At 39.7% G+C, this 57,531-nt stretch overlaps 1 long non-coding RNA gene across 1 annotated transcript; it reads right to left on the reverse strand.

Annotated features, from left to right (window-relative positions):
- Positions 1-20,850: 20,850 nt before the first annotated feature.
- LOC123276457 (uncharacterized) lies at positions 20,851-38,227 on the reverse strand. The gene is made up of 6 exons (XR_006512922.2): positions 38,096-38,227; positions 37,909-38,007; positions 36,722-36,880; positions 33,017-33,075; positions 30,730-30,796; positions 20,851-21,873 (listed from the first exon to the last, which is right to left on the reverse strand). It is a non-coding gene; the product is annotated as an uncharacterized lncRNA (long non-coding RNA).
- Between the last annotated feature and the right edge of the window lie 19,304 nt (positions 38,228-57,531).

A 57,531-nucleotide genomic window follows, 5' to 3' on the forward strand; every position in this document is an offset into this window, starting at 1 on the left:
CCAAAGGCCAGGTAAGACCTGGCACATCTCAAACTGGCCCTCAGTGACCACCAGTTCATAGAGATGCCATTCTGCCACAGGGACAAATTTGCATCCTGAGACTCCATAGGGATCTGAGGCCCCTTGTCTCCTTGCCACCATGAGATCACAAATCCTTCTATACAGCCAGATAGCATTTTGAAAAAAAGCAAGGTTAAGGTGAAAGAAATGTGAAAGATTTTGCACATACCCAAAATAAAATGTATTTTTCAAAAGCAAGTATTTATTTAAACTGAAAAAGGTTGTTACCTTGAATCGACAAGCTTAAGGTTTGGGAGTTTTTTTCCTCCCACTATGGAGGCTTGCAAGGAAAATTTGGTCTATTAAAGAAAATGAAGAGCAATATTCTCTTTGCATATTGGAATTATAGTGTCAGTAAGTTTTTGACCCCATCATACAAATTTCTATAGGATTATTTTTCCAGGTTGTTTTTTCTCCTGATGTCAATATGCTTCCTCAAATTGCATGTATTACCCCTTTTGAAATTAACTGTAGTCCCGGCTGTATTGAGCAAGGAGGCTCCAAATGCAAATACCAGCTTTGTCTATTCTGGAGCTGGCAGGTATAAAGCATGAAGTAAGGGGCGGTAAGGTTAAGAATAGACTCAGTTCTTTGCAACCACAAGAAAATGCCCACCCAGCCATTCTGCCCTTCTTTTTAATTTGTTCCTTCTTCTGATCTAAATGCATTTACAATGAGGACCATAGAAAGCCACGTGCATCTCGACTACCATTACTCAACCACTGTGACCATTCCCCTGGGCAACAAAGAACATTTAATAAGCCTGTCCCAGTGTCTAATAACAAAGGAAAAACACATGGCAGATCACGATAATGATTTTCTGTCTTTCTGTAACGATGAAAGAAAAACCTGATCCTGCATAATAATCGCTTTTTTATTCATGGAACTTAAACGGCATTCCCTCATGAATTTTAATGTGCCATCCATTTTCTCACTCTTATCCCCACAATTCTCTGTGAGCCTTCACAGAACATTATTCTCTTATCTCTTTCTTTCTCTCAGTGATGTAACTATTGTGTCTAAACCAAAAGGCTTTAGGATGTTGTCTTTTTACGATATTGGTCAGAGAGCTGGTCTAGGTTGACATTAAATAACCTGGAAAGATCAAAATGTACATTTATGATTTCTGCATTTTTTCCTATCTGTTTGTTACTTAATTTTAAAAATAGTTTATTTTTTAATAATTATCTGGAACATCATGCAATCATAAATTTGTGCCTTTTTAAAGAAATCATAATTAGTGGCATTCATGAAGAGACATGATTTTGTTCAGTGTTCTAAAAGTTAGGGAATCATTTGCAATATTTTTTCTTCCTATTCCTCTTTAGTAGACATAATTCATATTGAAATTCAGTCCCATGTTATTGTAGACAGAATAACCTCAAAATTACATAAAACTAGGCTAGATTTTACGCTACTTAAGGACACAAACTGTGTCTTACTTATCTTTGTATTCTATGAAGTATCTAGCTCAAGAATTTCCAAATAAAAGGCCCCCATAAATATTTGCTTAATAAATGAAAGTATGTTTTGCAAAAAACAAATCAGTGGTTGCCGGGTCTAAGGGTAGAAGGAAGGAATTGGCTGCAAAAGGGTGTAAGGAAATTTTTTAGAGTGATGTTAGTATTCTACATGTTGGTTGTGGTGGTTACAACTGTATGCATTTGTCACAAATTGTACACTGAAAATTTACTAATTTTATTGCATGTAAATTATACCACAATAAAGCTGATTAAGTAAAGAGTCTTGTGATGATATCATGGTTTCCTTATAGGAAATAACTAATAGCAAACACTGTTAACAAATAACTAGAACATTCTTTACATGATTAAATAAGCTGGTTTTAGATGAACATTGAAAATTCCTAATTTCTTGATTGAATGACAAATAATTTATTAAATACTACCATGTGTCTGATTCTATACTAAAAGATTTATGTTCTTTTTTAAATTCTTGCACCAACAAGTACTGTCGAATAAGAATTGTTATTCCTATTTCTATATACTGAGGCTCAGAGATGTTAGGTAAACTTGTGCAAGTCCAGATACTTTGTTTTTTAAAAATCAGTGTCATGCATTAATATAGTTTCAAAGAGGTTAAACTGACACTTATTTGAGATTTAGGAATTTCAAGGAGTCAGATGATTTTGTCCAAAAAGTACATATAGTAATAACAGTTTAAATTCAACAAATAACTATTGGCTTACTCTCTGACAGGCACGGTGCTTGATATTTCAGGGAATGTAATGCTGAAATATATAGACTTTGCTTTCAAAGTATATACCATGTCACATGGAGATGAGATACATAAATAAATGCATAAATAAATTCTCACCTCAGGTGAGAATAAGATTAGAAACAACCTTGCGTTGAAGGAGTAAGGATCTTCAACTTCTCCTAAATTGATTAATTTAAAAAACACAACAGCCACCAAGAGGAATTGGGAGAGGTTCAGGCTTAGATGAGTTTGAGATAAGAAAGGCAAAATCTTGTCTCCCTCCCTTGCTCTATGTATTTATTCTCAGTTTGAAGCTAATCTGACAACCTATGAGTGTGCATCACTGGACGCTATTGCTTACACTTCGCATGGATACCTCTTAATTCACTCAGGTCTCTGCTTAGGTTTTCTTCCAGAGAGGCCTTTCCTGACCATGCTAACTGAAAGAGTATTTCTCATTCTCTATCTATCCCCTCCTCTTTATTTTCCTTCATATCATTTATTACTATCTGACACTATGTTAAATATTTCTTATTTGTTTATCATTTGTCTCCTCCAGTAGTATTTAAGCTCCTTGGGGAAAGGCCCATAGGTCTTGTTCAGTATTGTGACTCTAGAACCTAGATTAGTCCTTTACACTCTTTGTTGAATGAATGAACGAATGAATTTTACGAGAGTTTTTCTGACTATAATAACTCATCTCCATGTCTTTCGGTCTTCACTTGAAGTTCTGCCAATTTTCCATTTTATGGTTATTTGCCTTTTGCTAGATATGAATGTTTTAACTATTTTGAAGTAGAAACATACTTTTTTTTGCAACAAGGCACATACGAGAAGGATTTGAACTCTAAGGTATATCTATGGTTTAGTGTAATCTTTCTGAAACTGAATTGTGACAATTCCTCCCTCTTCTCAATGTCTTAGCCTGGGTTCTCTAGAAAACATAGCCTGAGACAAAGCTTACAGAGCTTATTTTTATTGTGTGTGGGGGTAGGTGGAGAAGGAGCAGTGAGTACAATTCCAGGAAAGGAAGAATAAGCGGGAAAGGGCCACATCTCAATGAGACACAACTGGTTGCTTGGTCACATGTGACATCTCTGGAGAGGCTCTGTGGATCTCAGAACAATCTGTTGGAGGACAAGAAAGAAGGGCCCACAATTCATCTACCATGCATTTCTTTTTTTTTTTTAAGATTTTATTTTTTCTTTTTCTCCCCAAAGCCCCCTGGTACATAGTTGTATATTTTAGTTGTGGGTCCTTCTAGTTGTGGCATGTGGGGTGCCGCCTCAACGTGGCCTGACAAGTGGTGCCATGTTCACACCCAGGATCCGAACTGGCGAAACCCTGGGCCGCGGCTGGGGAGCGCATGAACTTAACCACTTGCCCACAGGGCGGGCCCCTCCCATGCATTTCTGAGTTGTGTTACCTGAAGCCCCTGGGGAAGCCAGAGCCTGTGGGTCCAGTTGGTTGGAACCAGGTTCCTAAAACTGTTACTGCAGCCCAGTCCTCACCCCCAGGAGGTGACTCACCCCATCCCCATGCTTATAAAGCCCTAGATTGTGCTATCATCTCCTAATATCTCTCTGGCAAGGAAGAAAGCCAGGTGGCCAAGGCTTCCAGAGGCAGGAGAGCCAAGTGGATCAGGAATGGCATAAACTCCAAGAAATTATTCAGGGCAATTATTTCTGGCAACCAAGGCCCCAGACACGTGTGATATGTGGCTACAGCTAGCCTGTCTGAAAGTGCTCACTCCTCAGTGTCATTTCTAGTCTCAATTCTGCACCTCATTTCGTCTGTATGCCTACATTCTCTTCTGAAGTAGTGGGTTGTTTTTAACTTTGAGAATTTTGTTCAGCAATTTGAAATGAAGAAAACCATATGCACGATATAGTTATTCTTGAAAAATCTTTATTCTATAGATTGGGCATCATTAATTCCTTCAGCAGATATTTATTAAACATCTACTAACACATGTTAGGCACTGTTTTAAGCACTAGGACTACAACTGTGAATAAAACAGAGAAAAATTCCTGCATCATGGAGCACACATTTTCGTGAGGGGAAACAGAAAAAAACGCGTAAACAAATAAATATTTATTATGTCGGATGATGCTAAGTGTTATGGAAAAAATAAAGAAGGGAGGTTTTCTTTTAAACTCAGTGATCTTTTGAATAGACAAACCATGACAACCCTTAAAAAGAAAGAGGAAGAAGATGTGAGCGGGGCATTTAGGAAACAAAGAGTTCTATAGGATTTGAATTCTGGTTAGGCTTGTGGCCAGGGACTAAGGAAGTAAGCTGGGGAATGTAGACTATCATAGCTTCTCTGTGCAAGACACAGCTTCTGAAACAACTTTCTGCAAGCAAGTTATAGGCAAGACACATTGCGTAGAGGATTGTACCCCTAAGAGGTACAATCGCTGTTAACTCAGCTTTACTCCACAGAGTACATGAAGTACACACTACAGAGAGGTGGCGATTCCTTTCATATAACTGAGATACAGGTGCCTGGTAACTCTGAATTATCTTCAGTAAGAGGTACACAGCTACAGAATTGAATGAGATACAGAGATGCAATACTTTATTCTTCAAGGAGATTTCGTGAGGTGTGTGCTGCACAGAGTTTTATGTTCCATCTCTATGTCAGAAACAAATACTAGAAAGTGAGCTCTCATTTCCAAGTAAGGCACCAGAAATGTCCTTAAAGAGAGGAAGAATTTGGAAAGACCAAAAAAGGGCTCTGGCCAATTCTCGCAGGGGACGACTTCTCATGTGGTAAATATCAGGCTGAAATTAGATGGAGATGACTTTTCAGAGAATCAGAAAGCAGATGTCAGTTACTGATGACCAACTTAATATAGACATCTAAAAATGAGGATCTCCTAGTAAGACTTCACTTAAGCTGAACAAGCATTTGATCCCAGAATTTTTAAGCAGAATAATCTTAACCAGCTTAGATGGTCAATTCTTGTGCTGTCAGGTCTCAAAAAAAAAAAATGTTTGGGTGCCAATAAGCTGAAAAGTAAAAATATCACAGATTATTGTGTTAGACCACTGGGTACATAATTCACTCTTGCTGAAGGGGCTCATTCATTTTTTCAACTGATTACAAGTGCTTACAAATTACCTATGCCAGGTACTTTGCTAGATGTTGGAGATACAAAACTGAGCAAAAATTGACCTGGGTCTTGCCCTCATAGAGTTTATAGTTGTAATGATAACTCTAACACGGGCTATTAAGAAAGCTCATTATAGGGCCGGCCTCACAGCTGAGTGGTTGGGTTCGCGCACTCCGCTTCGGTGGCCCAGGGTTTCACCACTTAGGATCCTGGGCGTGGACATGGCACTGCTCATCAGGCCATGTTGACGCGGCATACCACATGCCACAACTAGAGGGACACACAACTAAAATATACAACTATGTACTGGGGGGCTTTGGGAGAAAAAGGAAAAATAAAATCTTACAAAAAAAAAAAAGAAAGAAAAGCTCATTGGAATGCGGAGAGCATATACCTGGAGGACAGACGTGGTCAGGGAAGTGAGGCTTGGGCTGAGATTTGCAGGCTGAGGGTGGGAAGAGTGATCAGGAGAATGAGCATTCGGGCTTTGTAGGTTGTTAAGGATCTTGATCTTCATTCAAAGATGGATTGGAAAACTGTTGCAGGTTTTTAAGTAGGAGACTTGACTTTTGAAAAGATCATTCTGGATGTTGATGGAGAGCAGATTGCAGATGGACAAGAGAGGACTCAGAGACATCATTTAGGAGGCCACTATAGCAGTTCCAGGCAAGAGCCAGTAGCTTTGACCAGGGAAGTGCCCCACTTCCTCCCTTTAATAGCTGCATTGCTTTTGAAAGTGAACTTTATAATAAGCCTTTGTCCTTCAGTCTCCATCTTCTTCCCCCATCCCCCCTTTTGTTTTTAAGATTATATTTTTTTTCCTTTTTCTCCCTAACGCCCCCCAGCCCCGGTACATAGTTGTATATTCTAGTTGTGGGTCCTTCTAGTTGTGGCATGTGGGATGCCGCCTCAGCATGGCTTGATGAGTGGTGCCATGTCCACGCATAGGATGCTAATGGGCGAAACCCTGGGCCGCTGAAGTGGAGCATGCGAACTTAACCACTTGCCACCGGCTGGCCCCCCCACCCCCATCTTCTTTTAAAAGACTGTTTATAAGGATATCCAGCCCTCACAACTGTGGGATTACAACCCCTAACAGGCAGATAACTAAATGTTTTTAAATGTCTTTGCCTCCATTTTTACTGATTCCAACAGATGATCTCTACAAGCATCCAAGCATTCAATGAGGTCATTTCAGGCTATGATGTGTCCCTTGAATATTATTTTATTGTTCTAAATAAAATAATTGAGAAAATGTACCACAATATAAAAGATTTTGTAAGAACTTAAATGGAAGGTGGTTTCTCCTTTTTTGAGAGATTCTTTTTTAAACTCTTGTGTTATATTCAGTCATATAGAGCACCTGCTTACAATGGATACTGTAAGAACTGGAGATGTAATGGTGAAAAATACATAGTGCCTGCTCTCACAGAGTTTATATTCTAGAAGGGGAGGCAATTGGAATACAATGTAACAAGTACTATAACATAAGAAGTACAGGAGACTAAGGAGACATGATGACTAAATGCAATATGATATCCTAGATTGGATCCTGGAATGGAAAAAGGACATTAGTGGAAAATCTAGTGAAATCCAAATAAAGTGTAGTTTAGTTAATAGTGTCATATCTATGTTCATGTTTTAGTCGACAGATGTACCACAGTTATGTAAGATGTTAACATTAGGGGAAGGTGGGTGAAGGATATACGGGAATTCTGTACTATCTTCGTAGCTCTTCTGTAAATCTAAAATTATTCCAAAGTTAAAAGTTTACTAAAGGGAAGAATGAGGAGGAGCAGGAGGAGATTCGGGAGCCCCTGGAAAGGGCATCCAACCTAATTTGGAGGTCAAGAAAGGTTTTCAGGGGAAGTAGCATTTAAGCTGAGAACTGGAGGATGAACAGAAGTTAACCAAACAAAGAGATATAGGAAGAGATGTCCAGAAATAGGATGTAGAATGTTTAAAGGTCAAGAAGCAAGAGAAAGCACGACCAGTTCCAGGAATTGAATAAAATTCAGTATGGCTGGAGATTAGACTCGGGGAGTGCTGGGGAGGAGGAGAGGCGTGGTCGAAGATACACCTAGAGTGGTAGGACATGAAGGACCTTAAAAACCATGTTGAGTTTACATTCTAGGGCAGTTCCAGGAAGAAACAAAAATGACTAGAAATATATTTGTAGAAATCTTCCTTTACCAGTAGTCAAAGAAATGGAAATGAAGGCAATTGGATAATATTTTAACTTATTCAATACCAAATGTTTTAAAATTATAATATTCTTTGCTGTTGAGAGTATAAAGAGGGAGTTTCTTACTCTCTGCTGGTAATAGTAATCATTCGGGAAAGAAGCTATTTGGCGATTTAAATACAAAGGTCCAAAAATGTTCATATCCCTTTATCCCTTCAGTTTTACTTCTGGGATGTTATTTTAAAGAAATAAATAGAAGTGAAATTTAAAAAATAATATGAAAAAGATAGTCCTCATCATCATTTATAACAGTACATACTTTTAAACAATCTAGGTTTCAAAAACAGGAACATAATTAAATAAGTTGTTATGTTTCCATAGGATGAAATATTATGCAAGTAGTAAAAATATCATTTACAAAGAATTTGAGAATTTTAATGACACAGATTATAAATATATTATGTATCTATATAACATACGTATATGTATATAACGTGTATATGTATAGTCAGTTTGTTTGGGGGCATGAACGTCTGTAAACAGAACTGGCTACATAATTTGCAGGGTCCAGTGCAAAATGAAAATACAGGACCTCTTGTTCAAAAATTATTAATAATTCCAAGACAGCAACAGTGTAGCTTTAAACCAAGCGTAGGGCCCTTCTGAACACGAGTCCTGTGTGACTGCACAGGTCCTGTGCCCTTGAAATTGGCCCTATCTATAAAAAGAAGACTGAAAGAAAATATCCCAAAAGTCAACAGTGATTATCTCTGGGTTTTGGGATTAATGATGATTTCTATTTCATGCGTTTTATAAATTTTCACAGTAGACATATATTACTTTTATAATCAGTGAAAAAACAGTATGTGTCTTTTAGAAAAAGACCCAAATTATACTGAAAGCAGTACTACAGTGAATTGCATTATATTTTGCTTTTAGGTTCTTTTAGATATCCATTTTAGCCCACTGGGAATCACAGAGACTCTTTTTAAAGTTTCTATACTATGTTTTAAAGTCACTGTAGAGAATAGAGCAGAATATAAAAATGAAAGCAGTTCTTTGCTAAGTCAAAAAAGCAAACCAAGCTGAACCACGAATAACACATTTCCATCTATTTTTGTCCCATATAGAATTAGCTATTTGGTTGGACGTTGAACATTTGCTTGAATGGTGCAATGCTGAAAATTTCTTCTCCAGTGTCCTTAGACCTACATTCATATAATTGGGAGCCCACACTGGCAATAGGAAGGAAGAGCTGCAGGAGGCCCGTTGCATCTTGAGCACTTACTGGTTCAATGAAGGATTTAGCAACACATTTTTTTTTTTAATTGGAGAAAATTTGCATCTGGGAGACAATAAAAGACACGTTAAATGAGAAAGCATTAAGTGAGTTAAAAATCATACAGTATTGGCAATGCATTCTTTTAGAAGTTAAACAGAGTTAACAAGTTAAGCTGTTAATGACTTATAACTAGCCATTTTGGCACTAATGCAGTACAAAATCCAAGGCAAATCACTTAATCCTCTTAGTGCCCCAACACACAATCTGTCTAGGTGCAAAAGGATTGCCCCTGCAGACAGCTTGGGGTGTCAGCTTCATATTTTGGTGTATTCTCTACTGTATTGCACACTCTAATGTCCCCCCTTGTGCAATTTCAAACAGAAGGAATATGAAAAAGAAAAAGGAAACTGATTAGTTATTTGCCACCTCTTCCTTTCTCTCACCTTCTATTAATGGTGTTTCCTGAGAAAAGCCTCTCTTCAGAATACCTACTGAGGAGGTAGGGATGCAACCTGAAGAAGCCAAAAGAGGGCCTCTTGTTCCACTTTAGAAGGGGAAAGAGACCAGAAGGGGAAGATCTTGGGGGGAAAGAGGAGGAGGAGGAGCAGGAAGAGGAGAGGAAGTGAGAGTGTCTAGACAGGGAGGGAGGGTGAACAGGTTTGAGAAAGAGAAAAGAGAAAGACTTGAGGCTGATGTTTGCAAAAGGTTAGGGACAGAGAGGTTCAAATAGGTATTTAAAAGGTGCTGCTAGTGGTGTAGGACGTAACCACCTCTCTGTTTCCCTTGAAACTTTTAGTAAAAAAAAAGTATTACTCACCAAGACTTTTGCTGTTTCTGTTTCACTGTTTCTGTCATCTGGATGAGAGAACATTAGAGAGTGGCCTCCGTGGGGAGGCAGAGAGGGCCAAGGAATGTCAGGTACCTTCATGTTATGGGTTGGAGAGAGAAAAAGGGACTCCTTTCTTTCATGTCTATTTTTCACAAGTGCAGGGGAGGAAAAAGTTTTCCTGGACCTTCTTAGGTTCCCTAGCTGGGTTTGAAAATTAAACTGACCAAAGACAGAGTAACAGGAGAAAAGCAAACAGATTTATTTAAGTTTTATGTGACATGGGAGCCTTCATAAGGAAAAGAAGAACCGAAGAAACAGATAGATCTGAGTATATTTCTGCTAGGATTGATGAAGAGTAGGCAGTTGGGTAGAAAACTGATAAGTTAGGATATGAGGTAAGTGTGGTAAACTGGAGGAAACTCAGCAAGGTCTGTTTGTTAGGATTCTTCTCAGCATCCCTTTGTCTTCAGAGAAAAGGATGCTCCTTTCCTCTGGGTACAGGAAGAGCACCTCTCACATGAGGGTTTTATGACCTGTTTCAGGGGAGAAGAGCAAGCAGAAGGTCAGAGTGACCTTCCTGCTTCTGCCATTTTCTCAAACTCCTTCAGCTTAAAATAGTCAATATGCCAAGGTGCTATATTTTGGAGTAGTGTGTTCTGAACCTCATCACAAGCAAAGAGGAGATTCACAGTTAATTCTCCTTAAATGTATCTAGTCTGTAAATGTGCACACATTTAAATTTTACTCGCTCACTTATTACTCATTAATTTAACTGCAGCTCCTGCTATTTGCCAGGTACTGCGTGAATTGTTCCTTGGAATAAGCACCAACTAACACAAACCTGGTCCCTGTTCTAGTGGAACTCACAGTTTAATAGTTTATGCTCTAGTGGGATGAAAAGACTCACAACAAGTTATGAATAAATATAGCAAGTAAGGGTACTATAACACGTTATTTTTTGTTAAAAAAAAAAGTATCACTAGTCATCAAAGAAACGCAAATCAAAACCACAACGAGATATCACCTTACACCTGTTAGAATGGCTATTACTAAAAAGAGAAGAGGGGCCAGCCCGGTGGTACAGTGGTTAAGTTTGCACGCTCCGCTTCATCAGCCTGGGGTTCTCGGGTTTGGACCCTAGACACAAACTTACGCACCACTTATCAGGCCATGCTCTGGCAGGCCTCCCACATATAAAATAGAGGAAGATGGGCAAAGATGTTAGCTCAGGGCTGATCTTCCTCAAAAAAAAAAAAAAAGAAATAACAAGTGTCAGCAAGGACGTGGAGAAAAGGGAACGCTTGCTCACTGTTGGTGGGAATATAAATTGGTGCAGCCACTGTGGAAAACAGTCTGGAGGTTCCTCAAAAAATTAAAAATAGAACTACCATATGATCCAGCAATTCCATTCCCAGGTATTTATCTGAAGAAAACAAAAACACTAACTTGAAAAGATGTATGGACCCCGTGTTCATTGCAGCATTATGCACAATAGCCAAGATATGGAAACAACCTAAGTGTTCATCCATGGATGAATAGCTAAAGAAGACGTGGTATCCATATACAATGGAATACTATTTGGCCATATAAAAAATGACATCTTGCCATTTATGATAACATAGGTGGACCTTGAGGACATTATGCTAAGTGAAATAAGGCAGACAGAGGAAGACAAATACTGGATGATCTCTCCTACATGTGAAATTAAAAACAAACAAACAAATGAAAAAACAAATCAAGCTCACAGATACAGAGAACAGATTGGTGGTTGCCAGAGGTGGGGGGTGGGGTAGGCAAAATAGGTGAAAGGGGTCGAAAGGTACAAACTTCCAGCTATAAAATAGATAAGTCATGGGGATGTAATGTACAGCATGGTAACTATAGTTAATACTGTACTGCATATTTGAAAGTTGCTAAGAGAGTGAATCTTAAAAGTCCTCATCACAAGAAAAAAAATTTTGTAGTTATGTATGGTGATGGATGTTAACTAGACTTACTGTGGTGATCATTTTGTAATATATACAAATATCAAATCATTGTGTTGTACACCTGAAACTAATGTAATGTTATACGTCAATTATACCTCAATAAAAAAAAAGGCAGAGCAAAACTTTTCAGATGATTTAGTTATAAGCATATTATGGTTTTATTACAATCCAACTTTTAAGCAAGGGAAATGCTTCTAGGAAAGCATTTTATAGGATTTTATAGGAGAGTAGAAAGCTTAATCTTTTTTAGATTGGCTGTAAAGAATGTTTGTTTAAGGTCACTCTAGTTAGTTAAATGGATGGGTAATTAGTTTTCCCAGAATAAGTCCTAATTTGGTTAAAGTTCAGAAAATTCCTCAAGCATTTTATCAGGAATGTTAATTTCTTCCCAATCCAGGTTTTCCGACAATTTTTCTCTTATAGTGTTTGTTTTTTTTTAAGATTGGCACCTGATCTAACATCTGTTGCCAATCTTCTTTTTTTACTTCTTCTTCTTCTTCTCCCCAAAATCCCCCAGTATGTGGTTGTCTACTCTAGGTGCACATCACTGTGGTTGTGCTATGCTCAGCATGGCTTGATGAGCAGTGCCACATCCATGCCCAGGATCTGAACTGGCGAAACCCTGGGCCACCGAAGCGGAGCACACGAACTTAACCATGGGGCCACAGGGCCGGCCCGTCTTGTAGTATATTTTTAAAAGGTATTTCAATGTACTTCTTCATCTCAATTTTTAGCTGTAAATATATCCTATTTTCTCACATCAGTCTGTATTTAAAACATAGTGATCCTTCCTCTTTGTTGTGAAAAACAGGGCTGAGATGGAGATCACAATGGGAGTCCTAGTTTAAATAAAATGAGCAGAGATGACCTCTCTGAGGAGCTAATATTTAAGTTGAGGAAGACAACTTTGAAGTCTAAAGGAAGACAAAACCTAGTCAAGTGAGATGATAGGGAAGAGCATTCCATCTGTGGGAACAGCTTGTACAAAGGTCTTGAGAAAGGGGAGTGACTTTGAAGATGGCGTTGCCTGAGGACACGAACATAGAAGGTTGGAATTCAATTCAGAAAGTTGAGAGATGGGCTCTGATTGATCCATTCTGAGCCAGATTCCAACCCCTGTGGATAAGGTACTGTGAATAATATGGGAGGAACCAGGGTGAGGTGCTAAGACCAGGGGAAGGGAGTAACAACTCAAGAAGGAGGGTGACTCCTCTTCAAATTCCCATAGAGGAAAGACTTTTGTAGAATTTGATTCCCTGAGGGTACCATCCATTCCTACACTATCCTCATGCAAGAGTGACTTGTGTGATTAGTGACATCAGGACAAGTCATTGGAAGCAGAAGCACTGCGCTGAAAAAGGAAGTCCAGAGGTTTACACCGTCAATTGTGGCTGATATGCTCTCTGTTCTGTTGGTAACAGGGTTTATGAGACAGGTCCTGATGCTCTGCACTGCTGGCTTAGAGAGTGTGTGTCTTCCCTGTAGTCACAATACTCTCGAAAGATGGGTTGGAAGCCTAGACAGGAGGGGAATTGGGAGAAGCCCTAATGTAGCCTCAGGTTTACGCCACATTACTTCAACACAGTTTACAAGGAAACTCTCCCTACATCTGCTTTCCAATCTCTTAGAATTTGAAGGGGAATGTAAGAGAGATTAGCCCCCAGACCCACAGCAGATGGACTTCAATTAGATATGTGAATATCTTGAAATAGAGTTCTATTAGTGAGGACTCTTAATCATAAAGAAAAAATTCAACTCAAACTAGCTTACTCAAAAAAAGCAGTTTATTGGCTCACATACTGGGAAGAACAGGAGTGTAAATTAAAAGTTTCTGCCTCTCATTTCTCATCTCTGCTTGACTTGGCTTCATTCTCTGACTTCCTATCTTCATATCTTCATTCTTGGTGCCTTTAGCTTTCCTCCACGAGGTGAAGAAGATAGCCCCAGGAGCCTCAGGCCTATATCACAGCATAACTACGCCAGCTTTTGTTTCCAAACTTGTATACATCAAATCCTAGGGAAGGTCTCTCATTGACCATGCTTGGTCAGGTCCTAACCTTTGAACCAATCACTCTTGTCAGGGGAAAGGACCCTAATTGGCCAGATCCTGGTCATGTGCCCATGCCTGAGGCCAAGGCTGTAGGAGTAATGTGACTCAAAGTCCTATGAAATGGGGAAGGCTTAGTTCTCCAATATTAAGGGTGCTAGAGAGACAAAAATGACAAAATCCAGAATGGTAAGAAAAGTTAAGGGTAAATTATTTTTATGAGAGCAGCACAAAAGAATCCAGCTTGGCCTTCCTCTCCCAGCATTCAATTAAATTACTCCTCTTAAAGAGTGACTTTCTGGGGCCTGGACCTGTAGCCTAGTAGTTAAGGCAGCTCTTAACTACTCTGCTTTGGCAGCCCAAGTTCAGTTCTAGGGCGAGGATCTATACCACTTGTTGATAGCCATGCTGTGGTGGTGACCCACATACAAAATAGAGGAAGATTGGCACAGATGTTAGGGCAACTTTTTCATAAAATGAAACTCAGGATATTGAGAAAATGCAGCAGGACAGGAAATAATCTTGCTCTCCTCAGAGGTGTAAAGAAGAGTGAGCACTGTAAGTGGGTTCCTCCACTTACGTAAAACGGGCATACAAAGGGACAGATAGAGCTGCCATTGCTGGGACTAGATCTACTTCTGGAAGGTACAGTAAGAGACAGCAGGCAACAATCTAAGAAAGCATGGGCCCAACACAAAGAAGTTGGGAGGTCTCAAGTGGTAGATGTTGAATATATCTCTTCATAGATCTTCAAATATTGAAAGCCACCTATCTGTCAGGTATTTAGGCTGAGGTTATGGTGCAAACTTTGAGTCCCTGGTATGAAAGGAATAGGGACTGATTAAGAACAACGAGGGCTTCCAGGTCTAGAGAGAATGTGGTTCTCGGCAGGTGTCTAAGTCAGGGATTCAGGCACAGGGAACAGACAAAGATGTAGTTTTGAGAACTGATTACCAGAAAATGTGGTCTTGGAGACCAGTCAGAAGCCCCGATATTGGAGGAGAAGGACAGAGCAGGTCTAGCAGTGAATGTAATGTTGTGCGCCAAGTCCTTGGGCGATGGATATGAGTGCCTTCCAGAGGCTGAGATTTAATTTAGGGGCTAGGTGGTTGGTATCTGTGGGAAGAGGGAGGATATAGAAGTTGGGAATCAGGCAGGTTCTCACAGATGCAAGGAAAGACTATTTACTATGCAGGTTGAATAGAATGTGTTTTGATCAGCTCAAGTCCAAGAGCTGTATTAAAGTACTACAAGGGAGATATTTTTAAAAAGAGGAAGAGGCTACATCTGATTTGAAGCACCAAGGGCTGTGAGAATATCATGACCAGGCACAATGTTGGGGCATGATTGGATAAGAATAATTTGAGATTTATGTTCATCTCCAAGATGTGCCTCTCTATGTGAAATTCTATGGGTAAAGATGTGACTTCAACTTCAAGCTGGAAACCTGGCACCATTTACTCACAAATTAAAAATACAAGTGAATCATTTACATATCTCCTAGAAACCAAAGATGTTATACCTCCAGTAATTTGGATAATGCTGTGGGTTGAGTTTTTTCTTTTTTAAACTCTAATTAAGCCATCCATCACTTCAAAACGACAATTTTCTCAAGCATGCTCTTCTTAAAACCACTGACTTTTATTTAGTCTCTTCCAACATGAAGAGTTTTGACTCCTAGGGAAAATCTCATGTAAGTGGCCATCTGTTACTTTTTTAGGGGGAAGTGTGGAGGAGTCTTCTTCTACTCTTTCCTTTTGAAAGCTGTAACTCTCTCACTCCAGGGGATTCTGGTGGGCCTGTCAGTTACATAGGTTTATGAAACAGGGGTGAGTTATGAATCAGGCTGCCCAATCAGAGTATTTAATTCTGCTAGAAACATAGTTAGTCCATGAGGGAGCAAGTGACATTCCAAAGACTGATGCAAATGCTGGGGCAGCGAGTGTTGCACTATTTTCTTTAGAATTGTTATCAGAATAATATAAGCCTGGGCTGTTTGGTGGCGATCTTTGCCCCCGTATGGAGGAAGCCTGCCTGAAAATGAAACCGCACAGAGAAAAACAAGCAAGAGGGAGAGACACACAGAGGAAGGTAGAAGGACAGATCTAATGATGTGATTTGCACTTCTAGATCCAGATATGGTCAAAGCAGGACCTACTCCTTGGACTTCCCATTTCTGGGAGCTGATGCATTCTCTTTGTTGCTTAAATCAGATTGAGTTCAGTTTTTATCACTTACAATTGAAAGGGTCTGGATATTCAAAAATCAACAATCCAGCCACATGGACACTTGTGTCACTATCGGTAGCCCTGGTCACCACATGAATCCTAACCAGAGATAAGCGTTATTAGTTTTTACTTTATTGGCGGGACATTTGAGAATCAATTTTGTGTTATATAATTTCCACTTTTTGTCTCTACTTTTTACTTGTTGCAATTGCATGCAATGAGGGCACATAAAATAGATTTAATAGTTAGTGGGTTTCATTTTAATTTAGCACCAGGAAATTAATGTCAAGCTACAAAACTTTACACATGAACTTGCTTTTCTGATCATCTTTGATGACAACATTTTGAAAGAATTTAGCTCGTGTATGTGCTTGCAAGTAAGGACTTACTTTGCATGATATTAAAGTAGACCGCTCTCTGTCACTGGGCATGAATGAAGTAGATTTCTCTGTATCATAGGGCATTTGAAAGAACGGATAAAAATCACATGATGAGGACTCCTAACTGATGTCTAACAGGTCTAGCTTTGCTTTGGGGAAGTTCAAAGCCGCTCTGACTCATGATCCTTTGCCTGTGTTATTCTCTCTTTTCTGGAAGCTTTGTCTCTGGTGTTCTAAAACTTCAAAATCATATATCTTGATGTGAGTCTTCCCCATTCCTTGTGCTAAGTGGATCTTTTCACTTTGGAAGTTGATTTCCTGCTATGCCAAGAATTCCTTGTGTTGTTTCTTTGATAATTTACTCCTTTCCATTTTCCCCGTCTTTTATTTCTTCAACTCCCTTCATTAAAAAACATTTATTGAGGACCTACTATGTGTCTAGTTTTGTTCTAGGTAGTGAACAAAACATACGAAATCCTTGCCTTGGAGATGTTCACATTTTAAGTAGATTTTGGATGTTCTGCAGTGATCTTATACATTTCACTTTTTTTCCTCTCCAATTTCCATCTTTTTGTGTTTTTCTTTCCATCTTTCTTGAAGATTCCTCAACATCATCTTCCAAATTATTAAATATTTTGCTCCTGCAGTAATATTTTCCATTTCCAAGAGCTCTTTATTATTTCATAAGAGCACATCTTCCCTTATCTCTCTGATAATATTTTTAATAGTTTTATTTTTGATGTTTCTTTTGCTGCTTGCATTGTCTCTATACCTCTAAATTTCTTTGTCCCATTTATTCGTTTTGGTCTGTTTTTCATGGTAAGAACTTTCTTTCTCACGTATTCATATTTAAATTTTGCAGTTGAAATGAATTTTCCCTTTAAAGCAGTTACATGCAGTGATAGCTTAACTTTGATGGTGTGGTATTTAAGAGAGAGCTGCCTTTATTTTAGATGGAATTGCATTTTTAACTGAAAACATTCTCATTGCATACTTTGATCTTCTCAACAGGAAAGACAATTTGAGAGTTGACTATTTATATGATGAGTTTGATGGAGCCAATTAAGATAATTTCAGGTCAATAGAAAAAAATAATTTGATATATGTTTCTCACTTAGCTAAATCACAAAGTTGGCAATCACTCATCTACTAAAGCTACACCAAAAAAGTCCAGAGTAAATTCAATCTTCTTCTCAAAGAAAAAGTGCTATAAATTTTACTCAGAACTCATATTTTAAAACTTCATTAATCATACAAAATAGACTGAAGTGACTTTATCTATATAGATTCCAAGATTATCTTCTGAGCATGAATAAAGATTTATTGTACTGTTTCATTATAGATACTCACCTACTTATATAAAGAATTAATACATTCACAGCATTGTCTCTCAGGCAGTAGTTAAAATGAGAAGAGATAGTTCACTAGATAGAATTTATATTAAAGTGAGACTGTTGCAGAACCCAAAGTACATCTTTTCATAAATATAGATTTATTCAGAAATTTTCTCTTTGGAAAAGAGAAAATACCTTACTTAAATATGTGAGGACTTATATGTGGAGGATTAAATTTTAATGTTGAATTAATTTAATGTTGGATATATGTTACATTTATAACTGGAATAATTTTAGTGGACTAGATGATAATAGAAAAAGGTAATATTTATTGAGTCTTAGCATATGCCAGATACGCTTCCAAGCACTTTGTAGTTTCTCTCATTTAATCTTCACAACAACCCTTTGAGGCAGGCACTATTATTATCCCCATTTTATAGATAAGAGACTAGTAAGTGGGGGAGCTGGGATCAAACTCAGGCAGCTGAGCTCCAGAGCCAGCCCTCTCAGTGACTAAGAATCTTTCTTGTGTACGGCTCTAGCACAGCGGAGAGAACACAAAGAAACAACAGACATCTTCCCTAACTTCCAAAGGTGTCTATTAGTGTGCTTTGGTTGCAAGAAATAGAAATTGATTCTGGCAACTCAAGCAGAAGGGAATTTATTGGAAGCTATGTGACAAGCTTACAGAATCCATAGGAAGGCTGGAAAAGCAGGCTTGGATACACGTGGAAAACAGGACAGATCTGGAGGGTCAGGGGCAAGAACTGCAGGAAAAGCTGTGGCATAGGTCGTCTGGTCAGGATACCCCCTCAACTGGGATGCACACACTCCAAATATTTGCAGCCTTCTCCCCCCATGGCTTAGGACAGGAATTACGGGGAGGGAGTGTTCAATTGGCCTAGCTGGGCCCAGCTTGGATCAGGGAAGAGGGTGAGGGCCTGAATACTGTCTCAGCAGATTGTATCCAGTAGAGAAGAGGCTACTGCTCTGAGAGCCAGACTTCTGGAGTCTAATATCAGCTTCACCACATACTGAGTTGGGCAACATCGGTAACTGATTAATCTCTCTGTGGCTCAGTTTGTACTTTTTTTTCTCTTTGAGGAAGATTAACCCTGAGCTAACTACTGCCAATGCTCCTGTTTTTGCTGAGGAAGACTGGCCCTGAGCTAACATCCGTGCTTATCTTCCTCTACTTTATACGTGGGACGTCTACCACAGCATGGCTTACCAAGTGGTGCCATGTCCACACCCAGGATCTGAACTGGCGAACCCCAGGCCACCAAAGCAGAACGTGTGCACTTAACTGCTGCACCACCTGGCCGGCCCCCCCCAGTTTGTACTTTTTTAAAACAAGGAGAAGAATAGTATTGATCTCTTAGGGTTGTTTAAGGAATAGACAAGTTAATACACATGAAACTCTTAAAAGAGGGCGTGGCACATAGAAAGTCTCAGATAAATGTTTACTTTGATTAAATACAAAATTAAGTATAAAGAGATATGTTAATTATCAATTAAATAAAAGGAAAAGGCAAAACTGTTTTTGTTTCCCTTCCTCTACCTCTCAAAAAACTTTTAGAGGGGCCAGCCTGGTAGTGTAGAGGTTAAGTTCACATGCTACACTTCAGTGGCCTGGAGTTGGCAGGTTCGGATCCCATGCAGACCCAGCACTGCTCATCAAGCCCTGCTATGGCGGCATCCCACATACAATAGAGGAAGATTGACACAAATGTTAGCTCAGCCACAGTCTTCCTCAAGCAAAAAGAGGAAGATTAGCAACAGATGTTAGCTCAGGGCCAATCTTCCTCACCAAAAAAACCCAGCCAACCAACCAAACAAACAAACACTTTTAAGTCTTTTGATCAGAATAAAGATATGCCTCAGGAATGCAACAATACACTGGGGAAATTATCTTAATATTTTTCCATCTGTGTCCATAGTCTTTTATTTACATTAATTTGCTTTCTCCAAATTTGCAAAAATTTTCATCTGGGCCCCAGTGCTGAGAGAATTGGTAGGCTTTTCAGTGATAAAAAGTCTAATGGATTGTAACCTATCAATAACTCAATAAAAAAAAAAAAACTATGAAAAAGAAAAAAAAGTCTAATGCCAGTAGGAACATGAAAATATGAAAAATAGAACTGTCTCCAGTGGTCAAATTGTATGGAGTTCTGAGTTAAAAACTCAAATGCTTCCTATGTGTTCCTTTGAGCTGGTCTGGGAAATGTATTTTTCAGAACTAAAGTTTTGACAAGTTATACATCTTCAATTCAGAGATTTATTTAGAGAAACATGAAAAAAGGATGTGCATGTTTATGAGATATGACTGAAATCGTTTTTTTCCTCCCTGCTCCCCATGACTGAAATATTAAATGTAGTTGTAGGAGCTCTAAAAATCTCATTAGTTGGGATTAATTGCGGGGCAGTATTCTGAATAAATAAAATTTATTTATTAAAAATTTAGGAATTAAATAATAAAGGAAAACAGTTTATTATTACATAAAGTCTCATCATATCAAATAAAACAGATCTATTTGTAATTAGCAGCATTTCTTACATGCTCCTAATTATAAAGAGTCATTTAGAGAACAAGAAAAATGAAGACATTTGTTCTCCTAAGCAGTTTAAATACCACCCTCCAATATCATTTTCTTTAAAGACTGTTCAAGAGTAAGTGTTATGCCAGTCCAGGTGAAGTGATCACAAATTATGAAAGAGGGGAATTTAGTTTCCAGGATTGTTAACCTATGACAGATGACAAACTATTTTCATCTAGAAGGTCAGCCTCAGTGTGTCCATTGTAGCTCCCAGGAGTGCTGTGTTGAGCAGCAAGGAGAGCCATGATCAAGCAGTGGCTTTTGCCAACCTGGGCAGGAAGAAGTGGTGCCATCTCTGCCAGAAGCTGCTATCCATTTGAGAGCTCACAGGCCCTATTTTAGAACTTACAGAGGGAAGAATGGAACAAAAGAAGTGAAAATATCTGTAGAAGCTAAGAAAAGAAGCATTTGGAGAGTAAAAAAAGTGAGGGGCAATGAAGGGGTAGAAAACCGACAAAAAGAAAAAGGGTCTAGTAGTTTAATTTTGATATGTAAAGCGAGGAGAAAATTATAGGAGTTTTCAAAGTTTCCCTACCCAAGGAGTAGTGGGCAAAAGAGTAGATTCTTAGGTACTATTATTTTAAAGGTATAATTCTTTCCTTTATTATAAAAGTATTCCATGTTCATTGTAAATTTTCAGAAAATAGAGAAAAAAAATATTTTCACCTAAAACCCACCCATTCTGCAGGCATCAGTTTGCATTTGAATGTTTTTGAGAAGAAGAGGGATGAAGGCAATCAGGAAGCAGAGTGGTCAGATGGGGACAACAGCCTGGTGGCTCCAGCTAAAGCTTGCCAGACAAAAGCCACCAGGAATACAACTCTTGTCAAATAAAGTTAGCTTTGTAAGCTTGCAGCAAGGGAGAATGCACACTCCGGGACCTGGGGGGATGTCCAGGTTAAGAACGAGTTGGGAAGGTCTTGTTAGGATTTAGGTTTGTGCTGGTTGATTTAGGGGGGAGCAAGGATTTGTTCTAGATAGGGTTCTGTTGAGAAGGAGGGGCAATTTGAGATTGGGTATCTTAATTTTTACCTAGGAGCATAGAGTCACTCACGTAGCTAGAACACGGGCGCATTTGGTTATTTTTGTGGTTGTTTAATGCTCTTATTTCTATCCATGTTCAGATATGATTGTGATTATTGTCTTGTTCCACCATGGTCACAGAATGACCTTATCTGATTATTGTTACTCTGTGAAACTGTTTGCCTTCAGCGGGGGGACACTATGACCAGCTATTAGCTGCCAGCTATCAGCTGTCAGGGCCAATTTTTTCTCACCTTCTCAGTTATTAATCTTGGATTCAGACTGTGCTTGAGTTTCCATGTGGGACTCCATGGTGACAAAGTGTGATCAAGAACATGGAGAGGGATATTCCCCTGTTTCTGTGTAGTTGCCATGCAGCACTTTGAGAGTTTGCCGCTTCAGAAATGTTCTTGGCCTGATAGCAGCATCCTCTCCAGGGCTGGGGTCGGGGTGAGAGGGAACTGCTGCCCTCCAGTGACTTCCTGAGGAATTACATCGGTGACTGTATGCCAGCTCACGCAGAGGGCTCCTGAGGACTTCCACAACACCTCAGACAGGGATGAACAGGAGGAAGGTGGACTTACCTGGGAATAAGAGACAGTAAAATTTCAGATATTATTGTTAAGGTGGCCACATCAGTACTCTAAGCTTGGTGAAACCTGGAGACATATGGATTACATGAATCGTAGGTTTTCAATGAGAACACATAATAATCAGAGAAAGTATATGTGTAAGATAGAAGACTAAGAATTTAAACATCTATGTTGGACTGAAAAATAACAATGCAACCTAGAAATGCAGAATAATTAAAGATGAGGGAGTTATAAAACTTTTTAACATCAAAGGTTAACATTTTACTTAAGTTGGAGAGGATGTTGAGAAACTGGAACCCTTGTGCATTACTGGTGGGAATATAAAATGGTGCAGCTGCTGTGGAAAACAGTAAGGCAGTTCCTCAAAAAATTAAACATAGAACTACCATATGATCCAGTAATTTCACTTTTATGTATATGCCCAAAGTAGAGACTCGAACAGATATTTGTACCTACATTCACAGCTGCATTATTCACAAGAGCCAAAAAGTAGAAACAACCCAAATGTCCATCAGCAGATGAACTGATAAATAAAATGTGGTAAAGACAAACAATGGAATATTATTCAGCCTTAAAAAGGAAGGAAATTCTGACACGTGCTACAACATGGATGAATCTTGAGGATGAGATAAGTAAAATAAGCCAGACCCAAAGGATAAATATTGTATGATTCTATTTATAGGACTACCTAGAAAAGGCAAATTCATAGAGACAGAAAGTATAAAAGACGTTACCAGAGATGGGGCGGAAGCGGAGGGGGAGTTATTGTTTAATGGGCACAGAGTCTCTGTTTGAGATGATGAAAAGTTCTGAAAATAGATAGTGGTGATGGTTATACAACATTGTGGATGTACTTATTGCCACTGAATTGTACACTTAAAAATGATGAAAATGGGGGCCGGTCCCGTGGCCCAGCGGTTAAGTTCGTCCGCTCCTCTTCGGCAGCCCAGGGTTTTGCCAGTTTGGATCCTGAGTGTGGACATGGCACCCCTCATCAAGCCACACTGAGGTGGCATCCCACATGCCACAACTAGAAGGACCCACAACTAAAAATACACAACTATGTACCGGGGTGGGGGGGGGGGGGGTTTGGGGAGAAAAAGGAAAACTAAATCTGTTTTAAAAAGTTTTAAAAAAATGATTAAAATGATACATTTTATGTCGTGTATATTTTACCACAATAAAAAATTTATGTAAGTAAAATGGATTCATTATTTTATCTTTAAAGACTATGAAATGCTCCTTTTGTTTGCTCTTTTAAATTGTTTTTTGGACTTTATTGGATGATTTTATTATACAAGGAGTACATTTTAAGGGCATTGCTATTATATACTTTAAAGTGAGGTTATAATTTTATGCACTTAGGCACAAATTCTTTGGATTTTTCCTATGGCCAGATGAAATTAAAATTGAAGGCTGGAGGTTTCCCACCCATCTTTTAGAGAAATAGCATCTGAAAGCTTTTCTGGTGTTTTTTTATTTACCAGGTAGTTCTTGGTCTAGAGGGTAAATTTAAAGATACTGTAAATCAGCTATTCTCAACTAAATTAATAGTTTGGCTTGATTCATGATTACTATATTCAATTTTGATTATAATTAGAGAAAATAAAATGATTCTAAATAAAAGCATATTAAAATTAGTTCTCCAAATAGCCCTAGAGTGGAAAATATTATTTTACTGCTGTTGAAGTTTGAAGTTTTTCAAACACAGAGAAAAGTGTATATTATAACAGGGGAACCTGTGAAACTTCCCAAAGAGTTCAGCTCAGGAGACCTGAGTTCCAATGTCCTCGGCCTTGTGTGAGCCCAGCTATACCCAGCACAGTGCCTGGAACATGGTAGGTGGGAAGTAAATTATCTGCTGAATGAGTGGATGATAAATGAATGTCATTTCCTCTCTCTGAACCTCAATTTTTTTCATCTGGTTAAGGAGGGAGTTGGACTAGATGAGTGGGTCTCAACTCTGACTGCACATTAGAATAACCTGGAGAACTTTTAAAAATACCAATGCTGGCAGCCTTAAAAAGAAATGAATTCTGACACATGCTACAACATGGATGAACCTTGAAGACATTATGCTAAGTGAAATAAGCCAGATACAAAAAGACAAATTTTGTATCCTTCTACTTATATGAGGTACCTAGCATAGTCAAATTCATAAAGATGGAAAGGAGGATGGTATTGCTAAGGGCTGGGGGGAGGAGGGAATGGGGAGTTATTTTTTAATGGGTACAGAGTTTCTGTCTGGGAAGATGAAAAAGTTCTAGAGGTGGATGGTGGTGATGGTTGCATGATAACGTGAATGTACTTAATGCTGCTGCACTGGACACTTGAAAAGGGTTAAGACGGTGAATTTTACATTTTAGGTATTTTACCACACACATACAAAAATACTGATCCTGGGCCCACACCAGACCAACTGAGTCAGATTTCTGGGGAAGGCAAAGAGTCGGGGCCTGAAAATGGGCATTTTTTTAAAGCTTCTCAGGTAATTCGATGCACAAGGAGGGTTGAGAACCCCTGACCCAGATGATGTCTAAGATTTTGTTTTATATCAACCATCCATGATGCTGAGTAAGATGACCCAACAAGAGAAAATGAAGACTGCCAACATTTTGCCCCGGTTTCCTAAACACCAATAACTGCCTCCTTGATAAATTGCCTGGATCCAAATTGCTGATGGACTTACACTGATTTCTTTCTAAATTATTTTTTTTCTGTTTAGTAATTTTACCTCTTTTCCTAAAAGGAATTAATCTTTTCACAAAACTTCATTGGACAGATGTACAATTCTCCACTCAGTTAAGATTTACAGAGATAATAATAGATTCTAATATAAACTGTTCTTTTAGAGAATGCTGTATGTCCACATTCAACAAGATATTTCTTTGCCTAAGTCAATTTTTTCTGAAGCCTGGTTTTTTTTTTTTTTTTTTTGGCTAATCTCATTTTATTTTTTATCCAGGTTTATTGAGATATAATTGACCTACAAGAAGCCTGACATTTCTATTTCAGTTGTCACAAATATCCAAATAAGTTTTTAACCGAAGGAATAATTTTAAAGTAATAATTGTAGAATAATTGTTTTTTTCTGGATAAAATTATTTTAAAATAATGATCTGTAAACATTGAAAGCGATTAGAAAGTTGTCAATAACGGAAATTTGAAGTGACACAAGAAAAGGAAAGCATGGGTTATTTTTCCAGAAATCTTATTTTTTTATAAAAGAAGGATTGTTTTCAAATATTCTGTTGTCTTGATGCAATAATCACAGGATATTAAGCCAGCCTACAAAACCAGGGCTAAACCAAGTTGAAATGGAGAATATTTTTAAATGTTTCCCATCTAAAAGCAGAGAATTAATGCATGGAAAATAAGAAGTAAGTGCTTTTTGTTCTAGGAGATTTTTTATATGTGTTACGTATAAACACTCCAATGAGTTTTGAGTAAAAATTGTTCTTAGCAAAACAACAAGCTGAGTGAGTTAAACTTCTAGAAGTCAATATTAATTTTTTTGCCTTTCTCTCCTTTAGAACTTCTGATTTGAAATTTCCTCTTTAAAACAGGGGTGATAACATTGTAAATTCTCAGGGAGCGGTGTAGCTTAGATATGCTGCATACCAACTCCAGCTGTGAAATTACTGAACCAATTTGCACTAAAACAAAGGAGTCTATTTTTGCGCTTTCAAACCACATCAGATACTGGCTTCTAAGTTGTTGAGACAAGGCATTTATTATTATTATTATTATTATTTTAAACAACAACCATTTATTATTGTTCCTGCTTCTATAGTTCAGCTAGATGATTCAGTTCATCTGAGCCAGGCTTGGCTGATCTTTTCCTTTGGGTGAGGAAGTTTGGCCCTGAGCTAACATCTGTTGCCAATCTTCCTCTTTTTTCTTGAGGAAGACTGTCACTGAGCTAACATCTGTGCCAATCTTCCTCTCCTTTTTGTATGTAGGATGGCACCACAGCATGGCTTGATCAGTGATGTGTAGGTCCATGCCTGGGATCTGAACTCGTGAACCCTGGGCCGCTGAAGTGGAGCGCGCAAACTTAACCACTACACCACCAGGTGGCCCCAAGGCATTTATTTTAAATTCAGTGCAGAGCAATCAAAAGTCCTGATAATAAAATGTATGGTTTCAAAGAATGAACATACTATTCTCTCTCTCTCTCTTTTTCTTTCTTTCAAAAAATACTTACTGAGCTAGCCCTGATGGCCTAGTGGTTAAAGTTTGGCATTCTCACAGCTTCGGCAGCCTGGGTTCATTTCTCAGTTGCAGAACCACACCACCCATCTGTCAGTAGCCGTGCTGTGGTGGTGGCTCATATAGAAGAACTAGGAGGACTTACAACTAGATATGCCAGCATGGGACTGTGGGGAGGAAAAAAAGAAAAAAAAAGAGGAAGATTGGCCACCGATGTTAGCTCAGTGCAAATCTTTCCCTGCACACACACAGAAACCTTCCTGTACACTTGTTATGTGCCTTTGCTCATTTCTATGGATACGAAAATGAGAAGTCACACTCCTTGCCTTCAGAGAGTTCACGATGAAGTGGAGGAGGCAGACAAATAAGAATATAATATGTAACAATAAACATATAAACAAGTAAACATATAATATACATATACAGTATGGTTAGACACACACAGGATGTTACAGAAGCACAGAAGAGAGGTGCCTGAACTAGGAGGAGAGAGAGGAAAGGAGGCAGAGAAGGCCGCCCTGGAGCAGGGGACATTTGAGCATGCAGTATTCTTTTGACTTAATATAGAGGGTTCCTAATACTTTGTGATTAAATACACATTTTTTAAGTGTTTTTGGGTTTTTATATTTTATACCTAAATGTTTAGTTCTGGTATTGTATAGAAAACATTTAGTTTTATAAAAACACAGTAGAAAATTCTGTTTTGGTTTCAACAGAGAAAGTGTCAAGAAGGAGGTGATGGTCACTCCAGTCTTTCCCAGCCGGTTCCCTGGGGGGCCCACCTCTCTACCTAGGTTCTCTCATTTGGGTTCCCCCACTAACATGATCACATCTACTCCCAGCAGAGTGGCCAACACCCTTTTGCTGAGGACCAAAGAAACCAGTCTCTCACTCCTTGTAATATGCCACCAAGTCTTGTCTAAGGAAAATTAAAAATGAATTAATTTCAATAAATAGAAATAGTATAAACATAATATACATTATGCTATAACAACATATAATTAATATGCAAATAATATTTAATATTAATATATACGTACAAAATACTATATAATTGTTATATAAACAATATATAATATAGAAACATAATAAAGGTAATATAAATACAAGTGATATAAATATATAAAAATATGAATCATATAAAGCATCTGTAGTAGTAGTCTAAAACGCATCTCCTAAAATCTAAATTTCTTCGCACAGTATTCCAAGATCTTCATAATCCAGCCCCCAACTTTCTCTCCTTACTCTTTGCTGTTTCTCTTTGTATCTTTTGTGCTCCAACAGTGTCTAATTGCTTTCAGCATCCTAAATAGGCCAGTGCTTGCTCACACTTCCACACTTGAAAACACAGGGTCTTGAGGCCAGCCTGGTGGTGCAGTAGTTAAGTTTGCACGTTCCTCTTTGGTGGCTGGAGGTTTGCCAGTTCGGATCCTGGGTGCGGACCTATGCACTGCATGTCAAGCCATGCTGTAGCAGGAGTCCTACATATAAAGTAGAGGAAGATGGGCACGGATGTTAGCTCAGGGCCAGTCTTCCTCAGCAAAAAGAGGAGGATTGGCAGCAGATGTTAGCTCAGGGCTCATCTTCCTCAAACAAAACAAAACAAAACAAAACACGAGGGTTCTCCTGCTGGGGGATGGAATGCCTCCTGTCCCCACACCTTCTCTTGAGCTGTCGTCTCCCCATCTCCTCTGAGAAGCCATCCTTAACTCCCTAGGCTGGGTAGAAACCCTTCCTTGATCTCTCAAAGCACTTGGGCACACACCCAAACTTTCCTGAATATAAGACTCAACTACGGTGTTTCTTAAAAAGCATATTTCAAGATCTCAGAATGTCCATGAGAGAAACCAGACAATCTGTATATTTAAGTCACCCAAGGGATTCCCATTTTCAGAAAAGTTTTGGAAACATCTCTCTATATTATAGAACTCCTCATATTACCATTATTTAAATTATCTGTTTTTCAATAGCCTGCCAGCTGCATTTGTTCATTTTTGTATTCCCAGTCCCACTATAATGCCCAACTCATGGAAGAAAGCAAAATATGAATGAACGAAAAATCCAATATTTCTTATCATAAGTGTCCTGGAAACACTGGAAAGCACTTTTCCGAGTTCTGCATTCTCTCTCTTTTTTTTTTTTTTTTGAGGAAGATTAGCCCTGAGCTAACTGCTGCCAATCCTCCTCTTTTTGCTGAGGAAGACTGGCCCTGAGCCAACATCCATGCCCATCTTCCTCCACTTTATATGCAGGATGCCTACCACAGCATGGCTTGCCAAGTGCTGCCATGTCCACACCAGGAATCCGAACCGGTGAACCCGGGCCACTGAAGCGGAACGTGTGAACTTAACCGCTGTGCCACCGGCCGACCCCTGAGTTCTGCATTCTTTTATTCCAGGATAACTACACTTTCGCCTTTGTTAAGTTGTTCTTAACTGTGTTGGTTCTTCCTTCTTAACACCTTGGCTAGTCGCTTATTTCCCACTATCCAGATGCTACCCATCACTGATGTCGGACTGATGCTGGGATCAAGCCTCAGTTTTCTCCATATGAAGTAAGAATGTTAACAGTGCCTATCTCATAGGTTTTTTTGTGAGAAGTAAATGGAATAATATATGTAAAACACTTAGCACTATGTCTAATTTTAAGACGTGCTGAATAAATGTGGTAACAATAATGACAAAAACCAGTCAGATGCTTTGAGCCATTTCCTTGAAGCGTATGCTTTAAGACTTTAAAATCCTTTCCCCTGTTGCCACATTTCCACATCCTTTCTGATTCAGCCTCTCTTCCTCTATCACTATGATAACCCACATTTCATGGCAAAAGAGAGTATTATCAAGAGAGATAGAAGAGTCAGCATGCTAACACAAACTTTGGCCCCGTTTGGGAGTTTTTTCTTGGAGGTTTTCCCTAAATATTTGTCTTTCAAGTTCTTAGCATCTTGTAATGTTTAGTACTTGCCCATGAGCACTGATTTTCAAATGACGAGAACTTCAGACATCATCTTGGTAACCTCCTACCCTGAGATGTCTAGTATCAGTACATCAATACCAAAATGTCATCCATTATGGGCATCTACTAAGGGTAAGACAATGGCCAAATATTCTGGGTCCAAAGAGACTTCAGGTTATCAGCTGTTGACTTTATTTAATAGACAAAGAAATGCAAATAACAGAAGTCTATGTGTTTGCCTAATTCTAGACAATAAGGAGAAGAAGTATTAACCCAAGAGATTTGGCTGCATGCCCAGGCTGCTTAAGTGATAATCCAGAATAACTCTCAACTCCAAAAGACTGGTTATCCCATCCCCTTTTAAACCTCCTCGCTCAGCATATTTTTCCCCTGCTAAAGGTCAATCTCCTTTCAAATATAATCTTTACCTACTTTAAACCTTCAAATTCCTTCAGGAGCTTCCTACTTAAACTTTTCTTTTGAGGAAGATTAGCACTGAGCTAACTTCCATGCCCATCTTCCTCTACTTTCTATGTGGGATGCCTACCACAGCATGGCTTGACAAGCGGTGTGTAGGTCTGCAGCCAGGATCCGAATCAGCAAACCCTGGGCCACCAAAGCAGAAAGTGCAAACTTAACCACTATGCCACGGGGCTGGCCTCCTACTTAAACTTTTGAGGTTAACTCTTTTTTTTTTTTAAAGATTTTATTTTTTCCTTTTTCTCCCCAAAGCCCCCCGGTACATAGTTGTATATTTTTAGTTGTGGGTCCTTCTGGTTGTGGCATGTGGGACGCTGCCTCAGCATGGCTTGATGAGCGGTGCAATGTCTGCGCCCAGGATCCGAACTGGCAAAACCCTGGGCCACCCGAAGCAGAGCACACGAATTTAACCACTCGGCCACAGGGCCGGGCCCCTGAGGTTAACTCTCGGAACACAACAAATTTGCAGTTTTTCCAAGTCGTGGCATCTGCTCCACCCAATTCTGTAAGATTCAGATCTGGGGGATCTCGGACAAGGTGTAGGTCTAGGGGGCGTGGTCTCAACAAATTCTATCCATCTTAGGTCTATGATGTAATGATACTTGAACTATAGACTCTACAATAAGACACAAGATACTAAAAAAAAAAAGCCTCAAAGCTGTGACATTTTAATGTGAAACAACCATAATATCAACACTAATCTCAATGCATTATGGCCCTTAGCTCATCTTGAGACACACTCAAATGTGTTTTTTTGGGAAATGCAACCTACTAGCAACATTTCCTTTTTTCTGACTCACTTCTCAAGTAAATGAAACTTCCTGTGTCAAATGACTATTTGTCTGGAATAAATCTGCATGTCACTGTGTGTTCTGATCCGTGTGGCCCCTTCGGATTCATAAAGCATTTATTGAGTACTTACTGTGTGACGGATATGGTTCTGTGTATATTCTCAAACATCTTATTATTGTCCACCTCTCTTTATGGATAAGGAAACAAAAGCTTAGTGCGGTTAAATGTCTTGCCAATTTTTCAACATAATTCAAAATCTAGTGCTACACCATGACTTCCTCTACCAAGATGCTAAATGCAAGATACCTTTGTACAAAGAGGAATTGAGAAATACAAATTTTTTTTCTTGTGTTTCACAATTTTTCCATTCAAGAAATATTTATTGAGGAATAGTTATTGAGTGCTTACCATAAACTAGACACTACTCTAGGCGCTAGGAACGCGTGGTGAACAAAGAATGTTGCAGAGCTCACATCTAAATGGGAGGAGATAGAAACAAACAAATGTCAGTTGACAGTACGTAAGACAGCAGTACATGCTAAAAGCTCCACATTGCTCAAGCCAGTAATAAATTTCCTGCCTTCATTTTCCTTGTCCCAGCAATCAGCACCTTTTGTACCTTTTACAGTTAGTTGATCATTTCTTCCTTGAAGCGTTTTCTTCACTATATGTGAAAGCAGCTACTTCAATAGCTGTTCCTTCTCAGCTTTCTTTACTGGTTCCTCCTCATCTCTCTGACCTCTAAATGTGGGCGTGTCCCACGACTCAGCCTTCATATTCCTTCTCTGTCTATACTCGTTTCTTTCAGTCTCACAGCTTTAAATACCATGTATGCACTGATGACTCCCAAATATATATTTCTGTCCTAGTCCTCTTCCCTGAATGTCTGAGGGTCAGGTCTTGGATATCTAATAGGCATCTCAGACTTAATGAAACAGGACTGTAATTTTACTCCAAATTTCTGGTTGCTCAGGCCACAAACCTTGGAGTCGTCCTTGACTCCTCTATTTCTCCTATCCCTGCATCCAATTCGTGAGCAAATCCCATCTGCTGTAGTTTCAAAATATACCCCATATCTGTCCCTTTCACTCCAGTTCCACTGCTGCCACCCTGACCTAGCCACCATCATCTCTCATCTGGACCATTGCAATCTCCTATCTGGAGTCCCTGCTTCTGCCCTTGCTCCCTCCATTCAACAACCAAATCAATTCTTTTAAAATATACCTTATCCCATGTCATTCTTTTTCTTAAAATCTTTCAGTGGATTCCCATCCTACATTAAGTAAAACCATAAAGCTTCCATGGCTATCCAGAGCATGCGTGGTTTGAACCTGCTACTTCTGTAACCTCATATTCTACCCGACCTCCTTGCTCATTGCACTCCCAACACTTTGGCCTCATTGTTCTGCAAGCATATGCCAACCTCAGGGCCTTTGCACTTGGTGTTCCTTCTTCATGGAACCCTCCTACTGATTATCTCATGTCTCACTCCCTCAACATATACTTAGGTCTCTGCTCAAAGTCACCATATCAGTGAGTTCTTCCCTGAGTACCCTATAATACGTCCTTCCCCTTACCCAGCCTTACTTTTTCCCCACAAAACTTATCACTAATTGACATTCAATGTCTTTATATTTACTTTTTTCCTTCTTCTTTTCTTCCCCCTAGAATGTAAGTTTCGAATGTAAGTTCTAGGCCAACAGGGAGTTGCCTGTTTTGTTCACTGCTGCCCTCCCTCCTACACTGGAACAATGTCTGGCACACTGAAGGTACTCAGTATTGACTGACTGAATAAATGGACTATCAGGAATTAGTCATTTTCAAGTGATAGAAAACCAGACTCAAAAGATCTAAAAGAAGAAAAAAGGAACATATTGGCTTATGTAACAAAAAGTCCAGGAATATACTGGCTTCACGCATATCTGGAGTCAGGGGCATAAATGTTGTTATCAGAACCATAGCTCTCTTGTTGCCTCTGCTTTTCCTCTCTCAGTGCTGGCTTTCCTCTCAGGCATACATTTATTTCATGGTAGGAAGATGGTGACCAGCAGTGTCAGGTTAATGTCTTTATAGCTCCAAGCAGAAAAAGAAAAGGTTTCTCATTCTGATCAGTATAAAGTCCTGGGCCTGACCTGCACTGGCCTGGATTGGTCACATGTCCCTCTCCCCCAAACCAATCACTGTGACTGAGAACGCAACAGTCTGGTTAACGGGGTGCTGTCACATGGCCCCTTCTGGAGCTGAGGGTGGAGCCAACCCCACAGAATTCCATGGAGGAAAACCATGATGCTGTTAGTTGACTAAAGTCAGTGGTTGCTGGGTTAGCAAATTATGACTGTCCATTCCATCACCCACTGCCTATACCAGGCAGTCTCTGAAATAGCCGTACAGCAAAATCGTGGCGGTGGCAAGATTGGGTGAGAGCCCAGCCTAAGCACTGGCGTGGGCATCCGCAGGGAAGCTGTGGGCTGGCTTTGCTCGCATGGGTCAGCCACAGTGCGTTTGCCGTTTTGGCAGGACAGTCTAGGGGTGTGTCAGGGTCCTCACAAGGTGACTCACAGCTACATGAAAATTTGAAATATGAGGACAAAAACCAAATATCCAGGTTATTGCTCATAAGTTATTGCCACTTTGAGCATAAAACAATTCCCAGCTATAGCTTCCTCCTCAGTAAAATGCAAATAGTAATACCTACCTCATAGGGCTACTGTGAAGACTAAAGGAGGCCTCCTGAGAAAATAGCCATTCCAACGCCTGAAAGAGAGCAGTCATCTGCTAAAAGTTAGTTTCCTTTCCTTGGACTTAACCATGCTGCTGTATTTTTACATAATGTCTGCCAGTCATGTGTTACAACAGACTTAACAGCCAATAGTTACCGAGCACTCACTGAGTGCTGGAGAATAGTCTACGTACTTTACGTACAGAGATTCATTTAAGCCTCCCAGAACCCTTTGAGGAAGGAAATATTATCCCTCAAATAGGAGAAGAAGCACAGAAAGGTTAAGTAACTAACCCAAAGTCACACAGCAAGTTAGCAGTAGAACTGGGTATTGAGCACAGGCATTCTGACTTCAGAGATGACGCTCTAAACCACTACAGCATACAGCCTCTTCCTGAGGATATCTATTGCATCCATTTTTAGGTGTTTGTTTTAGCTCACCTACCAAAGGCTGCCATACAAATAAGCACTTAAATAATACTTCTAAATATGATGGGGTGACAGCTATGGAGCCTTTCCTACCTCCCGTCAAGAAAGAACAGCTGCAAGGATTGCGCTTAGCTGAGAGCTCCCAGCTGCAGCACCTTCAGCTTTCAGCGGCTCTCCCTGGGTAGCACAGCAGGGACTCTAGGGCCTGGCCATTTCTGCTCAGTGCAGCTGTCCTCCAACAGTCTTTGCTCTGGAGCTCCCTGTGCATTGGCTGAGACTTTGTCAGGTCTGCACAGGGTTCTGATGCTCTCCCTACTGGATCCTGCTTCCTCCCTTTTATCTTTCACAGATAATACCTGCTCCTCAATACAGCACTTGCATTCCTAACTCCTCTGCTCCCAGGAGTGGTCTGAGAAAGCAGGTGGTAAGAGGGAGTGTGAGGACGGATGGCTCACCAGCTGGCGGGTGAAAAGGATCCCATCCAGGATGGTGTGCGGGGCACGGCGAGTTTGTGGCACAAGGTGGCAGCCCAACTGCTAAAACCTTCACTGGTAGTGACTTGGGAGAATGTTTCAGTGGAGAGAAACGCCCTGGCAGGTGCAAGAATTCAGACTTTTGAAAAGTACAGAGGGTTGGGTCTGGGGGAGGACGGGGACAACACATGTAAGGACAGTGAATTGGTTGGTTATTATTAAGTTGCATTGATGCTCTACTGGGGGATGATGAAAAACTTGGGACCATTAACAAACAATTGAAAACTAAATAAGAAGGCAAGAGAGGCCCTTATTCCTGCAGTGGGAGAGCAGACAAAGCTGAAGATCAAACTCCAGATTTAATAATTAGAGTTGCCGAGCTTCCAAAATGATTCATGCTCAGCTGAGTCAGTCTGTTATGCTACGGTCAGCACCCTGGTGTGTGAACCCTGGGACCCTGACACATAAGATCCGGCATTGGAACATGCCTCTGACTATTTTGACTCCCTGGACTCCTCTGAAGCCTCAGAGACCACAGAGGTGCCCCCTCCCTCTTTAGAGCTGGCATTGGTTTGAAAAGCCACTGTAAAGCCTCAGCCTCACAAGACAGTAGGGATCCCCCTTAGCATCTGCTTCACCTCCCCTTCTGGCTGTGGGGTCAAGAACTATGCAAAGTTGCAGCACAAGTCAGCTGAGTCTGACATGGGAGGAAAGCGACCATCCCCCACTGGAGCTGCAAAATCGAGCCACATGTCCCCACAGGAGCCAGAGAGAACTCATAGGACCGGATTTTGCGTGCCTTTAATTAAGGGGGACAGAACATGGCACTGGTTAAAGGACAGTTTATTGACATTCTATATCCCTACTCTCCCAGGATATGGAATTTAACACCCTGGCAAGGGTGCCAGGGGATGGTGCAAACTCACTCGTTAGGGTGGCTCTTAGAAGCACAGGGAAAGCAACAGTCTACTCTGGGTGAAGTCAGAATGAATTGCCCTGACAGATGGTAGAGGAAGGAACCAAGAAACTGAGGGAAGTGGGCATGTTGGAATAGATATTTTATGTGAGGCCACAAGACCCACCAGAGGATTCCATTACACACGTAGGCCCAGAGTACACTTCATTTGCCAAAAGCATCAGGAATATGCTAGTGAGAGGGGCCCCAGCCTCAGTAAGAAGTTCAGTGGTGGCTAGGAGTGCCAGTAGGAGAGACCGTCACAGAGCTCGGCTCACTGATGGTAATGGGCCTAATGGGGCCATTGAGGCCAGGGGACAGCATTTAACCACCAGAAAGTGGGGGGATGACACACAATTACTGTAACGACTGACAAAGTGGATTGTAGCCAAGGGGGCTTGATCCAAAGAGGGTTGTGGAGATGGTTAATAGAACATGGCATCCTAAAGGGCAAAATAGATGGACGGCCAATGTGGGCATTGCTTAATAGAAATAATCCAAAGAAAGCAAGATTGGAGGAGCAGGAGGCTGAGAGTGGTTACCCTAACAAAAAGTCAGGACTGCAGAAACAGCAAGAGCTCTCTTTGAACTATAAGCCATGGCTCCTGCCTGGATGCTTTTGGTTCCTTGTGTCCAAGGATGAGCAAGCAAGAAAAAGAGATACTGTCTTGGCAAGAGTAATTGGCTCTGATTAGCAGGAGGAGGTAGGACTGTTGTTACAAAATGGGGGCAAGGAGGAATGTGCATGGAACTCAGGGGGTCCACTTGAGAGCTTTGTGGTACTCTCTTGCCTAACTAAGAATGTATATGGACAAGTGCAGCGACCCAAGCCTGAGAAAGGTATGGTTACCAGTGGCTCAGACCCCTCAGAAACGAAGGTTGTGTTCCACCACCAGGTAAGTCACTAAGACCAGTGGGATGCTAGCTAAGGGCAAGTAAACTTAGAAAGGATAGTAGAGAAGGGGGAGAATGAGAGCCAGTTGCGGCCCCAAGACCAACTGCCAAGACGAAGGCTATAGTTTGTCCACCAACCTCCCTCTTCCAAGTTTCTCTGCAAGAGGAAAGGCCCGCTGGAACCCTGGAGGAGCTGCTCCCCAAACGTGAGTGAAGAAGTGGATCTACATGGTGCAAGGGGCTGACTGTCGCAGTCAGAAAGATGCACCGCTTGGATCTAGCTTCAAGAGAGAACTTCCATCCCCCACAAGGAGAGCAATTAGCTGACAACCTCCAGTCACAGCATCTTCAGATATACCTTGGTTTTTGAGCTGAGGCCGTGCAGGTTCTTCCTGAATAGGACCTAGACAAGTAACTGAATATGGTGAAAGAACTGGGGCCTCACTATTTCTGCCCAGCACGGATCTCCACTAATAGGCAGTCTTTGCTCCAGAGATTTCCACGGAGCTGGGCAAAACTTTGTCAGATCTGCATTGTGTTCTGAGACGCTCCTTGTTCAATTCTGTTTCCTCTTCACTTTTCTTTCACAAGTGTCAGATCCGCATCATGGTCCAAAGGCTTTCCCTGTCCAATCCTGCTTCCTCCCCCTATTATCTTTCACAGGCATTCACCCAAATCACCTGCTTGTCTCAACTCCATCTCAGCATCTGCTTCCTGGAAGACACAACTGACACAGACGGTTACAAAAGATGACTTCCTCCCTGTGTTTAGGGAAGTAACTTAAACTCTCTAAGCTTCAGTTTTCTCAGTATAAAATGAGGATATTATTACCTCTCTCACTGAGTTGTTGGGGGCCTTAAATATATAAAATATTTAGGATTTTTATGAGAATTAAATGAGAGAATGCATGTAAAATGTTTAGCAGACAACCTTGCACATTCGGTAAATGTTAGCTCTTATGCTAATGGAAGAGATAAGGCAGACTGTGAATAGGAATTCTTTAGCTGTCTTCCATCATGGTAGATATGTTCATTTGCCAGCAGTGGAGAATTGTTGTTATTTTTTTCCCATTACCATTAACATCTTCACCTGCAGTAAGAAAAGAAGTATTAACTATGTCAAACCAAAAGGGTAAAAATAGACCCCAAGTACAAGTAAAGATAATGGTTTTTAGAAACGTGATTTTTTATTGATATAATGACAATTAAAATTGAGATGGAAATTGAATTGTGATTATGTGACTGAATGTAAATCTACCTGTTAAAACATGAAGAACAGTATACATTTTCCATATCTAAAAACTCTATTACAAGGGTGGGTAATTTATCCTCCTGCAATGAATTTCGATGTAGCATTAGCAGGTCCATTACTATGATACATCCCAGTTTTGAGATACATTTCAATAATGCATGGTTTCCTTTTTAAACCAAAACTTTTAATTTGATCTCTTTCCCATGTATAAACATGTACACATCTGTTTGGGCTAGAGTTTTCAAAAAGAAACAAAGAATACCATTAGGAACTTTATCGAAAAGATTAGAAGAGTCTAACTCAGCAAAAAATATTTATCAGCCCAGTGGCTATACCCTGCCTGTGATGAGGTTTATGCTGACTTTAAGTCATATCTGAACTCGATTTACAGTACAAGGCGTTTATAGAAGTACTTATTGCTTCCTCTGGTGAGTTCTTCAGCTAATAGAATTTTAAAAGACATGTACTCTGATGGATTTACTTAATTATATTCTGTATTTGATTTCAATGGAGAAACCAATCATTACAGTGCACTAAGCCATGAGATAGAAATAAGCATCCTTTAGGAGAGTAGCTGACACCCTTTTATGTTTAATTTGGTAATTTTCTGACAGCCATGTCATTTTCTGCTTTTTCTTTTAAAATTAATTTTGAAGAAATTTTCTTATTGCAGGTGGACAGTATGAGGATGAAAAATTCTCACCCCATGGAAGCATCCAGAGTACTTTATTTAACCTTTCCACCAAGAACCCACCCCCTGACTCAGATTAATGAATTCACAAACTTGAATGCACAGGCTCTTTCCGGAAAAAATTTTTTTAAAAAAAACTTCTGCTGGTCTAGTCAAGTTGAACGTAAATGCTTACCTTTTCCATTTCTTATAATATCATCCTAAATTTCTGTTCCAACAACTGTTCTAACAATCTCCTTCATGATCAGTTGAATATAAAATCACAAAGACACACCTGCAGCAAAAGAACAAACACATTGCCCTCACCCTTCTGCTTTAAAAGACATTAAAGCTTAACATTATATAGTCTACACATTCCATACCTACTCATTAGTTGCTATTTCACAAACGTAAAGCCAGTGGCATGCCACGTAATGTTTCTTCCTGTTCCGCTGCTCCTCCCTGCAACCATGTAGAAGCTCTTCCTACCGCTGTATTTGCTTCCAACATTGCACACATTTTCTGCTCCTGCTTAAAAATAAATGTCAAGTTCCTGATCTTTTGTTAAAGATTTATTGCCAAAGATGGTTTCACAGCAGGAGCCTTCCTAGGGAGAGAGCTGGCTCACAGTCCTGTTGAGAATGTACCCTGGGAATGATGGAAAAATAATTATAATCAGTGTCAGAGAGCATATGGGTTTCTACTGAGACGCCTGCCAAATAGGACCTGCGCTAATCTTTTCCATCCACTATCAGTCGGTTGACTCTAGCAGACAAATTCGTCATATTTGGATAAATGAAAGCCCAAATCTCACACATATTTCTCTCACATCTGAGAGGTTTCTGAGAGAAACCAGTAAATGCCTTACATTTCTTAAGCTCAGTTTCCATAAAACTAGTTATTGTGTTTCGTGTCTATAAACGTGGAACTGCCTTATTTCTTCTTCATCCTTTATCCTGGGTGACCCATTAAGGTCAGTCAACAGATAGTAAAAGAAATAAGGCTTTTTTTTTTAAAGTGTTGTTGACATACAATATTGTGTTCGTTTCAGGTGTACAACATAGTGATTTGACATTTATTTACATTACAAAACATAAAGGCCATTTTAATATATACATTGGAAAAAACCACATTTTAAAAGGATTGCACTTTATGTTGTGTGTTTCAGCTGGATACACCCCAGCAGTATGTGTCGTTTCTAAAAGGGGAATAATACCGAGCTGATTAAATGGAAGCAGAAACACCTGGTGCATATCATTATGGAATAAGGTCCTGAGTGATTTCATTAAGATTTTTAGTGTTACAAAGTGGCTTTCCAAGTATTTTTCCACTGAGCTTATATTTCACTTTACCATCCACCCGACTTTGCTTCTCTCAGGATATAGGCCAGGTGGTACATAGTTCTTTTAGAAGAGAATTTTCTGTCTGTGGAATCTCAGAACACAGGGAAATCAGAGGAAGCCTTGAATTTTCCTTAGGAGCCTCTGTGTTTCAAACATTTGAGGGCTTAGAGCAATTTGACTCTTTTCTGCACAGTGGAGAGATAAAATCCAGCCTCTTTTAAACTGGCATTCTATTATTCTCTAAGCATAAATAAATCAATAAACACAATAAATATATTGTATGCTCTCATTACACAATACAGACAGTAGACAAAGGAAGGACATTCTAATTAAATATTGGTAGTTCTTGTTTCCAATATTTAGAATATTTTAAGCGAAGAGAAAAATGAATTAGAAATGAGGTTGCTGTTTGCTACCATGGAACTCCATTCACACATCTAGCGCTTAATTAACAATAAATGATACAATACAATAAATGGGGCAGCTGCTCTCTGTCCTAAGGCCTCTCTGCTCCTATTGAGACATTCAGTATTGCTGTCTGAGAGTCCAAGCCGTATTCTAAAACAAAAATTTTTAGAGAGGAGTTGTATATTGATATTGTGAATCCCCTAGCCACACAACTCAGCCCCAGTTCCCACTGCTAAAGTTACCCGGATGAAATGACTTTTCTCCCCAAGCTGCATTATGAGTTTTTGGGAAGACTTGCATTTCACTTCTTATTTTTCCCCCAGCGTATGTCTAGAAAACTTTACAAAAACTCCAAGATGACCAATATCCCTAAAATCAGCTGGGTACAATTCTGTATTTGTAGAGTGAAATGAGTCAGAAATGGAGATTCTCACACAGCAACTGTTCAGAGCGGGATGGCAAGTAGAACTCAAAGACTTAAAACATTTTGATTCAGAAAAAAGTTCTAGCTTCGTTTTCTCTGAGACTGGATTGGAAGAACCTGGAAATCAAATTTGCCAAATATTTGTCCCATATACTTTGTGAGGATACCATGCATAGCATCAAAATGCTCCATAACTCGATTTCTGAGGTGGCCAGATAAGATGATAGGCGTTTTCTTTTTCTGAGTAGGCTGTGCTATGCTTATTAATAATAAAAAATACTTCGGGGCCGGCCCTGTGGCCAAGTGGTTAAGTTCACACATTCTGCTCTGGCGGCCCAGGATTTCGCCGGTTCAGATGCTGAGTGTGACCTAGCACCACTCATCAGGCCATGCTGAGGTGGCATCCCACATAGCACAACTAGATGGACCTACCTCTAGAATATACAACTATGTACTGGGGGGCTTTGGGAAGAAGAGAAAAGAAAAAAAGGTTGGCAACAGATGTTAGCTCAGGTGCCAACTTTTAAAAAAAAATTTTTTAAATAAATAAATGAAGTAAAAACACTTCACCCACTCATTCAGTATAAAGGCAGGCTCCAACACCCTAATGAATTGTGTTCCCAAGTTTATTAGTAAGTTGGTTGTTTAGAATCCAAATGGTTTTTCCTTAGGCATAATGGTATAAATGGTAGTTAAATTCCAAGCATAAACCCCAAATCTGACTTCTAAGTTATAGGAGCAAGATCAGCCTGAGTTCCAGCTGCTAGGAGTCAACATCTGTGCTGACTCTTCTCCATATATCACCTGCTTTGTGCTCTGGAAGGCTGGCCTCCAAATGGATTCATTCACCTGGGTTGCTTCGCTTGGCTTCAGCTAAGGATGGGCATTGATAAGAGATGGGAAAGTAAGAGAGAGGATGGGGTATTTCTTCGTTCCTGTCCTGCTTAACTGCTGTCAATCTGGCAGTGGCTGTGTCCCTCCAAGACTACATCTCTAGCTGGGAGGCTCCTCCTCCACAGCCCCAGCTCTTACTGGGCTCTGGGAACACCCCTCACTCCCCTTGGCCCACAGTCTTGGGCACATAACTGCTCTCTGCTCTTGCTAGTCTTTGGTCTTCAACATCCTGTGTTGGTTCTCTTAACTCTACCCACACCTCAGTTAATTATCCCTTCATTAAAATTCCTTAATGTGTACCATCTGAGTGAAATTCCATCCATCGAGACCCTGACTAAGAGAGTGAAAGAAGAAGAGGAAAAAGAGTTTCTTATTCCTCTCCTGGGTGCAGAAGTTGCTGGCAGAATTTCAGGCAGGATCATTCACGTATCTAACAGATACTAATTATGCTCCTCCTATATGTCATTCACTGTGAATAACACAGATTCAGTCTCTGCCCTCAAGGAATTTACTTCCCAAGTTGGGAAGACAAACTTAGTAAATACACAAATGAGTAAACAAAATAGTTACATGTTCTGGAAAATATTACCTAGGAAATAAACAGGGTGCACCCATAGAGAATCACTGGTGGAACAATTTTGGATAGGGTGGTGAGGGAAGGCCTCGCTGAGGAGGTGACGGTGAACTGAGACCTCAAGGTTGAGAAGAAAACAGCCACCATGCCAAAAGCAGGCAAAGGGCAGGGGAAGTGTGTTCCAGGCAGAAGGAGAAAAAGAGCTTAGGGGGAAAACCAGGACCTAGGGCAGCTGTTTGACGTCAGAGGAAATTAAAGACAGATATTTGCAAGCCGCACGGGGTGGTGGCGGGGGCGGTGGTTGAAGGAAGAAAAGTGTGACTAGAGTAGAGGTGAGGTGGAGAACAGTACAAGACGAGGCTGAGCAGGGAGTTCAGAGAACTCAGGGCGGGGCAGTGTGGGCCAGGGTGAAGAGTACGGATTTTATTCCAAGTGTAATGGGAAGCCATGTAGAGTTTTAAAGAGCAAATTGATACGATCTATCTTTTTCAAAGCTCACTCTAGGAAAAAACAAGTGGAATCACGGAGAAGAGTCAGAATGCTATTAAAATAATCCAGGCAGAAGATGACTAGGTTTTGTTCTAAAGTGGTGGGAGTAGAGATGGAGAGAAGCAGATCTCTTCCAGTTTTTACCAGAGGTAATGCTGACCGGACTCGAAAAGGATTTCGTGCGTATAGGGGAGGCCAGGGAGAGGGAAGAACCAAGAGTGACTCGCAGGTTTCTGGCTTGGGCTGCGGGCTGGATGGTGGAGCAGTTTATGGAGAGGAGGAAGACTAGGGAAAGAATAGGGATGGAAAGATTGGTGACATGAAGATGTCTCTGAGCAACCAAGGGAAAAGTCAAGCAGGCAGATGGCGATCAGAGCCTGGGGCTCAGAGGACAGATTTGAGCTGGGGGATCTTTTTTCTTACCTCTTAGTGGTCAAGCAGTTTTCTCAGGCCAACCTGGCTCAGGCCGAAAGAGATCGCCACCAGGCCTGGATGTACTCACTAGAACTGTACCTGGAGTTTAGATGTGAAGCCGCGTAGCTAAATCTAAACACGTTACATGTGATGAAAAGCTTTCCCATACCTTGCTCTGTCATTAGTGAGCATATTTTATTTGAAGACCTCAAAGAAAGGGATGGCTAGTTGACAGCAAGGTTTGAAAATTCCTAGTTCCCTGACTCAATACCATTGTAATCTTGCCTCTAGAGTTCCAATTTCAACATGGCTTAATGGTATGTTTAAACAACAGCTCCCAGAGTCCAGTTTGGCTGACATACAATAATGTCCTTATGGGGAGGTGTGTACCCATAGTAAGAGATAAGGTTCCAAGGCTTTTCATTCCGGTTGTCATAGCAACATCTGCAAGAGCTCTGGAGGTAGGAAGGAGGAAGAGGGAGGAGAGAGGAGAAACCAGAAGCTGTGCTGGCTGTTAGTCTTTGCAAGATAAAGATAGATATTTGTAAGCTGCGTGGAGAACACACCCTCTGAATTCAGGGCTTTTATAAGTATGCAGTTTGTAAGTAGACAATGTGTTCATTTTAAGGACCAGAGATACACATGAAAGCTTTATCAGCCTCAGAGGCTAGGAGTATGTCATGCATCCCTGTGCCCATTGCACTGCCTGGGGCTCCATGTACTTGAATAAATGAGCAAATGAGCTCCCAAAAGAAGAATCACTACTCAACTCATTTTATATGTGTTCTAACGTTGCTAGGTGGACAGATCCTTTGGGTAAAGATTCTATTTTACATCGAAGCCATAAGCATATTGCGGTCAGTGATTACAAGGTGACAAACCTGAAAGGAAGACTCACCCCGAAACCAAAAGCCCAAGTCAGGAAGTCTCACTCTCTGGGGTTGATTCTGACAGTCATTCACCATGTACACTGTATGGGACATTGTACAACTATACGCTTCCCATGAGGATCCATTGTAGAATAGGCTTTGGGTTAGATTCTTGAGGTGCTTACGTATCATCTATAAACTGAGGGTCCTTCATGTATTGAAAGTTGTGGGAGTGAGGAAAAGTGATAGTATGATAAAGAGTACAGAAATATGGGCAGGGACTCCTGTCAACCCTAAAAAACAAGGAGTCCTGGGGAATGAAAATTTGTTCAAGGGAATATAGTATATCTGGTGCTCACAAATATCCAGGTATTTGAAAGGGAAAATCACAATGGTGTGGACCCTTCAGTAGCCAATGTAAAACATCTCTCAAGATTTATCTTTGTTCTAAATCTGTGCTCACCAAGCAGCCAATTTTTAATTACTAATTCTGTTTCCTTTAGATGTTGAAGAGAGTACTCTGGATGAGAAACACACATATCTGATAACTGGAAACATATTCCTCCAAATTGCACTGAGAAAAAAATTCAAACACCCCAGCAAGATCTCCCAGCCCTTGTGATCCGGCCCCTGCTGATTTCTCTGACCTCACCTTCTGTCATTCGCCCCCTTCACTCTAAGCTCTAGTCACACTGGCCTCCTGTCCACTCCTGAAACACCCAAAACATTTTCCCACTTCACAGTCTCCATCCTTCCACCTTTACCTGCCAGCAACGCTCTTCCCTGACATGTCCCCCGGGCTGGTTACTTCTTACCAATCAGGTCACAACTCAAATGTCACCTCCCCACACAGGCCTTCCCTGATCTCTGTGCCTATGGTCACAACCTTTCCCCTTTTACATTCCCCCACAGTCACTATCAATCCCTTAGCCTACTTTATTTATCACTATATAATAGCTTGTTTACTATCTGACCCACAAACTGGAGTAAAAATCCAAGACAGCTGCAGCCCCAGAAATAAGCACAGAGCCAATACTCAACAAATATTTGTTAAATGAGTTGAATGTGGGGAAAAAATGAAGTTTGAGTTGCTCTATAGAGAGGAGCTACAAATAGGGAGAGCAAATGTGAGGTAAATGGAATCTTCCTTGTGCCCACACTGCACCTTTTACAAAACACCATTAAAGTCCCAGTCACTGCATATATCCTAGTTTTATTTTTGTATGTCCCTTAACCCCCAGTCCACTTTAGACCATGAACAACTTGGGGACAAGGACCATCTTGTTCATGTTGTCATCCCCAATGTCCAAATAAATGTTCATAGGATCCCTCAATGCCCTGCTGATGGAAATGGGCAGTTCAGAGAAAAAGTAGAGACTTCCTGTTGGGTGAGATGGCTTCACTGGCTGGAGAGTGCCTGCCAGAATAAGCAGTTGCTAGAAGAAAACAAAAAAGTGTGTGTGGGTAGTGGTGGCAGGAAAAGATGGCCTCGGGTGAGTCCTGTAGCTCTCACTCCTCTGTAGGCTCCATCAGCATCCCCCAAAATACCCCCCAAAAGATTCCAGGCAACTCCCCAACCAGATTGCTGCCCTGAGCTCTTCCAGCCAAGAAACGCTAGAGCCATCTCTGTACACGAAGTCAGACAGAAACCGCTCCCGCTTGACAGAAGTCCAAAAAGAGACTTAGGAAAACAGCCCAGATGGAACTAAGGGTGCACAAAGGAGGCACCAGTAAGGACCAGCATTTAACAAGGGGTGACTGGAAAGAACTGTTCAATGTTTTAAGCATTGCCAAGCTGAGTAACATGAGATCGAACTTCTTATTTAGCTCAACTATATATAGTTTGCATCCTGGAATTCACTCATACTATATATAGTAGAGTTTTATTCATGCACTCTAACTGATTATGTGTGCTGGACTGAAGTGTTTCACTGGTGCCAGAAATGAAGAGAAAATGGAAATCTTCCATGGACCTATGGGCGTGTTCTTTACGCCCATTGCCATTTTCACTAATGCGCGGCGGCGGCAGAAAGCTAATTGAGACCAGCCATGGAATAACAGGGCAGAACCCACCCTGGAAAAAAACGTCTCCTTTCAGCCCTTTCCTTGTGGAGTATTTATTTATTTAAAAACTGGCTATGGTCGTCATTCAGAAATAATACGTAATTTAAAGGCCCAAATAATTACCCAGCTTTTAGAACAAAAGAATAACACAAAAATAGTTTATTGTCTTGTCTAACTCAAGAAAGACAATTCTATTAAACCGCTCGTCATTAATTGTTTCACAAATCTCAGTCTTTGGGATATAAGCAATTTTTATTTAACTTCTGCTCTTTCTTGACCAAAATAGCAATTTTTCTGACCTGCTGTGAAAAGTAAAATGTTCTCTGAATAGCCTATTTCAGGCTGGGAAACTCATTTTAATTCAGGAGTGTCAAATCTCTTTGAAAAAAGCTGCTTTTGGTCACCTCCCCAGATCTTGAGCTGTCTGGTGGGAGTGAGCACTCAAGAACAAAGTCCCTAGGGGACAGGGGTGTCTTTCTGAGGAGTAGCATGGTAAATGTTTAGTGTGCATACTGCCCAACATCTAACATCCCTTCCTGACAATATACTTGGGTTTCACTTTGGGGGATTAGTCCTCTTCTTCTAGCTCCCCATGCACTTCAGCTGGAGCTCATTACACTCCTGCTCCCGCAGTGGAGCATGTGACCTAGACTGAGCCAATGGCGGCATGCTATCTCTTTGGTTACAGTGATTGGTTGGAAGACGGGTGCATGACTCAAAACAGGCCGATCAAAACCCATCATACTCAATTCTGGGAATTTTATTGGAACTCTTCGATGAAAAGTGGGCTTTTCTTCTGTAATCGGCTGTTGTGATGTTACCAGAAACCACTGGCGACTCCAGAACGGAACTAATACTGAGGAAGCAGAGCTGAGGACTGGATCCTAGTTCTCTAGTCTAATGCCTGAATCAAGCTGTGCCTGAAGATCTCTGCCCGGATCTTTTGGCTTACTTCAATCAGTAAATTCCTTTTCTGCTTACATCAGTTTGGGTTGGGTTTTCTGACGCCTACATCAAGTACAGGTAGAACCTGCAGAAAATTTAGTACTTGAGCGAGAGAGGAGAGCAAGCTGAGGATTCGTGGGGCTGGTGGAAGCAACTGGCATGAGGATCTACCTGGAAAGGCCTAAAGATGACTGTATAGATCCCAATCTACTGACTGGGGATCCTGGTCTTCCAAGTAATTTTTATTTTAATTTAGTTTTGTATTTCATGATTCAAAAGTCAAAACAAAGTAAAAAAGTATGCACAAATAGACTTCATTCTTTCCCTCACCCCCCTCCAGCTCTTTTACTTTATGGGTAATAATTTTTGTTGGTTTTTTTTTTTTTTTTTTGGTTTATTCTTCCAGTGTTTCTTTATGCAAATATAATCAGATATGAATTTTTTAACAGTTTCTCCCTTTTTGTTACACGAAAGGTAGTATGCTTGGCTCTGTTTGTTCTGCACGCATTTTATTTCTTCAATTTATGTTCTGTCAAAGAGTGCCCGTCTTTGAAATTCGAGAATGCCTTTGATTATTCCCAGTTGCTTTCTACACAATATTTGAAATGGCTCAGAAGCTTATTTAGAGCATCCCACCACTTCTCTGCTCTGTTACCCTGGAGACATCTTGGTGTAATACTGGAGAATCCTGTTTCACCAGAATTAGAGAATTCAAATCGAGGAGTTAAACTGAGAGTCCGACGCTAAACTGAAAAAAAAGAAGCAAATCCAGAAAGTTTCATTTGAATACTAACAAACAGAGACTATTACAGGGAGTAGAGGGGGAATAGCTATGAAAATAAAAATGCCAAGAAGTCTAAATTTTTAGACCAAAAAGAGAAATTAGCATTGACAGTTACATAGGCAAATATCCCAGAAAGAAGAGTGTATATTGCCACCAAATGACCCACGATTTTGAATAGATGTCAGTCAGTCCTCTTGAATTAGGCAAAAATCTCTGATTAAAGGAACACACGGACCCACATGCCCTTAACATTCGCGGATATCCTGCTTTCAACAGACAGTGGCTTAAACAGCGCTTTGACGGAGGATGGACAGCTTCAGAATCAGACCTGAAAACACGGGATAATTCACTCGGGGCAGTGGGAAAGAACACTTTCAAATCGAGTCTATACGGTGGAAGAGCTAAAATGAAGCTTTTTCTAAAAAGTTATATTTAGCTTTTAATATGAGAGAAAATGTCTAAAAGAATATGAATTGCAATGAAACAATGGGTTGAAAATGAAAGCAATCTACAGATACACTTATCATTTCACTGCAGAGAAACTTGATCATTCACCCTCTTCTATCAGGCGTTTGCGACTTGGATAGACCAAGCACAGTGCTTGGCACACTTGTGGGTGAATGAACAAATAAATATCTCTGTGTAAGTTTTTCATCACTGTTTTCCCCTAATACCTAGAGGCAAACCACCACCTGCGGATGTTAACCTGGTTCATTTGGGTACTTGCACAAGGGTTCTTACCTGTATTTGGTAGGAAAAGACTATTTTTAAGAAAAGGGAATTAACACTGGATCTTATTTTTTGGGTCACTTTTTCTTTTCTCATGTTACAAAGCTGTGTATTGACACACCCAGTGAGTGCTGATGTTTTCCCTAGGTTGGATAGATTTTAAATGGGTTGCATAAATACTTTTCCATTTTTATGGTGTCTTGTAAGATCAGAATTAGAAATAAATGAGCCAGGCATGCGGTTCTTTTATCCTTTAAAAAATTAGCATTTATTGCTTACTTTCCTTTTGATTTTCTAAAATTCCAATTGGGGAATTAGAAGAGTCATGAGAAAAAAATTTTTAGATAAATATATTTGCCATTTATGTCTTACCAAGCCACAAACATCAAGGAATAAACGAAAATTCAAAGCAGACATACACAAAGAAAATAAGCCTTATAACAATATACTATAGTTTCTGTAAAACATAGCCCTAATAATTAGGGTTAAGGCTTCATCTTTTTGGTCCTAAAAATGAAATATTTGCTGGTCAGGTGATGTTGTGAATGCATTTCCAGATGCTGGGACCTTAGGAAACAATTATTGAACATACTTTATTCTAAAACATGTGCTATTATTAATTAAGGTAACTGTTTTACTACATTGCCAAATTTCAATAATTTTGTTTTGAGTGCAATAAAGCAACCAAAGAGCATATGTTTTGGAGCTAATGCTATTATTCTAAGAAAGCACATTTTATAAGAGCTAATTCAGCATTACACTTATTCCAGTCATAAATCCTGAGACTCAAAATGTGATTTAGCTCATAGATTTACACTTGTAAAATAAGCAAGGTTTCAATTAAAAGTCAATAGGTTATGCCTAAGCATCCGTTAAGTGTTGCCCTGGGGCACCTATCATTTCTATATTAAGTAGCCTAATAGAAAACACTTTACTTTCAAGGTTTTATTTCTTCACGAACACACCATGTGTGAAAAGTACACTCTTGGCACGATATATTATACAGTGGAGTTTGATTGCTTACATATGTTTCTGACGTTTACAAAACCTGCATTGTCCTTAGAAGGTGATGCAGAGTCTACGAGGCTGTAGATCTCAAACAACAGAAAAACCAGTTGGTTCACAATGTGAATAGATTGGAATGTGTAGCCAAGGAGCAATGGAAACACTCCTTGTTTGTGGCTTTTTTAGAATGTAGTAAACAACTGTCTTTCAAGGATGGGTCACCAACCAAAAATTGTAACAAAACAAAATCTTAAGGAAGCCTTGCAGAAGAGAAACTAGGACACGAGATGAGTAATCCCAAGAGAAAAATAAGAGACGATGAAATCCACAAGAAGATGTGGCCATCAAGAAATCTGAACTTGTGTACGTTTACCTAATACTGAGGGCCTTTGATTCTGTTATGATACAGACCTAAAGACTAATGGAATTAAAAACAAGAACAACTACAATTACAATTTTGCCCTTTGTTTTTCCTCTTTCTCCTAACAGCTGACTCCCCCATCACAGAGCTTCCACTCACCATTCTTTGCTCATCCAGGACATTTGATTCACTTTTACTCTTTACTAATTTAATTGCCAATGATGCTGTTATAAATATCAAATTAGTCTTCATGAAATTACCTGCTTTATAATGACTAAATGTCACCATTAAATTCTAAATCCACTTCCCTTATAAAAATGCCTTTATGGAATGAGTCATTTTTCTTTCAGGGTTTCTTAGAGCTGAGAACGTCTTATCAGTCATAATTTTTAAGAATAGTATCAGGGCACAGATCTTCTAGGTCTCAAATCATTTTATTGGGCATTTAAGTTTAATACATTTGTGTCTTTGCTGCATCTGAGTCAGGGCTGTTGTTTGTATTGGACCTGAGGTTTTATAAAGCCGTCGACGATGAATTAAATTTAATTTGGGTCAGGCTTTTAGCCACTGGCCATCATAGTAACGCATTTTCTACTGTGTGCCTGTTTCTACATATTTCCAGGACGTGATGGTTTTGTTGTCTACTTTGAAGAATTTACAACTCTTTCAATTATCTCAGAAAGGTTTTTTGAATCCTTAAACCAAGATTAAATTGCTTACATTTAAAAAATATAGTACATGTATTTTAAAATAAATATATATGTTATGCCACCTTTGGAGCAAGCAGGAATAACTCCAAACTAAACTCAAGGAGATGTGGAAATTTCTTTGCCCTAGCTTAATTTACTTACAACAGAGAACTCTTTGTCCATGTCTGGTGGCAAAAGAGAAATTCTAACGTTCAATAGGCCACAGGATTCTATCCGACAAGCCTAAATTGAGTTGCTTTTTTTGAATGTTGTTTGCATAGTTTAGGTAAAAAGGGAAATGTCTAGAAAGGAAGGATGGGGGAGGAAGTAAATTCCTGTGATGTTAAGTTCATATATGTGCTCTCTAACGATTTCAACATTACTCAACACACGTGCTAGTCAGCTCAAATTGCTAACTGAATATAGGTCCCGGGAGATTAATAAATGTACCTATCACCTTTGGAGAACTCTAGTTAGAGGTCAGCCATTTCCTCTTCCTGTCCCTGCTCTCAATAAGTGACTTCTGTTTCACATTATCCAGAGCGGCCAAGTCCAACTTAAGTAAAACATCATGGTTCTTAATGAGAAGAGTTGCAAACACCTTTGCCTTCATAGTTAACTTTCAGTGAACAGCCAGGGCTAAAGAGCTGCTGTTAAAAGAGCTGTGTTTTCTTTATAGCCAGTTCTGGCCCTGGAACTAAAGCATGTTTGGTTAAGGATACTAAATTGAGGCAGTCTCCTTCATAAAAAAAAAAAAAAAGATTAAGAATAAGTTTTGCAATGTTTTTATAATAATTCAAACTGAAAGCAAATGAATCTTCCACTTTTTAGGCACACAAAAAAGAATGAGTATATATTTCATTCTATTTATTTTTCAAGTTACTGCCAAACAAAGACCAATCTTTACATAGCCCTATTTGGATTGAGTCTTAGGGGTAAAAAAAAATGGATTAACTATTTGTCTTAAGAGGGATGATGCTACAGACCCAAGAAGAAGAGAGGCCTGAGAGGGGTTAACAGAATTATTAATTGCTGAGACTGTCCCTGAATTGAGATCTTTTAGGATAATGCAGTTTTTTAAAAAATGGCTGTTTTGGTGGAGTTTATTTTTTGTACTTGTCTTCTTTGAAACCTTGCACAACCAAATTCAACTGATATTTTTATTCTCACTCTTGAGCAAGTGTAAGTGTTCCCTTCCCCTACCCCCTGCCTTCCCTCTGCTTCCCCTGACACATGGCTTCTCAGCTCTGCCTTTGTCTCCTCATTTTACCTTCTCTTTGCTGTTTCTTAACCTTCCTCCTGAAGACCGTTTACAAAGCAGTGTTCGCAGGCTGCCTTCCGCGTACCAAGCATGTTTCTCACAATAGTCCCGGGTCTTTCCCTTTCATCTGCTCGTCATGGGCAGCCCACTTACTTACTGGCTAGTCCTGTTATTCCTGGATCCCTCTTGTGCTATTCCTCCTTTTTCAAAGGATAAAGAAATGAACTCTGACGCTAGAACATATCTAAGCAGAATGAACATGAAAACCAGCCAAAGAAAATGTCCCCGTTTCCCCTTCTCATGTTAATGAGGAAATATACGATGTGGGTCTGCGTCTGTGTTATCTCAGTTTGTACAGTTTGTGAGAGAAAGAGATTTGATTTCTGGCTCTGCCACTTATTGTCTGAGTGATCTCAGACAAGTCACTTGTTTAACCAGATGCCTGAAATCCTTTCTGGAACAAGGCAATAGTATAAATAAATAAATGATCTTGCTCAGACTTAGTCTCCTGATTGTAGAGGAAAGATAGCTTGGGGCTAAAAGCACAGGCTCTGGACTTAAATACACTTGGGTGGGAGTCCAGGACTTTCCACTGACTTGATAGAAGGCCTTAGTTTCCTCATTTGTGAAACAGGGCCAATAATAATATCAACCTTGTAAGGTTGCGGTGAGCAGTGAATGAGATAACGCATGGAAGGCTTTTAACGCAGTGTCTGGCACTCCACAAATGTTAACTATTATTATCACTGATGCTGTTATTTTTAATAAGTAGCATCATGACAATTAGAATCTTGGAGGCTGTGGGGGGCCAGACCTGTGGCCAAGTGGTTAAGTTTGCGTGCTGTGCTTCGGCGGCCCAGGGATTCGCCACTTCGAATCCTGGGCATGGACATGGCACTGCTCGTTAAGCCATGCTGAGGCGGCCTCCCACATGCCACAACTAGAAGGACCCACAACTAAAAATATACAGCTATGTACCTGGAGGCTTTGGGAGAAAAAGGAAAAAAATAAAATCTTTAAAAAAAAAAAGAATCTTGTAGGCTGGATCACAAAGTTGAAAGTAAGATACCATCTAACCTACTGTGAAATAATAAGAAATATGTATATTGGTCTCTGCTCCTGCATCCTGGCACAGAGCTCCTAAAACCCTTGTAAATACGGGTGCTAGAAGAATCTTTTCTTTTAACATTTAGTCTTTGACTCTGATTCCTGACACACAGCTTCTAAGATCTTCATGATTTCCTGAGTGATAGGAGAGTCTGACACCAATCTAAATCCTTTGGAATTTTCTGGGTGATAGAACTGTCTTTTGTTTTAATCAGGTGACTCTTGGTGGGCCCCTGGATGGGGGCTGGTCACCAGAAAGACCATTCTCCAAAGGAAAGGGGCTGGAAATGAAATTAGTGATTGATCATGCCTGTGTGGTGATGCCTCCATAAAAATCCCAGTAACATGGGGGTTCAGAGAGCTTCTGGGTTGGTGAACATATCAACATCGGGGAGGGTGGGGACAGAAGTTCCTGCCCTTGGGACACTTCCAGGCCTTGTCCTATGTATCTCTTCCTCTGGCTATTCATTCATATCTCTTATTATATCCTTTATAATAAACCAGTAAACATGAGAAAGTGTTTCCTTGAGTTCTGTGAGCCATTCTAGCAAATTATTGAACCCAAGGAGGGGGGCATGGGAACCCTGATTTATAGCCAGTAGGTCAGAAGTACAGGCGACAATCTGGGCTTCTGAAGTGGGAACAGTCTTGTGGGATTGAGCCCTTAACCTGTGGGATCCAAAGGTAACTCCATGTAGATAGTATTAGAACTGAATTGACTTGTAGGAGACCCAGCTGGTGCTGGAAATAGCTTTTGTGTAGAAAACCCACGCATTTGGTGTCAGAAGCCTTGTGTGGTAACAGTGTGAGAACAAAGGAAAAACACATGAGTGTTTTTCCAACTACATGTGTTAAAAGAATTCCAACCACATTTAAGTAATATTGTGTCTACTTTTACTTATTAACACTCTCTTTTAAAATAGATCTACTGTCTTTTCTGATTATAGAAGTAAAAACACACTTGCAAATGTTCTATGTTCTTTTAGACTTTTAAAATACATATATGTATTTATTTTTACAAAACTAGGGTCATACCATACATATTATTTATAACCTGCTTTTTTCATTTAACAAGACATAATGGACATGTATCCATGTAAACAAATATGAGACTACATCGTAATTTCCAGTGGCTGTAAAGCACTCTAGCACGTGGCTATTCCATAATTTATTTAACAAATTTCTTATTGTTGGACGATTAGGACATCTCCAATTTTACTATTCTAAGCAATAATAAAATAACCATCTATTTATATCTTTGCTCAATTAACCAATTTTTTCTCTTAGAAAAATTTTTAAATTTGAAATTTCTTGATTAAAGAGTGTGGACTTAAAAATATGTATGTTTTAGTATAAATATCAAATTGACTCCCAGAAAAAGCTGAAGGGCAATTTACTTGCAACAGTAGTGCATGAGAATGCCTGTCTCCGCACATCTACACCAACAATGGCTCTTGGTAAAGTTTACATCTTTGCAAGTCTGACCACACTGGATCAACCAAGGCCTTGGCACATGACCCAAGCTTGGCCAAGCAAACTCTCTCCAGGACTTTGAATCTTGTCTGGAGTGACACAGAGATGGAAGAAACCATAGGGTAAGATAGTTGAGCAGTTCCTGCTCTCAAGACATTCTGGAAGTGCCAGGTTCCTTTCTGTCTTCTTCAGCTTTCTTGGCCTCTCCTATTCTCCTTGCAATTTTCCAATAAAATTTCCATTTTGTTAGGTAGCTAGAATTAGATTTCGTAGCTTGTAACCAAACTGAATTATCAAGTACATTGTTGAATGTACAAGTCTGGGGCTCAGTCAAGGGGGAGTCTGGATAGGAGATTAAATTTGGGAGACATCAACAATTCAGTGAACTCCAAAAGGAGATGAAGTTAAACATGTAACCCATAACCTACTTTTAAGTGCAGCACTAATTTCTTTAGAATGAGTTTGATTTTTAATTTAACTTGCTACATTAGGCCGAAAACAGACAGCAGATTAACCGTGTTGATGGGCCTAAGTATTGTAGATACATTTTGTACTGAAAAAAATATATGTATATATTTATATGTATACACACACACAGGATAAACATTATAACATGTGTGTTTATTTTTTTTTAGTGAAACCACAATAAGCAAACAAAATTTTTGAACTGGAGCCCAGATTTACCTGGGGCATTTCTTGAAGATTCAAATTTTTTTCCCTTAGGCCCATATTCTCATCATTTTGCCTAAGCAAAGAAGATATTAACTTTTCATTTCATTTAGTTCTCATTTCCAGACTGAGAACAAAGTCCGAACTCCGAATGTCAGTCCAGGAAATGTACCCTAAGAGTACCAAACAGTGTTGCATAAAATAATTTTATTTATTTTTGTAGCAGGTTTGCCTTGGAACTACTTGGAATGTAAGGCCAGTTTCCTCGATATTTATGTACCCAAATGAACAGAGGTCAGTATTGTGTATGATATTTACTGAATAAAAAGGCCTTTTCTTCAGAAAAGATGAAACACCGTGAGAAGAGTGTTCTAGTGCTGACTCTAGCAAACCTGCAAAAGCACGAAGCAGGTGGAGGGAAGGGGCAGCGGGGATGCAGGACAGACTGCTCTGCTAGGGCCAAGCCTAAATTTGGATCAGCAAGTTCCCCCAGACGATATAAGAACAGTACCCAGCACCTAGCAACAGTGCCTGAGTCAAACGTTTGTTGAAGAATTAATAAGTGATGCTGTTTACACAAAAGATAGTTTGCACATAAGTGAAAAACTGGATGAAGAATGTAAATATTTGCCTATTTGTTGTTAATTATTAGAAAATGCTAGAACTAGAAGGATTCTTAGAGATGACCTAAGTCCCTTTCTACACCTAAATTCATAAATGAAAATACGGATGTCCAAAGAGATTAATGACTTCTTCAGGCACAATACTTATATTCTCAAAAAATGAAAGCAATTTTATTGTTCTGTGTATGTTTAGTTTTGGTTTACTACTTCATCAGTGTTTCAGTTACTACTGCTGCATAAGAAATTACCCCCAAAACCTAGTGGTATAAAACAACAACCATTTTATTTTGCTTGTTGATTTTATGAGTCAGGAAACTGGGACAGCTCTGGTGGGCAGTTTTATCTTGGAATCTCTCACGCGGACGCAATTAGATGCTGGCTGGGACTACAGTCGTCTGAAGGCACGATTGGGCCAGACGCCCAAGTTGGCTCACTCACATGGCTGGCAGTCGATGCTGGGCACTTGGCTGGGAGCTCAGCTTGGGCTGTCTCCTGAATTGTTTACACGTGTTCTCTCCAGCAGGTGGTCTCAGGATTGTCAGACTTCTTACATGGTGGCTGACTTCCCACAGAGCCAGTGTCCCAGGAGAACCAGGAGGGAGCTGCAGCACCTTTTATGAGCCAGCCTCAGAAGTCACATACCATTACTTCCTCTGAACTCTGTGGGGCAGAACAATCAAAAGTTCATCCAGGTTCGAAAGGCAGGGACATAGAGCCCACTGCTTAATGGAAAAAAGGTCAAAGAATTTGGGGGCTGTGTCTTTAAAATCACCACAGCCAGGTTGATATTTTTGGCATAGTCAGCCTACTCTTTATAAGACTTTTAATTTGGTTTTGGGTGTAACTATCTCTAGGTTACATTTTTAAACTTTTTATTATATAGAATTTCAAGCTTATATAAAAGCAAACAGAATAATATAGTTAACTCCTGTATGTCCATTACCCAGCTTCAAAAATTATCACCTCTTGGCCAACCTTATTTCATCTATACCTCCACCTGCCTCCCCCCATCTCCAGCTCCCATATTATTCCAAAGTAAATCTAAGACATCATATTGATTTATCTGTAATTATTTTTGTATGTCTCTCAAAAAGATAAGAATTTTTTAAAACAATCTGAGCAACCCAAACGATTAACAATAATTGCTTAATATCATCAAATATTTAGTTGGCATTTAAATTTCCAATGTCTCATCAATGTCATAATTTTCTTTAATATGTTTGAATCAGGATCAAAATAAGGACCACATGTTGCAGTTTGTCAACATGTCTTTTAAATCTCTTTAAATTCCCCCACCATCTCATTTTTCCATTCCTTGCAATTTATTAGTTGAATAAACTGGGGTATTTGTCCTATAAAATTTCCCATAATCTGGATTTTGCTGACTGCACCCTTGTAGTGCAATGTTACTTTTTTTTTAAAAAAAGCCAAAAGTCAGTAGAAGGAGGGAAATAATAAAAATTAGAGCAGAAATAAATGATACTGAAACAAAAAAGACAGTAGAAAGGATCAATGAAACAAAGAGTTGGTTCTTCGAAAAAATTAACAAAATCGACAAACCCTTAGCCAGACTCATTAAAAAAAAAAAGAGAGAAGTCTCAAATAAATAAAATTAGAAACGAGAGAGGAGAAATCACACCAGATACCGAAGAAATACAAAGGATCATAAGAGAATACTATGAAAAACTATATGCCAACAAACTGAACAACCTAGAAGAAATGGATAAATTCCTAGACTCATACAACCTACCCAAACTGAATCAGGAAGAATTAGAGAATCTGAATAGGCCAATCACAAGTAAAGAAATAGAAACAGTAATCAAAAACCTCCCCAAAAATAAGAGTCCAGGACCAGACAGCTTCTCTGGAGAATTCTACCAAACATTCAAAGAAGATTTAATACCTATCCTTCTCAAACTATTCCAGAAAATAGAGGAAGATGGAGCACTCCCTAATACATTCTATGAAGCCAACATCACCCTGATCCCCAAACCTGACAAGGACAACACAAAGAAGGAAAACTACAGGCCAATATCACTGATGAACATAGATGCAAAAATCCTCAACAAAATTTTGGCAAACCGAATACAGCAATACATCAAAAAGATTATACACCATGATCAAGTGGGATTTATACCAGGGACACAGGGATGGTTCAACATCTGCAAGTCAATCAACGTGATTCACTACATTAACAAAATGAGAAACAAAAACCACATGATCATCTTAATAGATGCAGAGGAAGCATTCGACAAGATCCAACATCCATTTATGATAAAAACCCTCAATAAAATAGATATAGAAGGAAAGTACCTCAACATAATAAAGGCCATATATGACAAACCCACAGCCAACATCATATTCAACGGACAAAAACTGAAACCCATCCCTCTCAGAACAGGAACAAGACAAGGGTGCCCACTTTCATCACTCTTATTCAACATAGTACTAGAGGTTTTGGCCAGAGCAATTTGGCAGGAAAAAGAAATAAAAGGAATCCAAATAGGCAACGAAGAAGTAAAACTCTCGCTGTTTGCAGACGACATGATCTTATATATAGAAAACCCCAAAGAATCTATAGAAAAACTATTAGAAACAATCAATAGTTACAGCAAAGTTGCAGGGTATAAAATCAACATACATAAATCAGCAGCATTTCTATATGCTAACAATGAACTAACAGAAAAAGATCTC

Source organism: Equus asinus, chromosome 13, assembly GCF_041296235.1.
Source record: "Equus asinus isolate D_3611 breed Donkey chromosome 13, EquAss-T2T_v2, whole genome shotgun sequence".
In the NCBI taxonomy this organism is placed as follows: domain Eukaryota; kingdom Metazoa; phylum Chordata; class Mammalia; order Perissodactyla; family Equidae; genus Equus; species Equus asinus.